Raw genomic sequence first — 64,322 nt, forward strand, 5'->3', positions numbered from 1 at the left:
TTCTTTGCACCCAAACTCACTTTGCCTTTACTTTTTTGGTTTGTTTTTTTGAGACAGGGTTTTTCTGGGTAGCCTTGACTGTCCTGGAACTCACTTTGTAGACCAGGCTGACTGTCTTTACTTTTAAAGGCAACCGATAACACCCCACATTTACTAATATTTTCCCCAACATCTTTTCTGGGGTCTACACATCTGCTGAGTACTTAGTGCTCTGTGAAAACAGGAGTCTTCAGGCTTCAAACCTCCGTGTCTTTCTGGTGTCCCCCTCCCCCGAGGTGCTGAGTTAATGCCACTTGCTTCAGTGTTCTGTGGATGCAGGAGCTAATTTCAGGTGTCAGAAGTGCCACACAAAAGGTTTTCTCTCTTATACAATGATCCCGTCTGGCTTCATCAATAAAAGAAGCAAAAATAAATAATTATAGAAAGACTTCATAACTGGAGAATGTGGAAAGGAGAGACAGCTAAGAGTTCAAATCATTGGCAGTGTCAGAATATTGATATGTACCCATATCTTTATACTTTATATTACACACACACACACACACACACACACACACACACACACACACACACACTTACTCGGGAATTATGAAAGTCTCATAATAAATATGAAAAGTTAATCCAGTAGACTTTTCTCTCCTGTCACTATATATTCAACTAGTCACAAGATGTCCCCTTTCCTACTTTGCCTTATCCCCAACATTCACCGACAAGAAATTTCTCCGTTTAAGATTGCTTGAATTTTTGATGACAAAAATTCCTGCTGGCTTAGGCCAGCTGTCACTGCGGCTAAGGGAAAACAGATCCCTTTGTAACTGTTTTCTCGGCGGCGGCATCGCCACAGAGGCTCGGAGGAATCTGCTGACTCTTAAGGGTTCAGTGGCATGGTTTTGCCCGGGAGTGGGGGACACTCTGGATTCCCTGTGACACAGCCTGGGCCACAGTTGTACTGTCACTTCCATTTAGCTCTGTACTCTCTTACAAGGCTCTGAGGTTAGAGATGAGGTAGATTTACTAGAACCAATTCCTGCTTTTGAAAGTTAGTATATTAGTTGATGGGAAAGCTGTCCAGACCAATTACAGTCTACTGCTGGGCATAATCAGTTTCTATGTGATCTTTTCTGCTGCCTAAGGGAAATACTTCTTAACCTATGGGGGGTGTATGTATTTGTTATCAACTTACTAGTTACTGGGATATGAAGGCTAGTAAAACAGTCTCTGGCCTATGATGCTAAAATAGTTGTGATGGTCGAACAGAGGCAGAAGAGGGTTCCTGCTGACTTGCTCTAACAAAACACCACAGACCAGCTTAGGAAAAACAGAATTTTATTTCTACCAGTTCTGGAAGATGCCAAGTCCAAAATCAGTGTGCTGGAAGATTCAGTGGACTGGGGATGGTCTGAGTCCAGATATATAGATGGTACCTTCTCATTGTGTGCTCACTGGGTGGAAAAGCCGAGGGACCCCCTCAGGCCGCTTTTTCATAAGGGCACTAATATAATTAACAAGGGCTACATCCTCATGACACAATGACCCCTCATAGATCTTAATACTATCATCTCAAAATCAGAATTTCAGCAGATTAATTTTAAGGGAGACATGGATTATCTGCAGGGAATTAGGAATACCTTGCAATTTTTCTTATTTTCCCAGATTAGCTGCAAAAGAAAGTAGCTGCATGCTGTGCGGGAGAGCCAAGCGGGACAAACGAAAACGCTCATGGCTAAGCATCATGAACTTAGACCACACAGCTGTTAGAACCACACTTCCGGGTTAGGAACTGAGCACACAGGAGGAAGGAAGCACACAAGCAAGAGAGCATCTGGCCTCTCAGATTCAGGGAAAGTGACACAGGAAAATTCAGGCAGAAGTGAGAATGGCTGGTACATGAGCTGCTAGCTGGGGAGGCACAGAGGAAATGTCCAGTACAGTTCCCAAGTCAATGAACTGGCCCACAGAGGTTTGATGGAAGATGTTGTCTTCAAGAAGAGGTGGGGACTTCTCTGGGCTTCTTATGGTTCACCCATGGCACCAAAGAAATCCCTTGGCCTCGTCATGCGGAATCTTGGAAGAGAGACTAATTTGGGGAGAATGACTGATTTGGCTGACTTGATTAAACCCTGAGTTTTGAAAGCCTGAAGGGGGGATGAGAGTATGGGTTCTACTGTTTATAAGTTTATAAGCAGAGAGGCTCCTGCACATTTTAAGTTAGAAAGGACAAGATTAAAACTGTCCTTTTCCTCTCTGGATGACCTTATCCATGTGATGATAGCACCGTCACTTTGATAATAAACTCATTTTGGTTATGCAATTTTTTTCTTTTCTAACAAATCTTATCTTTTGTGTCTCACTACATAGTGGGTGGCATTACGAAATAGAATAGATCATGGACTCATATCTTTAAAGACACGAAAGTCCACTGGTGCCAATCAATTTGCCCTTTTCTTAAAATATATTTATTTTTATATGTATGTGTGTGTGTGTGTGTGTGTGTGTGTGTGTGTGTGTGTGTGTGTGTGTGAGAGAGAGAGAGAGAGAGAGAGAGAGAGAGAGAGGTGGAGAGATGTGCCTGTGATTGCACGAATGTGTGTGTGTGTGTGTGTGTGTGTGTGTGTGTGTGTGTGTGTGTGCATGTAGGAATCCTGGAAAGCCAGAAGAAAGCATTAGATTCCCTGGGACTAGAGTTACAGATGGTCATGAGCTGCCATGTGGGTTCTGGGAACTAAACATGAGTCCTCTGTAAGAACAGCTAGTGCTCTTAACTGCTAAGCCATCTTTCCAGCCCCTATAATGTGTTCTTTGATTCAAATAGTGTAATGCCTGCTATGAATCAGGAATTTTTCTAGCTCTTTATTCTAGACATTGAGAGAGGACATAAAAAATGTGCTATTTACATTAGGGTAAATGATGCACAGAAAATAGAGGAAGGGGCTCCATTCTGATTGGGAGGGGTCACCACAGCAGAGCACTGTCTGCAGCAAAGTGGAAAAATCTGGACAGAAAATGAGAGGAACAAAGGACCAACAAGAAGGCATCATGACCGGAGACTGAGAGGTAGGAACAGCAAGCATCAGAAAAGAGAGAGGACCTTGTTGGGTATGGGAGGGGTCCTGGGCATTCCCACTGGAGGTTTAAGACAAGGTGTTCACTTTGTTTACACTCTGGCTTCTGGGTTCTGGCTAGTCTTCTGTGAGTTGCCGGAAGAGACTGGAGGAGACAAGAGCTGAAGCAGAAATTTGAACACCGTTTATAATTCTACAATGGAACTTGACAGTTAATGGAGTTCTGGTAGTCATGCGTACTGCAAAGGTGGTATAAGATTGTTCATATATATAACCTAATATATATGTTTATACATTTATACATGTTAGTGTCTTATGTGGGAAGGGTTTTAAGTAAAATGACTAAAATTGGTGAATTCTCTGGCTTTCAACTTTTGTGGTTATAGTCTTATGAAAACACTCTCCTCAGTCCCATTATCTTCGAAAGGAGGCAGCTTTGAAAATAAGCCAGCTGATCAACAGCCTTAGACACACAGTATGTCCTAGTCACTAGGACATACCAACATAGACTCCCAAACTGTAGATTTCCAAACTGAGAAAGCTTAGTTCTTTTGTTTTGTTTTTCTTTAACACAAGAGTTCATTCAAACAAACCTTTTATTCTATATGCAATTATGAAAAATAAATAACGAGCCGGGCCTGGTGGCATAGACCTGCAATAGTAGCTATGCATCAGGAGGATCACAGGTTCTAGGCCAGCCTGGGCAACTTAGTAAGACCCCCCCCCCACCTCAAAATGAAAAGTAAGTATGAGGGCTGAGGCAGAGCTCAGTAGTATAGTACTTACCTAGTGTGCACAAGGCCTCAGGTCCAATCTCCAGAATTAAGAAGGAAAGAAAAAAATACAATAATAGTTTAGTTAGGAGAATCATGTAAAACTCACAAGCCTAGCCATCTTGTAGGATAGACTGAATTGGTAATTTTAGGTGCATTTATCAATTTATAAATTTATTGATAAATTTATAATTTATCAATGTAGAATTAGTGTTATAATAGTTTTCAGATTAATTTCTTTTTAATCGCAAATTTATTATTTTTTTATTTAAAATTTTTTTTATTCATTTTACATACCAACCACAGATCCATCCCCCTCTCATCCTCCTCCAGCTCCCCACCCCCAGCCTCCCCCCCACCCCCATCCCCTCCTCCAAAAGGGTAAGGCCTACCATGGGGAATCAGAAAGCTAGGTACATTCACTTGAGGCAGGACCAAGCCCCTCCCTGCTGCATCAAGGCTGCACAAGGTGTCTTGCCATAGGTAATGGGCTCCAAAAAGCCAGCTCATGAACCAGGGATGGATCCTGGAAGAGTAATGAAAAGCTATCTTGATAGAGGGAGACATCTTAGGGATAGGGAGAAGCCTGGTGCAGGGAAATTCACAGGAATCCACGAGGACGACCCCAGCTTAGACTGCTAGCAATAGTGGTGAGGGTGCCTGAACTAGTCTACCCCAGTAATCAGATTGGTGACTACCCTAACTGTCACCATAGAGCCTTCATCCAGTGACTGATGGAAGCAGATTGCCAAATGTCAAGCAGAGGAGAGGCCTATCCAACAAATCCCCTTCAGGGAGATCCCTGTAAAACTGTAGATATCTGCCCACTTAAAAACTGAGCTTTCTTTTGAGGTGCTAAAAATGAAAATACCTAGGTTGATTCTTCTCAGTTTTAGACTTCCATATTCTAGATACAAAATAACAACAAACAACAACAAAAACTATCCCCCCCCCCCATGACTTTTTCTTGTATTAGCTGAAGGTCATTTTTTATTCAAACTAAATACGTCTGTGCTGGCCACTGTGGCCTCATAGTGGCTGTTCCTCACCACTGGAATAAAGGAAAGTTGGTTACTGCTCAAGACAAATGTTCCAAGTGGCTTCAGTTCACACTATACCCCGGTGTCTGGGTATGACTTCCACCTTGCCCCTGATGAAAGAGTTCATCCGATTCAGACAGTTACTTATTCCCAGGCCCTGATGAGGTAGAAGGTGGGATTCGGGCTTATTAAAATGCATCCATGTACAGATTTCACTCTGTGTAATCAGAGGATTGATTTCAGGCCCCCTGTAGATACTAAGATCTGTTAGTACTCAGGTCCTTTATATAAAATGCTGTTGATTTTGCATATAAACAACATTTTAAAGTATCCTTTAAATCAGCTCTAAATTGCTTTTTGCAGGTAGAACACAGCTAATCTGAAACTCTGAACTCTGGAAAACGTTAAACTTCTTTGCTGACAGTGATGTCGCATGACCCTTCCTTTCCATATCCAGCTACATACGGGGAGCTGTGCCTGGTGCAAAATTATTTTTAAAGCCTGTATAAAATCACCTTTGGGTTCTGTGTATAAGGTGCTTATAAACATAATTGAACATCATGTGTAAGGGCTGAGTCTCTGTACTGTGTTGCCTAGACTGAATCTCATGTTTGGATTCAGGTCTCACATCCAAGATGCCTCTTTTTCTATGTGAAAACATTCCTGCATTTGTTAAAGGTTTCAGGCCTGAAGGCTTTAGATAATGGACACTCACCCTGTAAAATCCAATATGGTGCAGACAGTGGCTAATATTATATTGTTCAGGGAATAAGGAAGGGGTCTGCACTTGTTTAGTAATGATGCAGTTTTCTCTCTCCTCTCTGTTTGTTTGAGACAGGGTCTCTATGAGTCCTGGCTATCCTGGAATTCACTGGATAGACCAGGCTGGCTTCAAAAGATCTTTCTCCTTCTGCCTCCCCAGTGTTGGGATTAAAGGTGGGTGCCCCACACCTGGCCAGTTTCTCTAATAGTTTCAGCCCACAGTTGGTAGAATCATGGATGAAGGGGGCTCCCCAAGACAATTTATCATACCTCTTTTCATCCAAATAGCAGAGAGGCACAGGACTCTTTCTGTGTACTCTGATGACCTAAACCAGACCCCCAGAGCAGAATGCAACAGTAGCGCCGGGCACCCTGAGGGTTTGCTGGGAGAGAGACCACCTGCAGTGGTGGGTGTCAAAAAGCTCCTCCGTGTTGTGTTCAAGCCAGACGTGTCACCAAAATCAGGTTTCTAAGCACTAGAAAAGCCTAGACACAGTAACAAGAGAAGGACCTTGTCGCAATAGCTTTCTGGAAAATGCTGAACCAGGCAGGGCTTGCCAGCAGCCACCAGAAACTTCTTCACTGCCTCAGTTTCTCAGCTGAGGAAATGGGGCCAACGTGTTCAATCGCAGTACAAAAAAACAGAGCGACTCCCAAATCCGTAATTAAAGAAACCGCCCTAAGAGCGCTGTCCATAAAAGCACAGGCATCCGGCAACCACATTTTACGGGACAAGCGCAGGCATCTGTAGGACGCAAAGCCCGCTGGCCCACCTCAGGCGTCCCAGCACAGCCTCTCTCTGCCCATGCGTAGTGGAGCCTTGCAAGGCAGCCTGAGGCGTGAGTGGCGGGCCTGGGGTGTCCACGTCACTCTGCCCAGCGCTCCCCCAGCCCCGGGCGGGCGCTCTCTGCGCCACGCTCCGCCCCCCGCAGCGCTAGGAGCCCGCCAAGCTGCAGAGCACTAGACGCCATGGCCGACCCGTTGAGCAGTGGGAAGCCAGGCCGGAGGCCAGGGCAGGTAGGAGCTGTCGGGAGGTGGCCGTGAGCATCACCCTAGCCTGGCCCCTCAGGCCCAGCCCGACAAGAGTGCACCCAGGAGGCTCCATCCAGGGCCCGGAGCTGGGCTCCGGTGTGGGGCTGTTCCTTGAGGCAAGCAAGCCACCAGGCCAGACTTCGAACCCCCTGACCCTGGAGCCCGGAGCAGAGCCTCGGGCCAGTCTTGGAATTGGGAGACCGGGTTTGAGCTTCCCTGCAGGAAAGGTTTGGGCCCGAGGGGCGCGCATTTATCTGCCCGCGTTTCCGGAGCCCTTGTCCTTCCTCGCACTGTTCGCCTTTCGAAGATGGCGACCCAAGGTGGCCCTGCTCAAACAAAGCCTGCTTGCCAGTGTGCGCAGCATCCGTGCTTCGCAGAGAGAGGCCCCAGAAATGCACCTTGACCTTGGTAACCCACAGGATTACTGTTCCAGATTTAAAAAAAAAAAAAAAGGGTGGGGGGAGCGAAACCCGGGCCTGGTGACTTATGCCCACCATGCGTGCACTCGCAAGCCGAGGCAGGGGGATTACTATGAATTCAAGGCCTGCTCTGGGTTATAGTGTGAGACCCCGTCTACAAGACAAAACAAAACAGCGGGAACGCTGATGGCCTGGTTAAAGTTGTATAGAGGAACATTACTCACCCCATAAAGGGAAGCCGCCGGTGTTCTCTGTTGTTCACAGATCTTTCTGGACAAAGAGGAGGGGTCACTTATACCTAGATGAGTTTTGTTGAAACCCTTAGAAGTCTTTGACTACTTAATCTTCTGACCCCTTAGGAACAAGCTTCTGGAAACGGAATTATTTCGGTAGGTTGTTTAGCGACTTTTGGTCATTCTGAGCAAGGTGGTTTGTGCGCGCACGAAAGCTCTAAGGGAAAGTACTTCGATGGCGCAGGATTGAGCAAAGCGGCCCCCAAATGGAATTCTGAATAACGTGCCTGATTATCTAGAACACAAATAATTTTGTGGTCTGGCCCAGGAGAATGTGGAGCCCGCTCTGAGTCCTGTGATCCTCTGCGAGCACAGCGCCTTGTTTAGTCTCCAGCTAGAGCTAAATCCCTTGGTCCCTGGGAAACCGGAGGCCGGTGATTGCCCTCTGAGAGTTCAGGCCCAGGCAGCCGCTGCGTTGCTGCGGATTGCCAGCGCTGCTCCCCGTGATAAGAGTGACATAAATAACAACTCACTAAAATGTAGGAGTGGTTCGCGCTAAGCACTTCAGCACCTGCTGTTACTAATTAAGGGTTTAGACCGCCACCGACTGCAGATGGAAATCTAGCGCTTTAAAATGGTAGAGACTGCAGTGAGTGCCCTGAATAATGCCGCAGCCAGAAATGAGCCGGAGGAGATAAGGACATTGGTGATGATTCGAGTTATAAAACTGCCCATAATTAAAGGACGAGCGGCAGGGCGTTAATAAGCCACACCCCAAGAGAGCGTGGGATTTCATTTTCACTTCTTTTTTTTTTTTAATTTCCCAATGAATATGTATTAGTTAAAATGCACTAAGCAATTCGTACAGGAAAAAAAAAAAGGCTGTCAAATGAAATCTAGCCGATTGTGTTCTTAGGTGGAAATCCTAGACGTGTTTTAAAAGGCAGTTTTGCAAAGGAGACCATGCCAGAACTTTCCATTCTTTTCGTTATTGGCCTGTTGCCTGTGTTCAGATGTTACACCATCAACAAGATACTGAGTCAGCATTCAGATGTATGCTAATTGTACTGTATTTGCTAAATTTACATTACTGGATAAGCGGACTTGAGTGGCACGTCAAGTGCTTTGATCTGTGTGACATTGGCTGACACTCTGAGTATGTTGTGGCTCTGGTTTTGTAGGTCAGGAAAAGAAGCCTTTGGCAAGAGGGCCAGCCACATCTTTCTAGAACTGCTTTGTTTTGTACTGTGTGTGTCTCACTCAGCACATAGCATTTGCAGACCTCAGGCTCCTCCACAGAGCGTGGCTTCCCTTGCTGCTCCTTCCCTCACACCCCAAGGCTCCTCCCCATGTCTTTGTCCCTTACAGCTCTTGACTTTGCTCCACATGAATGATAGATTCTGGGGACTCTGGGAGGGAGGGGGCTGGGGGGAAATTCATGCGGTCAGAACATCAGGTGCCACCAAGGACAAGGCAGCTGCTTTTGTTCTCAGAGCCTGTGACTCACGCAGTGGGGACAACATTTTCCACTGCCTACCCTGAATGCACACCCCTGTAATTCTTTCCTAGCCTCTCAGCTTGAAATGACACTGTGTGTGTGTGTGTGTGTGTGTGTGTGTGTGTGTGTGTGTGTGTGTATGTGTGTGTGGTGTGTGTATTGTGCTCAGGTTTGGCGTTTAAGGAAATATAGATGTGTTTACTGTGCACGAGGGCCCTGGCGCTGTGAGCTTGCCCTTCGGGTACAGGTCGTGACTCTTTTACTTAGAACCAGTGTTGGTGCCTGGACCCAAGAGGCAGATTCTGGCTCTTGCCCTGAAGCCTTTGTTCTGTTGGCCCCACATCAGATGTTGGGAATGGGCTGGTAACCAAGGCTCCCGCTCTCTTCTGTATTCCAAGGGTTGTGAGCCCTGCTGTCTGCACCACGGAGAAGGTGTGGAAAGGCCTGTGCAGGGGACGCTTGGCTGTGCAGGGGCCTCCCAGCACTGCCTCTGCCCAGTAGGAGGGCTCCGTACATACCTTTGGGGGCAGTAATTATCAAGCCCAATTAAGCAGGAGCACAAAGCGGTGAGATGTTTGAGAAGACAAACAGAACTAAAATTCCTAATAGAAAATTTTACAAATTATCCCCAGCCCTGGCTCCCTGGCTTATACCTATTTTCAGTGTCATTATTCATACCACATTGCTTTATACTCAAATGGCTCAGTGAAAGAAAAATTACTATATTAAGGTAAAAGAAAAATTAGGGGGCTGGAGAGGTAGGCAGCGGCTTTGTTGGTAAAGTGCTTGCAGCTCAAACAGGAGAACTCAAGTTTGGCACCCGGTACCCACATAAACGCCAGATGCAGCAGCAGCAGCAGCAGCAGCAGCAGCAGCAGCATCCATCTGCTTGGCCAGAGGGCGTTGAGACAGGGAGATCCCTGGAGCTTGTTGGCCAGCCAGGCTAGTCCAGTGGCTGAACCCAAGTTCAGTGAGAGACTTTGCCACAAAACCTAAGATGGAGAGTGGCTGAGGAAGACACTTGACACCCACCCACCCACCACATGCACAGGTAGATACCACATACACATGCACCTTATACACACACATTCCAGATACACATACCACACACATCCAACACTATACCTTCACACACCACACCACATACACACCACGTAAGAGCATACAACGTATATATAACACACACACACACACACACAACATACGTACCACATAAACAGATTCCACCTAACACACCACATACATACAACATCACACATACACCTTATACACACACATTCCAGATACACATACCACACACATCCAACACTATACCTTCACACACCACACCACATACACACCACATAAGAGCATACAACGTATATATAACACACACACACACACACACACAACATACGTACCACATAAACAGATTCCACATACATACCACATCACGCATACACTCCACAGACACATTTATATAATCATTTTATGGTTACCCTATCTGTAGCAGATTATATTAGCATATTGGCAGTTGCTTCAACTAAACACATTATTTAAACAACAACAACAAAAAAAAACCAACAAAACCATAACCCTCTTGGAATCAATTCTCATAACCACTATCACTGTTATAGCAGCCTTCATCTTTGGGCAGGGGGTCTCAGGAAAGTGCTGGAATAGAATTAATCATGTGATGCAGTATTGTTGTCCAGCTCTAGTACTGACCTGACCTACGACTGACCTATGGTGTGGTTTTCAAATGAAGTGAAACCGATCACAAGGGCCTCTAGATTCACCCTGGGTCTCTATAGTTTCCAGGAGCTGAGACAGGAGGATTGAGTGTTTGAAACCAGCCTAGGGAACATACCAAGGCTGTGTCTCAAATAATTAACGAAATAATTATTTTTAAAGGAAAATGTTATGGTATGTTTTGAAAATGATAGGGTTCAAGGAAAACAGAAATATGTTTGGTAAGGTAGACTGATGTCAGTTTTCAAGCAACAGCAACACATTAAGGAGTGGACATTTTTCATCCTTTCTGATGTTGGTGGAGCAGGTGAGTGAGACTGGCCCCTGCCGGTGGATTGAACATAAAGACTTCCTCCACCTCCTCTGTTCTCAACTCCACAGCGGGAGGCACTTTTGAAATAATGAAGCCTCTAGCAAGTAAATAGCACTGGAGAAGAAAGGGGAGGGGCAAGTCTACATTAAAACCTAAGAAGACCCCCACCCCACCCCCAGTGCTGTGCGTGGTTCCGACACAGAAGCCTCTCTCAGAACCTAAAATCCACAGTCAGACAGCTAGAGGATGACAGGCTCAAATGTCCACTACAGAGAAGAGCGACAGCTTTGCCGACAGGGAGAGAGGAGATGCTGAGATGAAACGGATTAGCGAGGGACAGGAACAAAGGTCCACACCTGTGCGGAGGGCGATCCCCTGGTGTGGAAGCGGCTGCATGCGGAAACCCTGCACTTAGCTCGGTCATCTGACCGGAGTGAGGATGCTTTTAACTCTAGGCTAGGCCTGTGAACGGCTCTTACAGAAAATGAGCTGCACGTGGGACCGAGGCTCCCAGCGTGGGTAATTTCCAGTCCTCTGTGTGGCCAGGAACGGGCACAACCCCACCCTCGCTGCTCTTCAGTCTGTTTTCCATTTTCCTGCTCCCTAACACTGGACCCAAATCAGTTTCCGCTAAAGGAAGCCACCGCTGGGGACATTGACCGCTACTCAGTCCTCGGTTTGTAAGTTTCTCTAAGGAAAGCTTCCCGGATGTAGGCAGGTGCAGTCGTACAGGTGCGCAGCTTTACCCGGCACACATTGTGAGCCTGCTTTACTGTGAGTGTTGGGGTCCTCTCCCAGTTCACATCCTGACACCCCACCACAAGGTGTTGGCAGTAGGAGGGGGAGCTGTTCCGAGGTGATGAGGTCACTAGGGTACTTCTGCCATCAAGAATAAGATTAGTTCCTGTAAAAGAGGCCCAACGTTGACCCATCAGCCCTTGCGCCACGTGAAAGCACTCTGACTGAGATGTTCCTTTCTGTGAACCAGGAATCATGTCCTCACTTGACGCTGGATCTGCCAATACCTTAATCTTGGACTTTTCCAATCTCCAGAGTGACAAGGAAGAAATTAGTTTGTTCATAATCACCCTTGTTTTGGTACTCGTAAAAGAGCGAGCTGAAGGGGCCAGGACAAAGAGAATAGAAACACGTGTTTGAATTCTCATGTGCAGAGCTGGGGAGATAGCATGGTTGGTGAAGTGCAAACGTGCAAGCATTAGGCCCCTAGCCTCTGTGTGAAGACCAAGCATATCTGCTCCTCCCTTTGGGAAGAGACAGAGGGCCCCTGGAACTCACTGGTCAGCCACTTCCGGCAAATCTTTGAGCTCCAGATTCAATTAGAGACTCTGCCTCAAAAAGTAAGATGGAGAGAAACAGAGAAAGAAATCCCATGCAGACTTCTGCCGACCACCTGCAGGAAGACACATGTGCAATCACACGTGAACACATTGCAGGCGTGGCTGCATGGTCATGTAATTCTAGCCCTGGGGAAGTGGAGATATGGGGTTCCTGGCCAGCTAGCCTGTCATACTGAGAAAACTCCAAGCCCAGCAAGAGACCCGGTCCTGACAAAGAGGGTAGGCACTGCTGGAAAGTGACACTCAAGGTTGTCCTTGACCTACACACACACACACACACACACACACACACACACACACACACACACACACATATGCACACGCACCCACACAGACACATACACACACACATACACACACAAATACATGCACACATACACACACATATACATATACATATACACACATACACACACATACATACACAAGTCAAATTCTAATTTGTATCTTCAGAGAAGCTATCACTTTCTAAAAGTAACAGGTTATGAAAACACCAAAAATATAAAACCTTAAAAATTCACAATTAAATTCAGTACTTTTTAAAGGACTGTAGGCCGAGAAAGCAATCTAATCTATCACAGAGAAATGGATAAAAAGAATCACCCTGTGGTTTCTAACATGTCACAGAAGATTCCCGGGGAGAGAAAGAAAACAGAGAGAAAACGTGATCCCTGATTGAAGAAATACCATCCGTTTCCATAGCTAATAATAAATGCTTCTACTGAGATACTGTCAGGACACAGAATATAAAAAAAATACCATAAAGTCACCCAAAGAAAGGAAAGTCGCTTGGTGTTTTCGACAGCCACTCTGGATATCACAAGGTGATGGACCGTCATCTTCAAAATTCAGAGACACCGTGGTTTTTGACCTGGACCAGCTGGCGCTGACTTGTGAGAACGCAGTGACAGCGTTTTCAGGCTAGAAGAATCTCCTGAGCCCGTACTGAAATTCAATAAAATGGACCCCAGGAAGAAGCAGATAGGAGCCACCAGGAACAGTATGAATCAAAGAAATGGCCACAAAAACCATTACATGTAAATATTAATTATAAATAGAACAGGTAGAATGAAGTCTTAAATTCCAGGCATTCCCAGTGGAAAGGCATGGCGGATGCGGGAGAGGGTAATAGTCACGTGGAGGGTGCTGCCTTGTGTGCAGAGAGGCAAGGGTCCACCCGTCAACCTATGGTTTGCAATGTGGCCAAGGATGGCTATGGATGAGGCCCAACACACATCATAAACTCACTTAAAACATTATGAGGTGGTTTTGTATAATTGTTTTGCCTGCATGTATGTATGTGCGTCTGTGTGTACCTGGTACCTGTGATGGCTAGAAAAGGGCACCAGATCCCTTGGAACTGTCCTCAGCAACCGCTGTAAGCCATCACTAAGGGTGCAGGGAACGAATCTGGGTCCTCTGCGAGAGTAGCCAGGGTCCTTAAAACTACTGGGCCATCACTCTAGCAACAAATTTTTATTTGTTATCTGGAATGTGTTTTTAGCGAAATAAATAATGTGGGACTCACCAATTTGGCTTTCTCACAAAATACAGTTTCCAGCAAGTAAGTCCAATTAAGAAACTGGATCATAACCTTACCTGTTAGTGGAACAAGAGAGGTTTAGAGGGAAAACACACTCTCCAGGCCTTAGAGGGCAGGATCTTAACAAAGTAGCAAGATGCTGAGCCCAAGCCTAGCCCTGGCATGGGGTTGGGGGGCAATGAAGAACTTCCTGACCTCCAGTGTTCAGGGGCAGCTGCCAGCTCCCTGAGTTATTTCTCACTCATGTTTGTTATGTAGTAATTACATGTGACCTCTGCTTCCTTCCCTCTCTTTCAGGGGAAACTAGACCTTCTGCTGGTTGGAGATGCCACAAGGTACTTCCTGACTGGCTCTATACAGAAATTCTTTTCCAGCACCGCACACTTCACCCTGACCGTCAGCGATGTGAAGAAGGTAGCCTCGCTTTTGGCCGCAAACTCTTTCGACATCATCTTCTTGAAGGTGACTTCCACCTTAACCGCGGAGGAGCTGGAGGCTGTCAAGTCCATTCGGTAAAACTTTTCCAGTCTTGACTCTGTGTATTTAAAATCGCCATTCAAACCCGTTTCTTAAATCTGCAAGATACAATATATTGATATCATGGACATAAATTTTGTCCACTTTAAGTTTTAAAATGGAGCACATCTTCATGGGTAGGAGCTGTTTTCGTGGCCAGCTTGACATGCTATTGTAAGAACTCACATTTCAACCTGAGAAGGAATAGGTATGAGTGAAATTTATTTGGTTTATAATGCTGATGTTGGTCCCATCGATATGCTTTTTTAAAATAACTGTCATTTAAAATGGCACATCTTTTCCGAGTTTATTGAGAGTTATGGTGGATAGTAAAGCAAGCACCCCAAGCTCTGTGTGGAGTTGGCAGTGGCCAGAATCTATTTCTGGGGTGTGATGAGGCTCCTGGGATCTGACAGATCCTACCACCTCAGACATCCCCATTGCATCTTAGAGCTCTGTAAAAGCTCAGCTTCTTCAAGCCCGAGCTGCTTTCAGAGAAATGGAGTCCCTCGGAGGGAGAGTTACCTTTCTCCCTGCGGGATCACATGGGCTCTTGAACCACTCAGGATGTGTTTAAACAGGGTTAGGGCTGAACAGCTTGGTTCTCCCGTGGAAAGAGCGGATGGAGAAAGTGGGATCAAGATATCCCAGGACAGGCCCTTGTAGGCTAATGGAGAACTTTTGGGGACTCCCTTACGATGCCTGAGTGGGAATATGCAAATTACATTAGGGGACCAGACAGGCTGAGAGGCAGAAAGAAGACTAAGCCACTCAGTTACCTGTTAGTGGGAAACAGGAGATGGATGCCACTACCAGGCTACCTGGAGCACCTGGACTCTGCCCCTCCCTTTCACTAAAAGCATTTTTCTGCAAGGGGCTTGAACACAGACTGATTTGGGTATTCCTGGGAGACTCTGGAGCCAGCCTCCTAGAGATGCTTAGGAATAAGTCTATGATAAAATATGGAATATAGAGTAATATACATTCACTTTTACATACACTAACAGTATAATGCAGAGGTTCTTAGTTAGGTTTTTATTGCTATGATAAATACTATGATCAAAGCAACTTGGGGAGGAAAGGGTTTATTTCAGCTTCCTGATAGTAGTCCATTGTGCAGAGAAGTCAGGGCAGGCACTCAAGGTAGGATCTAGTAGCTTTGGAGGACTGCTGCTTACTGGCTTGCTCCCCATGGCTTGCTCAGCCTGCTTTTTTTTTTTTTTTTGTTTGTTTTTGTTTTGTTTTGTTTTGTTTTGTTTTTGTTTTTCGAGACAGGGTTTCTCTGTGTAGCTTTGCGCCTTTCCTGGAGCTCACTTGGTACCCCAGGCTGGCCTCGAACTCACAGAGATCCGCCTGCCTCCCAAGTGCTGGGATGAAAGGCGTGCACCACCACTGCCTGGCTGCTTTTTTATTCTACCCAGGACCACCTGTCCAGGGGGTGGCATCAGCCACAGTGGGCTGGGCCCTCCCACATCTATCATTAATCAAGAAAATGCCCTACAGTCTTGCCCTCAGGCCAGTCTAATGGATGCATGTTCTCAGTTGAGGCTCCCGCTTCCTGGATAATCCAAGCTTGTGAGCTGAAGAATCAGCTTTTGCTTAGCTGTCATACTGTACACATGAGTCTGAAAGACTAGACCAGTGAACTCCCAAGTTCTCAGGGCGGTTTTGATTGTTCTTGGTGTGACACCTTCCCTCTTCCAGAAAGCTCTGCTGCAGGTGGACTTTACAGCAAACCTGACATTGTTTAGTTCATCCTTTCGGTATTTTAGTAAATACTTGTCTAAGATTGGACTCAGTAAAAGCCACAGTACCAATAACACATCTATACATTTATAAATTCATAATTCTTTTTTGGTTTTTCAAGACAGGGTTTCTCTGTGTAGTCTTGGCTGTCCTGGAACTCATTCTGTTAACCTGACTGGCCTCAAACTCACAGAGCTCTGCCTGCCTTGGCCTCCTGAGTGCTGGGATTAAAGGCAGGTGCCACCACCACCTGGCTAAATTAATAATTCTTTAATGTTGAAATATCTAATCAATGTTCAGTGTTTTCTGCTTATTATTCTTAAAAAAACATGCTGATAAAAAGTCAAGTTTCAATTTTCTCTTCCTTGTATTCTTTGGGTTTTTTTGGTCATAAATTATATATATGTATCTTTTTTCAAACACACAAATATGTATTTTTTTTTTTAGTTTTATGCAACTTTCCCCAATCTGGATTTTGCTGATTTTCTTCTTTTTTAAAAAATTATTTAATTTTGATTAGTGTTTTGCCATGGGTGTTGGGTGCCCTCGAACTTGAGTTACAGACAGTTGTGAGCTGCCATGTGGGTGCTGGGAATTGAACCCAGGTCCTCTAGAAGAACAGTCAATTTTCTTAACCACTGAGCCATCTCTCCAGCCCTGATTTTATTCTTATAGTGGTCTTGAAATGTCTTTTTTAAAAAAAAAACCTTTTTTAAACTAATGAGAAATTTGAAAATACGGAGAAGGTTCAGATTATTTTCTTTAGTTAAGAAAGAGCAGTCCATCACACCACTCCTCATTGATTTGAGATGCTGAGTTAAAATTTTTTCCCATCATTGTGAATTCTCCAAGTTAAAGGCGTCTATAGTTTAGCTTCTAGGGAGTTAAACTCTTGAGTCTAATTTTCTTTGAATGATGATTTTGTTTCATTGTAACACTTTCCCCCCAGATCTGGCAAGAAGAAAAACACCCGTTTGCTGTTTGTTTTTATAAAACCTGAAAAATTTAAAGGTATGTATGTGACTTCCTGCTGTAGCATGTGTTTCGTTTTCAAACAGGAATTACAAGGTTGGTGTTAACTCCATTTCTTTAGGCTGTATTTCAGACTATGGAGTGGATATTAGTTTCCCTGAGCCACTGACCTTGGGAAAAATGGACATGGTGGTAGAGTACTGGAAAGCATATTTCACAGGTATGGGTGAGTTACAAATATACTTGCAAAGGTTTAAGAAATTCTTATTAAAATTCTATAAAAATGTTTGCACGTCTTTAAATTTGTTTTGTGCCCTTTATTTGTGGATTAACAATTTGCCATGTATTTTATGAGTATGTTTTTCAATCATAGTCAGGAAATAAGTGTAAATAAGGAGAAAAAATCTTTCCTTTATCTGCAAGAGAAGCTGAAATGTTCAGAAATTTCAAATGAGTTTCATGATAGCTGTGTGATGAAGGTTCTGTTGGTTTTTGTTTTTGTTCGAGAATGTTACTATGTTTCTTTTCATTTGGTAACCTGGGTGCTGCCATATCTTGGTTATTAAAATATAATTAACTAGGTTACTTCATTTCAGGGATGTTCAAAAACAGGAGCATTAACCTGGAATTTCGTAGTAACTCCTTTGCCAAACACTTGTGTAATTATTTACCTCTTGAAATGAATACAGGGTCATTCTTTGCCTTGGTTAGTTTTAGATCAAAGCATTAATGTCAATGCCTCAAGTAGACCTCTCCTTTGTAATCCCTTACCTATTGTATTGTGTATTGCAACACTTGAGCACTAATTAAATCAGCTTATCCTAAAAGGACAGCAGACAGCCTCCAAGTCCTGGAATTAATGTGTTTCAGTAACTATTTTTGCTTGCTGTAGGCTGGGACACTAGCTGAGAAATCATTCAAAATTAAGTTGTTATCAGATAGAGAGCATTGGTTAAGGGGTGAAGAGTTTTTGCTACATCATATAAGTAAACTCTGAAGACCTAAGATATGGTTTGATGGCTGTGTTAACAATACTGTGTAGAGTACTTGAAACTTGCTGAGAGTATCCGTTTTAAATGTTTTCAACACATGCACAAGAAAATAATTATGTAAGTTGATGAATACACTAACTTGATTGTGCTGTGTTTACAATGTATATGTTTATCAACTCTACATACTGCTAATATGCACACACACACACACACACACACACACACACACTTACAGTCACATCTCTGTACAGCTGGAAACTTAAAGTTAGTATTTTTTTTTGAAACACACTGAGGGTTATTATATATAAGGTCACATTCTAGAGTCAATATGTCTACCTTTTTATAGCGTTAATTTTCAGTGGTCAGTGTAGTGAGTTCAATTTGTAGCCCCTTTCCGCCTCCCTCAATCCCATCCCCTTCTAACCTCCCCTCCCCACCTGCAAATCCTAACCCTCTGGCTTCAGAGATCTTCCTGGGTCTGACTAGGCATGTGGTCACGGTCCCTTTGCAATCTGTTCCCGGTCCTCAGTGCAAACAGCAGCTGCTCATCACTGGCCCAGCACCTTTGATGGGCCACAGTCTTTCTCTGGTGGTTTTATCATTGCTCCAAGGACTGACAGCTGCAGATTCTTTTTCCCTTGAGGCTGTATCTTGACAGTGCAGTTGCTTGACATTTCTTTATAAATAGGAAGGTGATACATCGACTCGGTTGGAGGTGCTTTATAAAATATGTCACTAAGTGAAGAGGTTCTAACTGAAAAGAGGATGTGCTGGGGTGCCATGTCTGTAGCCTTTCCATGGTACTTTCTAATTGGAGTGGTTTCATGCTTCCTGGACTGAAATCTATCATTTGCTTTCTGTTTTAAAAAGCCTGCTCTGTAAAAAATCATTGGTAGTGATTTTAGGATTAAAATGATCCGCTTTCCAAACTTCCAACAGATGTGGAAGGCACTGAGAGGCTTCCAGAATGCGGACTACACCTCAAACTTCCAGCAAATGCGGAAAGCGCTGAGAGGCTTCCAGAACATAGTCTGCACCTCCAGACTTCCTGCAGTGAACTTGGGGAACACTTTTCTACTGATCTGTTTCTTCGGTTAGCTTCATTTTATTTTTCTCCTACTTTCCCATATTACAGATGTTTACCGTGTGTACATTTCCTTAAAGAACTTCACGATAGGACACTGACGGCCCTGGTGCTGAGAGTGATGCAGAAGGGGGGCGGGCGGATTCTTTCCTGGGAGACAGGAAGCATTCTCCTGTTTCAGATTCTAGAGTTGAGATCATGGTACACCTCACAAGAGGATCCAACTCAGTGAAAGAAAACACACTGATATTCAAATAAAATAACAGCAGACTCCTTTTTTCCCCCAAACACAAGTTTGAAACTCCAATATTTGAACAGACAAGCACAGCCTTACCTAGTCTGTCTACAGCACTTTCTCCCTGTTGTCTGTTTTGAACTCACAAACTCAGCGCTTCAGCTATTGAACGCCTGCGATTGGGAGAGTATGTTCTATGTCCTATGAAGGAAGCTCTCAGTGTCTGTACGGGGGAGTTTGGACAGGCCGCCTCAGTGTCTGCCTGTCTCTCTTCTGAGTGTTAGAACTGCCATTCAAACCCACCCCCCACAGGCAGTTGAACTTGGGGTCAGACTCTTCCTATGTTACTTACTTACCAGACTCTACCTAGTTTACTAAGCTCTGCATGTTTGGTAAAAACCGGCTTTTTGTGAATGTTGCCTCCCCCCCCCCACACTTTTTACACCAACGAGGTTTTTAATAGAGCTTAGCGCTTCCCAGAATAGACAAGTAGCCCATTGGGTATTCGCTGTAGCCCATGGATGCTGATGCTGATGAAAATTCCGAGTCCGGCACTTCTGGAATGTGTAGAGAATGCAGCCATCGACATTGGGAACAAGGAAGGGACTTGGCAGCCAGTTCAGTGTGGCAAACCCAAGATGATCTCACTGAAGTGGTGTATGGATAACAACAGTTGGTGAATCTTATTTAGCTGCTGAGCCTCTAAGAGCTTTATAGAAAGGTGACCCCCTGTTGTGGGGCATGAGGTGGGGAAGGGTGTTGTGAGGCTTCATGATCTGCCTATGTCCCATGAAAGTATTTTTCAGTGCCTACTAATTTTGAATTTTTCTTTATCCTCCATCCTAATCTTAACCACTGTTAATAATAGTAAAATTTCCAGGCAAGTTTCACCCTTTTGGATAAAGAAAATATGATTATAGGGCTAGGGAGGTAACTCAGTCAGTGAAGTACTCGTTGGCAAGCATGGGCACTTGAGCTGCAGACCCAGAATTCAAATACAAGCTTTGAGGCGTGGGAACTTTGAATCCCAGCGCTGGGGAGGTGGAAATGGGAGGCACCTAGCCTGGTGAGCTTCAGGACAGTGAGGGACCCTGCCTCCAAATCTGTGGTGAACAGCACCTGAGGAAAGACACCAAGGTGATCTCTGGCCTCTACATGCATGCATTCTTTCTGTCTCTCTGTCTCTGTCTCTCTCTGTCTGTCTCTCTTTCCTTCTCCCTCTCCCTCTCTCAATTTCCCTATCCCCCCACAAAGTGGGGTTATTTTTCAATTTCTAAAAAACAGTGTGAAGGGGGCCTATAGAGATGGCTCAGCTGTTAAGAGCACTGGCCACTTTTCTAGAGTGGTTCATTCCCTGCACCCACATGGTAGCTCACAACTGTCTCTGACTCTAGTTCCCGAGGTCTTATTCCCTCCTCTGGCATCTGTGGGCCCCAGGCACACATGTGTTACATGTCATACACATAAACATTAATAACATCGTGCAAAACCAGGAATTTCTAGAATCTAGACAGTAGAGTCAGAACAACGTCCATTAAATGAGAAAATTTAGAAGAGAAACTGACTTTGCTGATAACGCTGGCGTAGGACTTGTAAAGTTGCTCTGTTCTTTTCTCTGTAGTGAAATTTTTATTTCATGTGTATCTATTTGCTGCACCATGTCTGTACCACAGGCATGTAGTGCCCTCAGAGGCCAGAAGAGGGCATCAGATACCTCGGAACTGGAGTTACAGATGGTTCTGGACCACCGCATGGGTGCTGGAAATGGAACCTGTGTCCTTTGCTACAACATCCAGTGCTCCTAATCACTGAACCATCTCTCTAGCTCCATGTGCCTTAATATCTTAAGGGTAGATACAGTCATGTTCTTTGATTTACAGAGGGACTGTAAGACCCAGTACAAAGTATTGTAAGTAAAAACTGCATCCAATCTGACTGACATCGTAGCTTGCCCTGTAACATTCTCAGCACACTTAACTTTAGCCTGCAGTTGGGCGAGAGCCATGTAACTCAGTCTGATTTATAGCAGGTTGTGAGAAATAGACTGATGTTGCAATGCTTTTACGGCAGCATGAAGTTAAAAAAACAAACAAACAAAAAAACACTGTCAGTGGGTGACTGCTTGTAGCTTGGAATAGCCATAATCGATATGTCTTAATCCTGATTATATGTTATACTTAATCAGTGTATTTTAGAATTTTGACCGTTGGATTTTGAATGGTCAGATATTTTGAAATCTGAAAGGAAAGATTCAGTACTAAATGTGTCAGGTACAGAGATTTAATGTATTTCCCTGCCCCCTGCCCTTCTGGTTTGTATGAAGCAGGAGACGTAGTCTCCATCTGGTTACTGAATTGGCGTTCATTGTTGACAATTGCCTGATGATTTTCCTCTTTAATATGTGGCATGATTTTCACTTGCTTCTAGTTCTGGGCAGCTGAAAAATGACAGAGAACTTGTATTAAAGGCCCCACTGCCGGGTCCTGAGAGAAACAGAAAGACTTCTTTTGTTCATTCGAGCAAAGAGAAGCTGAGGAGGTGAGTATCAATGCAGGCTTTGGTTTCCTGGTGTTTTGGTTTTTTTTTTTTTGTTTTGTTTTGTTTTATAAAATCTTTATTGACAAATAATTCACATAGTATACAATTTGCCTTGTTTGCACAATTTGATAGACTTTAGTCCAGTATTCTCATAGGCCCATGACACCATCACTGCTTTCTATTTTAGAACATCGCTGTCTTCAATTTCATACACACATATAATGTATGGTGATTACATTCCACCTTATTTTTTTAAATGAACATAATATTTGCAGTTGCAACCATTTTTAAGTTCACAATTCAGTGGCATGAATTACATTCAAGATATTAATTACACTCATGATATTAATTACATTTCCTGGTTATTCCTTGACACAGAGGGATCACGCCCACAAGTTTCATCACTTTAACATTGCCAAAAGTCTAGATGAAACTGGTAAACATGGCCACTAAATATGTGTCACCCTTTCAGCTGTTTGGTCCCCAGAGTGACCAAACGGCCGAGTAGGCACCAGTGCCACAGTGTGATTGGAGAATAGTAAAATTCTAAGTGGCGGGAATAGAGATACTCGTCTGTAATTCTTCCGTTTCCTGTGCATTGAGATGTTTTCTTAATACACGGTGAAGCAAGGTGTAATGGCATTGTTCGTTATGGAAGTGACATGTATCTAGCAAAACTCCAGAAGAGGAGAATTGCTGTGCACAGTTCTGTCATCTGTAGATAATGATGGATGGCTTAATGTCTTTGTTTCTTGCTTTATTTAATGGCTAGGATTACATATCCCCCCCCCCCACCGCTTTCTTGAGGCTTGTAACATTGCAATTTGCTTAAGGCGTCCTCCTGTTTAACATGTTTAGGCCACTTTTCATATTTTCCCGAGAGGCTGCTTTGCACATGGAAACTTTGCTGTGTGTTTTATCTTTAGTTCTTTTGTAAGTGAAAGTTCTCTGTGGAGAGCCTCCCAATAATAGCGTCCGGTTATTGACTCCTTCCCACCCCACCAAAACGGTTCCTGAGACATCTCTGCTGAGCCCCAGAGCTCCTGAAGCCCTATAAAAATACCACTTACCACTGTGTGGTGGTGATGCAGGCCTTTAATCCCAGCACTCAGAAGGCAGAGGCAGGCGAATCTCTGTGAGTTCAAGGCCAGCCTGGGCTCCAGGACAGGCTCCAAAGCTACACAGAGAAACCCTGTCTCGAAAAACAAAAACAAAAAAATTACCACTTACCAACTTATTTTCAACCCCTGACTATTTATATGTCAAGCAAGATTTTTTTATTTTTGTTTAATTTTTCTTCTATTCTGAAATTAAGAGAAATTTAGGGACTTGCCTAAGGTTTCAGCTAGTCGCTCTGCACATGTCAAGGCCATAATTGGATAAAAACGAGTACTTGGGGGAAAATGGCAAGGGCTTGGGTTAATTCAATTAGATCTATTTTCCTCGTACATCTCCTTTTGGATGCTAGCCTGGCCAGTGTCTTTTGCACTTTAGCTCATCTGCTTAGAAAGCTGTCTTCTTGTTTTCCCTCAGCTCAGGCCACAGTGCGTGTGAAACTCACATGTCACAAGACACCAAATGATCTCTTGTTATGGTCCAAACCCAGATCCTGACTCTTCCTGGCCTGCTAGGCTTCTAGTGTGAACTGAAGAAGGATGTCTGTATAGCCTGTGATCCCCCCACCCCCCCGCAAGGATTCTACAGATCTTCAGGGGGGCTGGGAGGGGTGTGCTTTGCACTGTCTGGGCACCCAGGGCACCACAGCTGGGGGTCTGGTCGAGGAAGCTGGGGCTGCCATGGCACAGACTCTGTACTTTGGCAGATGTTCATCTTGTGCAGCATGTGAGTGGGGACCCTAGAGGTTGTGATTTCAGGAGCTGTGAGGGCTGCTGCCCTGTGGGGACATGGCCTTCCCCTGAAACAGGGACCAGATGAAGATGGGAACAGTCCATTTTCACAAAAACCCGGGGAGAAGAGTTGTTTATCCTTGTGAACAAAGAAGAAAGTGAGACTAATGCTTCTTATTTCCTCACAATCGTTGGAACAGAGAGCGCATCAAGTTTTGCTGCGAGCAGCTGCGTACTCTCCTGCCGTATGTCAAGGGGAGGAAGAGCGATGTGGCTTCAGTTATTGAAGCGACCGTTGATTATATGAAGTATGTCCGGGAGAATCTCTCTCCGGCCATCATGGCCCAGGTATTCAATTTCTAAAGTCCCACTCAGCGATGCTTCCATGCCCCAATGTTTAATTTTCTTTTTGTAACTGCAAATGCATGTGTTGGTAAGTCTGGTTTTCTATGTGCATCTTTGTCCTTGTTTAGATTACAGAATCCCTCCAGAGCAATAAAAGGTTCTCGAAGAGACAAGTGCCCATCGAGCTGTTTGTTCCACGTGCAGCCACACCACAGAGGTACGGCCAGGACTGTGGGAATCCTTAGACTGTGTTTTCTTCCTTCCTTGTTTGCGCCGGATGCATGGACAGGAACTGAAAGCACAATGAGAGCCCAGGTTAAGGATCTGCGAGTGTCTCCCACTGCCCATACTAATCATTTCATTACCGCAAAACACACATAGAATATTCCCAGCTGTGGTCCTTGTTACCCCTGAGAACTTTAAAATAGAGCTTTGAGACTGCTTGTCCAGCAGGGGAAGGATGGAGTCTAGAATCCTCTGGCAGAGGTGGAGGGCTGTGGAGCATTTAAAACCAGTTAGTAGGCAGTCCTTAAGCTCGCTGATTCAAAATATGACATGCCAAGTGATGACTTCCTTACTCAAACTTAGGAGTCCTGCAAGCAAAGAGAAACCAAAAAAGACCCTTGAAGAATCATTAAAAGGCCTGAATACCTCTTTGTTCTATTTAAGTAATTTATAGCTGAGGCTCTGTCAGGGTTTTTCAGATCTTGACTAATAGGAAAGCCTTTGAAGAGCTGGGGAGACAGAACAGAGCTCAGTGGCTAAGAACCCTGGCTGCTCTTGTGGAGGACCTGGGTTCATTTCCCAGCAGTCACATGGCGGCTCACAATCCGATCTAACTCCAGTTTCATAGGATCTGATGTCCTCTTCTAATCTCTGCAGGGACTGCATCTGTGTGGTACACATACACACATGCAGGAAAACACTCATACATATAAACAAGTAAGTTATTTACTTATTATATATGCAGTGTTGTGCCTGCATGTATACCTGTGTGCCAGAAGAGGGCACCAGATCTCATTGTAGACGGTTGTGAGCCACCTTGTGGTTACCGGGTGAGCTCAAGACCTCTGCAAGAGCAGCCAGTGCTCTTAACCTCCAGGCCATCTCTCCAGCCCCACCAATACATTTTTTAGAACACAATTTAGAAAAACCTTTGAACTCAGCGCTGTTCACGCTGTCTTCCCGGAGAGACTGCACAAAGTGAATCCTTCTTGTCTTTCCAGGGACAGTGGTGTGCTGACAAGCGCTTACTCATCTGTGAGGGAGATCCAGCTCCTGGCTGACCAGTGCCTGACTGTGTATTCCAGGCCTGCTGCGGAAGGGCCCTTGGAGGAAGCTGTAAGAGGTGAGCTATGCCTACCCCTGTGCAGCTCACAGAGCACATGGGCCTGAAGGGAGGCTCTGCCGCCCCTGGGTCCCCTGGAGTCCCCATTCATTTCCTGCTGTAACTGGGTGCTTAAGTGGAGCTGAAATATCGCACAATGAGTCCTGACTTCATCCTGAAGTATTTAAACCGAGTCCTGTTCCCTTTGTGTCGCTGTGGGAGAATCCCTGACAGAACAAGCCCAGGAAGGAAATGTTGAACTCCCAGTTCCAGAGGATTCCGTCTGTGATAACTAGGACAGGCAGGGCAGCATTCACACCATAGGACATCACAAAGTGGGGATTAGGAATCAGGATCAGTTCCAACAGTTCCCCAGTTCCAACGAGCTGCATTCCAGCTTCTAAAGGTTTCACAGCCCCACAGAACAGTGCCACCAGCCAGGGAACACGTTTTCAAAATGAGACTGGGGGGCCATTTCAGATTCAACCACAAGAGTTAACTTAGGGGCAGAAGCACTGGCTACTCTCCTGAGTTCAGTTCCCAGCACCCGCATGTCAGCTCACAACTGCCTGTACCTCCGATTTCAGGGGGCCCACTGCCCTTTCTGGGCTCTGCAGGCACTGCATGCATGTGATAAACATGCATAAATGTATGCAAACACTCATACACATAAAATAAAAAAAATATAAACTGCCTCAAAATTGACCATAATTGCCAGAAAGTGTATCTTGCTATTAGATGATAAGTATATTGATGAATTTATTTCTTATAGAAATGAAATCTAAAATGAAGCATAGTTTTCTCTTGGTACCCACAGAGGATTGGTTCTAAGTCCCTCAGCTGACACCAGATCTTCAGAGTCTCAAGTGCCTTCTATAAAATGGAATATCATTTGCATCCTCCTGCTTACTTGAAATCTTTGGTGGATTGGATGACACCCGATACAATGTAAATTCACACAAATAGTTGTTACATTGTATTGTTTAAAGAACAAAGTCTGTCTATGTCTTCTATAGACTCACTGTTGTTGATTTTTTTTTTTTTAATATTTTCAATCCATGGTTGAAATGCCAGCTCAAGGATATAGAGGACTGAGTGTGCTCATATGAATCCAGTGCTGGCTTTGTACTGAGCATTTAGAATGTTAATTTATTTACTTCTTTCAAGTCTTTGTTTAAAGGTCACCTAGTCTGAGTCCTCAACCACCTAGTTAAAGCTCCTCATTCCTGCCTGCTGCACACATTACAGGACACCCTTACCCACTGTCTCGGTTGGATTTGACTTCTTGGTACTCTTTGCCTGCTAATGCCCTTCATTCCTATGTATTGGTGAAATTATTAAGGCCACTCCATGTAGTTAAAAGGGAGGTTTATTAGTGGCGTAACTTACAAATGAAGGAATAGGTAGGTTACAGGGTCTGGGGAAGATGTAGCGCAGTCCAGCAGTGTTCTCGGGAGAACTCTGCTTGGTCTACCTCTAGCGTCCAGGGTCCAGGAACCAAGAGCGCAAGGATCTCGGGTCTTCAGGGTCCTCTCTTGGCCCCGCCTTATAGGCATGACAGTTACCGAAGCCTCAGTAGGGGTTGGAACTTCCAGATCAAAGCTGGAATGGCTACCCACTACACCTATGCTTTGTTTTTTGGCTGTCTTCTCCTGTTATTATGCCAGCCCCACAAAGGCAGAGGGTTTTCCCTCCTGTTTTATTCATTGCTATATTTTTAGTGCCTAGAGCAGTGGTGGTCAAGAAATACATAGACTACAGATACCCATGTGGACACATGCAACCCTCCTTCCAGAGGCGTTTCTGTTATATTTCTGTGCAAGCCCAGGCATCCCCACATAGCTACGGGAATAGGATGGGAAGGAACAGAGCCAAAGCCAAAGAGGGCGAGTGTGTGACCTTTGGTGTCCCTGGAGGCTGCTTCCCATGGAGGAGACAGTAAAGTGGAATCTAGACTGAGTGGCTGGCACTGAGTGACAGGGATGCCTCTCTCCTCAGCTTCCAGTCTTTCATGAGTCTTCCGATTGCTTCCTCTAAGGAACTGTGCTGTCAAAGCATCCCGCTGTGCTGGGAACATCCTTGGCCATCACTCTGCCCACTAATTGCAAGCCTGAGCTCTGGTACTCTGCTTGGCATCCCTGCCTCAGAGATGGGGAAACTCGGATAGAGGAGATGCAGTAGTTGTTCGTGTGGCTCTTGGAACTCCGTGGCAGATAGGATCACAGAAGCAAACTGGTCTACCCAGTGTGTTCAAGTGCAGGACAGATGCACCACATACAAGTTTAGGGGATCAGGGGAGCTCTGGGACAAATAGGCTCCTACAGCTGTGTCTAAAGACATGAGAAGGGGCCAAAGAGAACACAGTCCCCCACTTGGTCCTGAAGCCAAGGAAAGAATACAGATCACTTCTGTGGTCTCTTCAGGCCTTTCTCTTGACCTGGGGAGAAGGGAGGAAAATAGGGAGAAAAAAAAGTCACCCCAAGCAGCAGTAAGTGCCTGTGGCTCAGTGTCACATGGGATGATTAAAGTGATCCAGATTAGGTCAGATAGGCGAGGCTATACCCAATGCCTGTTAAGGATATATCATTGCACACAATACTGTTTATGTAAAAACAACGCCTGTTATGTATCTTCACATACAACGCTGTTCTGTTAAAACAAAACAAAACATGTTGATGGCTACAAGTTCAGGCTTTTCTGTGCTTGAGTATGTTGTGGAATCCCATCACCCAGAGAGACCACGCTGGGAAAGACACAGCTATACTAGAACTGTGGACTTATGGGATATGCAAACCCGAAGAGATCTGGAAGGTCAATGAGTCAGGAACCCTCAATTTAGTCACTGCCTATTTGAAAAATAACTGACCATACGCATTACTGTTTAATTATATTTAGAGGGGGTCGTTGTTAGCATTCTGAACCTGCCCTTGGGACCACCCAGTGTCCTGACATCGTTTTATGTAAAAGCCTCGAAGAGAAACCCCTCCCTTCCCCATACCCCTTCCTTCCTCCCCCGCCACGAGGGGCACACACCTCCGCTTTCCCTCCTTTCTCTCTTTCCCTATCATTCTCTCTATCTTTCTATTAAGAAATCCTCTCTCCACGAGGATGCAGTGCCTGGGGTGTGAGTGACTTTCCATGCACTGGCCGGGGCCACTGCATCTGCATGGCATGTTTCCATGACTCGCAGGACACCTTGGCCCACCAGCCAGGGCCTCCGAGTGCCATATCCTTAGAGTCCTGAGTGTGCTGAAGACTCAGCTCAGGACCTCTACAAGAGTGGGGTGTGTTCTTAACCACTGAGCCATCTCTCCAGCCCTGGAGATTATTTTGAAAACATTATGTGTTTTAAGAATCTTCGTCTTCTAGCTGCTGCGTAGAACTAAACTATAACTGTGATGGCCTAACCCACTTCAGTCCTAAGAAAGAGATCAGCCAAACCTTCCTTTGGGACTGGATGTAGTTTGGATTTGTTTGTGTTCTTTTGCTTTTCTCACATCCTTCCTGGCCTTATAGGAATGGAGTTAGGGTTTCTATTGCTGTGGTAAAAGACCATGCCCCAAATCAGTGTTCGGAGGAAAGGGTTTATTTCATCTTACAGCTCTACAGTTCATTATCGGGTGAAGTCAAAGCAAGAGCCCAGTGCAGGGACTTGAAGACAGGAACTGAAGCAGAGGACACTGTTTATTGGCTTTTCAGCTTGCTTTTTCATAAACCCAGGACTGCCAGCCAGCCCTGGGGCAGCACTACCCACAGTGGGCTGCGCCCTCCCATGTCAATCAAGAAAATATATTGTGGACTTACCAGCCTTTTGAAAGAATTTTCTTTATTATCTCTCTTCCCAAATGACTCCAGCTTGTGTCAAGTTAACATAAAACTAACCAGGACAGATGGTCAGTTTGGTTACAGTGGTAGACATACACACCACATAACACACACACACACACACACACACACACACACACACACACACACACACACACACCAAAAGGCACAGAGATCTGCCTGTCTTCTAAGATCTCTTGTGATACACGAATGTAAACACACCACGGTCATGTTACGTTAAATGTCCTTCCAGGAATGGCACTCTATTTTTCCATCAGTGTCTAAGTGTAAAAGCTGTCCACCTGTGTGATGTGGGGAAGGGATACCAGGACCATGTCTTTCACACGCTGTCGTTCAGAGTCACAGAACTGAGCCCAGTGTTCACAGACACCTGCTTCCTTTCTTGTTGCAGGCCAGTTAAGCTCTGTTCCGGAGAGCTCTGTTGAGGATCTCTCTAAAACTCGAGTCTCCAGTGCAGCACTCTCGCTTAATTCCTGCCATGCCGTCACATACTGTCCCGGGGCTGTCCTTCCCCGTGATTCGGCTGCCAGAACAAATCAGAACATTTCCATTTATTTACCGTCCGCTGTGCCCAGTGTCTCCAACTTCCTTCCTCAGCACTGCAGTTCCGTGCTTTGCCAAACACAGGCAGCTGGTCCCAGTTACCTGGTAAGTGTTCTGGGGTCTGTGAGCCAGACTGGATCCTCGCCAGCTGGTAGCTGCATGTGGCCGTTAGTGGCCTGGCCTCAAAGCTCATAGTCTGCACCCCAGGAGCTGTGCCAATGTCTCAGTCACTCGGTCTGGATGGGGTAATTGCTGCAGTTACCCAGGCCCTTGGTCTCCATGCTGCAGGCCTGGTATCTGGAGGTCTAGTGTCGTGAATCTGGGTATGGCCTAGCTAGACTAGCATTAGGTGACCAAGTGGAATCCATCTCTTCTGGATCTGGTTGTCCCTCCCTGCCCCCCTCAGAGTTCTTAAGATACTACAGCCCATTCCTCTATCTTCATTCTCAGCTGACCCCAAAACTGCTTCTGTTGTCTCAGTTGCAGTGGTTACCCTCACTATATGGAAATCCATCCCTCATTCACCATTAGGCTTAGTTCAGACACCAGTTTTTATACAGCAGTCCTTGGGTACCCTCATGCTCTGGCATGTGCTTACTGGCACTTTTGGGAATGTAATGTCCAGAGACACGATGCTCACACTCATGAAATGTCTTGGGGATACAGCCAGAGAAGCAGGTAGCTGCGATATGGGTTGGAGCATGTAGGAAGAGAACATATAGTTAAGTCAGTTACTGCTGACCCCTGGAGAGGTACTTACTGTCTAAGCCAAGATCCAGAGACAAAGAATTAGCCACACAGGGGGTCTTGAGTCAGAGATGAGCAAGGGAAGAGTGTTCCAGGTGGATGGATCAGCATAAACAGTGAAGTCTTTTGTGGAGACCTTAACTGAGTCATATATTCTGTGTACTTAAAAGCCATGGTCTAATGATACCTAATACAACCCTTCTAAGCAGAGTGGTGTCATCTCTATGTGACATCTATGAAACAGGAATAATAGTGACAGTCCCAAGATGCACTTGTGAGAAAGACATCTCAAAAGGAATTACAGAGAAAACTTAAAATATGAGGGTATCACAGATTTAATAGTGCCAGTAATGGTCAGAATAGGAAGGCCAAGACAAGTTAAAGATGATGCAACAGTCCTGATGGATGGATGGATGGATGGATGGATGGATGGATGGATGGATGACTGGCTGATATGAGATCCTGCCTTATTGTCTGCTCTGATCTTGAACTCTTAGGCTCAAGTGATCCTTCTGCTTAAACCACCCCAAAATATTGGCAACTACAGGCTCACACCCTGAACCTGACACATTGGCAACTACAGGCTCACACCTTGAACCTGACACATTGAGACCTATAGGCTCACACCCTGAACCTGACACATTGGGAACTACAGACTCACACCCTGAACCTGACTCATTGAGACCTATAGGCTCACACACCTGATTAGTTTTTAGTTGTTGAGACATGTAATTACTGTGTATGTTTTTGCAGTAGAATTTTCATAAGAAAATAATTATTTTTGTTGTATTTTATTTTGCTTTGATTTTCAAAGGTGTGTGTGTGTGTGTGTGTGTGTGTGTGTGCATGTGGAAGTCAGAGGACAGCTTTTCTTGCTTCTCACTTCTTCCTTGTTGAGGCAGTCTCCCTTGTCTCTGCTACAGTGCACTCCAGGCCAGGAGCTTCCGGCCGGCTCTCTCACTCCCTCATCCGGCATCTTCCGTGGGCTCCAAGACTCAGACTCAGATCGTCAGGCTTCTCAGCAGCCGCTTGGGCCTGATGAGTCGTTCCCCCAGCCTCAAGAAAACAATTACTTTTAAGAGAATAAATATTGGAAAACCCGTAGGTTTAGATGCCTGAAGACCCCAGTTGGCTTTATAAACTACTTCGTGATACAGAAATGCATTGTGACTGTGAGTAAGAATGAGCTAGCCTTCAGCTAAAGGGGATGTCGCCCTCCTTTGCGGCGACAGTTTGGGACACATTGACAATCCATGTTTGAGGCTCATAGTCTAGACCATGTGCTGGGCTCGGTTGTTCAGTTCAGGAAGAAGGGACAAAGAAAGATCTTTTGAAAGCTGCTGACTCTGCCTTCTGATGAATGTGCTAGAATCTTCCAAAGATGCATAGAAAGACAGTGAATGACACTGACAGCCTTGTGTCTCAGGCATCTTCATCCATGCTGGGACTTCCTGGCCAGAGAGCTATAAGCAGCAGTAGCCCGAGTGACCCCACACTCACTTGTTCTACCAAAAACTATTGTTCCCTTTGTGAAAAATCATACCACCAAGAAGACCATGCGGGTGTGAACAGCTAAGACCAGGAAGGCGTGTTGATGCCCCCAGGCCACCAAGCACAGATCTTGCAGCCTGCTTATTTCTGTCACTGATTTCTAGTTGCTGTCTTGTCTAGATTTGGCATTTTAAAGAGCCCCCTTTTCATTCATTGCCCGAACTAAAATATCCAGGGGCGTTGGGAGCAGTGTCTGCTTTTCCGGTTGGTGACTGAATAAGTTAATATGCTTTTGGTTGCATTTTGCAACCATGTGAGTGGAATGGGGAGCTAAGAGGGGCACTTTCCTTGCTGGATCTTTAGTTACAGACCCACAGATCTCCACTTTGTCCTTTCTTCCTACGGGGTGTTAGAGCAACTGTTGGGAACGGGGATGGGTGTGGTTGTTTTATATTTCATTGAAATGTTCTTACACAAAAGTTTTATTGTTAAAGTGTCCAGGTTTACCCTGTAATCCATTGTTTTGTTCAATAAAATGTTTTCTCTTTTAACAATAGTGTGAAAGGAGTTTGACTTTGTTAGATTTTTGAGATGCTTAATAACTACTTCAGCTTTTGTTTTTCTTGTTATAAGTCCTTTGAAGATGCCAAAACGACACATTGATATGGGGCACGCTGTGTGAAGGAACTAGAAGTTTCCCTCTTAGGGTCTGTGCTTCTTATGTGGGTAATGACTATTCGTAGTCTCAGCTGTGGTTGCTCTGACGTTGGAAAAGAAGTTATTGAGGTGTTCCGGGTTCTGTGAGCTTTGCTGTATCCCTGGCTGGCCTCCCTTACTGCTGGGAGTCCTGCTTGGATGGAGTTCCTCCAGATCCACACATGGGTTCTGAGAGAGGCCGTGGTCAGGAATTCCAGGAGAAAAGACTTTCGGAGCATGACTCCAGGAACCATTTGTCTTCTTAAGGCCCCCTCAATCCCTATTTCCCTTTCAATGTGAACGGGGGCCTGCCTGATCCATTCTTGGAGATTTTTTTTATTAAAGGGTAGTGTTGCTAAAATTCCTTCTGTTGGGGAGACAGAAACAACATGTAGTCCTCCCAGGGCCCTGGTCACAAATGGAGGCGTGATCCCCCCCAAAGTTCACTCTGAGGAGCCAATGAGTTTAGTAGGCTCCCTTACAAAGCACAGGTGAGGGCTTACTACAGGGGGGTCGGCGCCCCTCCAGCAAAGGCTGTACCTAGAAAGACTCATGCTGCAGGAATCATGGCTGTCCTGGAGCCCCACAGACGGAGCCCCTTCCTCTGGCCTTCCTCAGCCTTTATGCCCTAGCCCCTCCCTGAAGCCGTGTACAGTTAAGGCAGTGGTGGACCCCAGAGGGCAGTGGCTGCTGGAGGACAGTCACACCAGCAGCCAGTTCCAGAGTCCTGAACTTCACACAAGTGTCCAAAGCCTAGGCGAGAACTTCACTTTTAAAAAATTGTGTTCTTCCAAATAAGCTCAACTCTCAGCCAAAGACTTAGCAGGCCTCAGCCCTTAGAAGGATTCTTCTTTTCAGTTTGGGCATGGTTGTATGTTATGTGCCTGTGGTGCGTACGTGTGACTGTGCAGGCACAGATGCTCATGTGTACACATGTAGAGACCAGAGAAAGATGTCAGGTGCCCTTTTCTGTTGCTTTTTGCCTTGCTGCCTTGAGCCAGGGCCTTTCATGGAACCCATTGCTCACCATTTCTGTTAGTGGTGGAATTAGCAAGACTTGGTAGGTAATCGCCAATGTGGGGGTTTGAAGAAGGGCTAAGGGTGAAGGCAGACACCCGTGTTTCCATCTTCAGTGGCTGAAGTTCATCGAGAAAGTAGGAAAGCAACGCTTGGCAGAATGGCAGGAAAGAGTAACTTCACTAGTTAGGCCCTGTGGTGCCGCCGGCTGCCCTCGTGGAGACCTCCTGACTGCATCCAGATACGGTTGGTACAGGCAGGAAACCTGAAGGGCAGAGGATGTCATCCTTTTCTGATTCTCCGTAATTCATCCCGGGGAGCCGCTTGGTCAGTCTTCTTATGGTGTTCTATGCTGGCAACTTCCAGAGATCTCATTTATACCGGGCAAAACCCTCAAAGACACAGGGCACGAGACAGCGGTGGCTGCTGTTTATGTACTCGTTGTTTGAATCATGGGAAACTAAATTCCCCCTCATGTCTAGCTTCTAAAAAATTTAAAGCTTTGACAATGCCAGGATGCAAAATAGCAACAAGCTACCTGTAAAGGAGTGGCTTCCCCTGTGAAAGGGATTCACTTCCCGTGGGATTCTCCCACCCAGTCTGCCTGATGTCTGGGCCATCAAGGATTCCAGTTTGACTCCTAAAAGATCAGTGGTTCTCCTGTGGGAGTGTCTAGGAGTGGAAGGGAACTTGATCAGTTTCCAGGCCATACCCCCCAGATTCAGATTTGGTAGACTTAGCTAGGCTGGGACCTAGCACTCTGCACTCCAATGGACCCTGACAGATATGTTAGTATATACTCGATTATCCTACCTCAACACACGCTATACACTTAAATGGATGCAGATTCCTGTAGGGGACATGAAGAAAGAATGGACATACAGTTATATTTCATTGACCCCCAAACCCGCAGCATCAATAGATTTATTAAAAATGCATCCTGGCTCCATACATCTTGGACGGAGCCCAGCACTCCACAGGACAATTCTGACACACAAGATTGGACGCTGTTGTTGTGACCTGTATAATAACATGTTCATCAAGGGTGTAGACAGCTGAATTCAGGAGATGAGGGCCAGAGCACAGGCCAACCCAGGGTGTGAGTTCAGAAGGTGGGTTCGGGTGTTGGTAAGCTGGACAACTGGGTCATACAGTTTTGAGAAATGCAAAGATTTAGTGAACATGGAATTTCTAGAAAGAGGGGAAGTTAGCAGCAAGATTTAGGGTTTATCTAGATGGTGTGGAAACTGGGTAAAGAAACCTGCTTTTGAACTTTTATTAAAGGCATTGTGTAAAGCAGACTACCATAGATGTAAAACAACATCAGCCAGCGTTGGCAGACTGATACCAGCCCCCGAGCCTCTTGGCGGTTTTCTGTCCAGCTCTCAGGAGTACCACTGACCTCTGGCTCTCCCTCTCCATTCTGTGGGCTCCCTGGTATGTGGAATGAGGAAGTGAAGTGGGAAACCCAGGATCACCTTGGTTAATCTGGTATCAAGAGCTGGTTTCATCACCATGGAAACACAACACCCCTGAGCAAGACTGAGAAACTCTTTATCTCTACTTTTCAAGGTTGGTTTTACAGTCCAGGATAATCATCTTTCTGCAAACAATGAAATAATCGGAGAACACAGGCAGCTGTGATTGGCTTAACAACAGGATCTTGTATGCTGCTGAGTTTTTCTCAGACTCATACAAAGCTTTTAAGGAATGTTTTTCTCAACAGAGCGGTTACGAGGAAGTCCAATTTAAAGTGCATGTAAAGTAAGATTCCAGAGAAATGGGCATCTAGAATGTTCTGATCAACTTGTTTTGAAAAGTGGTCTTTGCAAATAAGTGCTTCTTGTCAGTTTAATTCTTCCCCAGATAGCCACACGGGTCCATGAGAGGGGAAGTGATCACATTTTATAAAACATTACATTCTTATTACTTTTAGCCTGCTTTAGGCTCTTCCCATGTCCCTCAAAGTAATAGGTCATTTTAAAAAGTTAGGCTTAGGGCTTAGGCAAAACTATATAATTTAAAAAAAAAAAACACCTATAACAGGTCTTAACAAAGCAAGTGTCTCTAAGATTGTTTTCCTCACAGACTCAAGTTTGACCTAGAAAGTGTTGAAAAGTAAAATACCATGTGTGCACTGGGTCCGTGCACAGAGCCAAGAATGCACTGATCTCTCCCCTGCTGTAGGCTCACCCTGGCCCTCTTAGGTGCCATGCCCGTACTCATGTTCAGGAAATAGGGGTAGGAAGCCTACTGGATTTAAACCCTAGAAGTTTATTTTATTTTATTTACTATATTAAAAAATGTCGAAGTGACATACTGATTTTAATCTGTTAGTGGAGTGCTATATATAATTGAACTACCATGTGACATTTAACTTCTAAATACTGATTTTTTTTTTCCAGGCTGGCCTCGAACTCGTGATCCTCCTGCCTCCACCTCCTTCAGCAAATCCTACCGGCATGTGCCACCACAACCGGCCTAAATACTGATTTTTAAAAGAATTTTATGTGTATGAGAGTCTTACCTGCATGCACATATGCACCATTTCCATGTCTAGTGCCTGCAGAGGGCGCTAGATTCCCTGGAACTGCAGTTTCAGATGGTTGTGAGCTGCCATGTAGGTGCTGGGAATTGTCCTCTGCAGGAGCAGACAGTTCTCTTAGCCACTGAGCCATCTTCCAGCCCCTAAATGCTGATTTTTAAATCCCTTGCTAGAGTGTGTTCTGTAATGTTCTTTTTCTATCACTTTAGTAAGTTCTTTTTCAGAGTGGCAGTGAGTCAAATGCTGAGCGAAAATTCCCCAAACTTTGACTGAGTTTGTGAAGAAAGAGGGACAAGCAAGATTCCAGAGAAACTATTTTCTTCTAGGAGCAAAAATTACTACTGAAAAAAAAATGTATACAAACAGATTGTCTTGACATGAAGGAACATTTTAAAGGGTTAATCTTACCCCTGTGCCTAGGAGAAATTCCTGCAGGATCGACTGAGCTCAAAATCCTTGCTAGCTATCTTGAGACTTGTGGACAACTGAATATGGAGAAGATAATTCCTTTCTTGGCCACCACTGCCCCTACCCTGTGAACCAGGATTGCTGGGTTGCAATGTAAATATTATTGCTGGCCACAAGATTTCCCAGAGTCTTTTAAGAAACCTACCCTAGGATTTGCCTGGCAGAGAATGTGTTTATATGTGGTATCACTGTTAATTCTGCCCAAAATGGAAAGTCTACTATAGAGATGTATTAAAATGGTGGGATTGTGTCAGCAGAGGGCAGATACAGGGAGAGCATGTTAAGATATTTGCACGTATAACCTTGGCCCTGGTCCACTCAAGTCTGGGAAAAAATACACCCAGTTCTCTATCCCACCAGCAGTGCGGGTAGCAATCCACTCTATGAGGAGGCATGTTGGACCCCTGGCCCGGCTCAGCAAAGGTAAATACCCATGTGTTTGTGTAAAGGGTCTGCTTGCTGAGGCCTCAGATAGCTTGTGAAAAGATGCCTGAGCAGCATTTCATCACGGGTTAAGTGTGTTAGAGAGACTGGGTTAAAATGTTAAATCTCTGCCACTAGAATTGGCTTTGTGTCATTTGGGCATTTCCTACAGATGCTACGGAGAGCTCACGAATACTAATCAGATCCCGCTGGCAAAGCCACACCAGTTGTGGCAAACTTCCAGCTGAAAATTATTTTTCACTGTCGGCACCGCTGTTCTGCTCTCACTTACACAAAAGCAGGGCAAAACTATTGGCAATTGTTTCCCCAGACCCCCAGGCCCCGCATCCCCAAGTCCCTAATGCCTCTTTTTTCTACTTCCTTACCCTTCCCTTTGTCATGAATGCAGCTTTGTCTCCATATCATCCGATAACTGATGCTTGTCCACTTGTTGGCTCTCAGCCTGTGTCCCTTGGCACATGAACAAGTCTCCCATGAGAAGCAGCTACCTGTCTCGGGAAGAGCACTGGATTGGGAATGTCATAAACTTCGTCCCACACTAGGACACACTAGGTGATTTATTTCTCTCCCTTCATCTGTTTCCTTTTCTACAACATTAATAACCATATTAATTTCCTTATTAAGGTTCAAGATTATGGCTAGAGTTGATAAAGTTCTTGATTTCTATCGGACCCTCGGCACAAGGCGTCTATCACGTCACCTGCCTCCTGGCAGTCTGTGCGCTCACTAAGATACTGTACCTGTGTGTGTTCTTCGGGGAGACTGAGGCCTGAGGGGTTGTGTAGACAGGTTTAATCAGGGCAGGTTTCTCCAGGAACTGTTGAGAGGGAAGTCTGTGCATAGGGAGTCAAGTAGAAGGATTAGATTACAAGGAGCCAGGGAAGACAGGCTTAGAGAGGAGGAAGGGGCATCATGGGGGTGGTGGCCTTGGAAGTGGCCTGTCAGCAGGTTGAGGCTCAGTTCTGTGTGCTTAGAAGTTGTTGATATCCGGAGGCTGTGGAGATAACTCAGTGGTTAACTGTTTCCTGCTCTTTTAAGAGGACCCAAGTGTGGTTCCATCACCCATATCAGTGGCTTATAAACACCCATAACTCCAGTTCCAGGATATCAGAAGTCCTCCTCTGGCTTCTGTGGGCACCTGCACACACATGGCATACACTTACACAAACACTCACCTGTATATGTAAATAACAATAAATCTTATTAAAAAAAATGTTGACACCAAGGTGTGTATGATAAGTAGGGACAAGATGGAGGAAAAGTAGGAGATGGAGGAAGAGCAGAGGGTGGAGGAAGAGAAAAGGATGAAGAGCAGAGGGTAGAGGAAGAGCAGATGATAGAGGAAGAGCAGAAGGTGGAGGAAGAGCAGAGGGTGGAGGAAGAGCAGAGGATGGAGGAAGAGCAGAGGGTGGAGGAAGAGCAGATGATGGAGGAAGAGCAAAAGATGAAGGTAGAGGAAGAGCAGATGATGGAGGAAGAGCAAAGGATGAAGAGCAGAAGGTGGAGGAAGAGCAGATGGTGGAGAAAGAGCAGAGGGTGGAGGGAGGGCAAAGGATGATGAGTGGGGGAAGAAGGAGGAGCAGATGGAGGAGGAAGAGTAGATGCATCACTTGGATGCTTTGATAGTAAACCAGATTGTAGTGATGTGGGTGTAGTGGCCACTGACATCCCTGGGGCTTTGTGAGTGTTCTGTCTTCTTTATGGGCACACAGAGAGAACTCATCCATCATGATACAAACTGGCCTCTGAAGTAAAGCTTCCCATTTGTGAGAACATTCCAGAAGACAAATAGGTAAGGCATGAACTTGATTTTAATGACTGTGATGGGCTTCTTTCCAAAAAAACACTTTTTTGCAAGCTCAATCACATTACCATGGAGTAGTACACATGGGCAGCGAAAGAAGAAATGAAACAGGGAGAGGATTGTGAGCTCTTTAAGGAAGGGTATAACATTATTTCCAAAGGTCAGCCATTTCCAGGGACTTACAGTCTTTCCAGGGTAATAAATCTCCATTTTTTTTTCTTTTTACAATAAGTAGGAATGGGGCCCCAATGAATTGCTTGCTGGTCACTTATTTGTCTCCAGTCAACAGTCCAAGAAGGACCTTAATGCATTAAAGACAGAGAAACATAGCAGCAGACTAAGACAGATGTAGTTCCAGACACAGAGTTCAGAGCCGTGTGTTAAGTGTGGGGGGAAAAGGTTTAAGTCCTTAGGTGGATGAAGCACGGCGGGATCCAGATGAGCCTTGCCCCCTGAGTTAAATTATAAACACTTTTTAAGATGGGGGATACAGTTAGCATTTCAAATATGCCAGGGAAAAAGCAGCATAATGCAGAAGAGGCAGTGGGGCCACTGACTAGTCTCGTGGAGGAAAAGTTCAGGAATAAAGTTATATTGGATCTTACCCAACAAGTAAACCCCTGATACAGGATAGATGCTGGGAATTTTAAAAACAAAATGAAGGTGTGGAACCCTTAAGACAGATGTCCATTTTTATAAACATGAAGTGGTGGCTTCTCTCGAAGGGCGACAATGAAGCCTAGGTCTACATGTTTAAACATCTCCACCCATGCACACGTTTTCAATAAATATGACTGGCAAATGGCTTGTTTCCCTGACATGCAAAGCACTCTTCAAATTCATAGAGAAAAGATAAGAGACCAGTGAGAAAAACAGGGAGAGGTCATGGCTAGCCGGCCATTAGGGAGCACCACAGGAAAACGCATGCTTGAAAAGATGTTAACAATAAATAACAGTTGGTAAAAAGAAAAAGCTGAGCAGTTTTCATCTCTTGGACAGTTTGTAAGTGGAAATGCTGCCCAGGTTGTGGTGGGGTAGGGGGGTGGAATATCACATGAGGACAGGGATTTCAACTGGAGTTACTCCTCTGATGGCATTTATCTAGATTTTAAATTCGTGTATGCTGAATTCCACATTTTCATTTCTAGGAATTGTCATGGGTTAAGGTCCTTCTCTCCCAGAGACAGCCAGAGATTCTAGCGTACCATGTCACAGAGTGCCCCACCACTGTCAGCTCAAAGTAGTCCCCAGAGAGCTGTGGCTAGAAATGGTCACATAAAGGGCCAACATAACCAGCCCCATCACTTTGCTGCCTGCTCAGTTCACTTACAACCTGAAGACAAGGCTTCTCATGTCACTCACTCACCACTGCCCCGTCCACATTCTGCCTCTGTGATTCAGCTGTCCCCTTTGCACCCTGCTCTGCTTGTAAATCTTCCATCCACCTTCGTCTCACAGTCCCCCAAGGACAAGTGAACCCCTCCAGCAGCTGTGCTATGCTGCTCTTGAACACCATAAACTTGCTTTATGTCGGGTAAGTCCCATAGCACAGCGGGCACCGTCATTCTTAACATCTTTCATTAAAGACAAAGTGAACATCCTTAGAGTCTCCCACTTAACAAATAAAGCACAACCTGCCTGTAACTCCAGCAGACTCTCTTTCCAATACTGCTGTGTTGTTTTCCCTGGGATGCAGCCCTGGGAAGGGTTGTTTTACAACTGTTTTTTTTCCCTTGCTCGCCTCCCATTTTCTCCTCAGCATCAGTGCTCAAAGTGCAGTTACCCTGCTGGAAGGTTCGCACATCCCACGACTATGACTCAATGAGCTATCGCAGAGCAAACACTAACACCTAGGACAAGAAATAGACTGCCATTCACACTTCCAGGTCCTTCTCTTCATTGCTCACAACACTAATAACCCATTGCCTTGAAAACAACACACTATTTTGTCTGTTTATGGAAACTTATCTTAGCACTGGCTGCCTTTCTTCCTACATGCTTTCTTTTGCTCAGCATTAGTTGTTATACCTAACAGGGGCCAGTTCACTCAGGGCCCAAGCCCTTGTTCTTTTTCACTTTCCTTGAGTAATGAAGGTTCTAATAGAGGAGTGCCATGCTGGGTCTTTGCGTGTAGTTCACATGGTTGCCACCTGGAGGGAAGACGGTGGGTTGGAGGATGAGGTTGAAGAGGTTGAAGGTCCAGAGAATGGAAACTGTTGTGGTAAACCAACCCTAGAATTGCATTTTCCAGCTTTATAAAGAGAAGGAGTTTTAGGTCAGTCCCTCAAGGGAGCTGAGTCAGAACCATAATACAGCAATCTCAGGGTCGGGCCTGCGATAATTAGGTCAGCTGTCACGACTTAAGCCCAGAAAATAATTAACACCCCCACACCAAAAATAGCTTTGGGAAACAACTCTAATTCTTAAAAGGAAAAGAGGATACTTTACAGCTGAGAAGAAATAGAAGCTTCAATATTCTGAGCCCTTGGATGTTAAAGTCAATACTTTATCAAACACAGAGAGCTTAGGAAGGGCCAGAAAACCAGAATAATTCTGGTTATAATGGCAAGGGCCATGGTGATGACTAGGCAAAAGCTGATTGATCAGAAAAACATGGATCCCCGAGAGATGATATTTAGAAATGCAGAGAGGCAACCCGGCCAGGAGATTTTATGTTGCTATTCACATTCACCTTTTATTTGTTTTAAATATCCTGTGTGTGAGGGTTTTGCCTGTTTGCGTGTGTATGCACACACTACGTGTGCATTGTCCACAGAGGCCGGAAGATGGTGTCAAATCCCCTGGCACAGGAGTCACAGATGGTTGCGAGACACCATGCAGCAACAAGCCCAGGTTCTCCAGAAGAGAAGCACGCCATCTCAAGCCTTTAGCCATCTCTCAGGCCCACTGCTCTGCATTCTTGACACTGGAGACAGCTCCAAATCTTGGGGGTTTGGTGACAAGCTCCTTTACATGACTCAGACACAGCCAAAGTCTAGTTCTCATTTGGGGCTCCATATTTCCTTCTTGGTGCTGAGAATTCCAAGCTTTTGAAACGCACATTTAGTATTTTTTATTTAGTGTTTTACTTATTGATCAGTCCATATATTTGGACTCTGGGGGAACGTGGGCCTGTGAGTTGATCTGTCTTAAGTCTAAAAGTGTGACAATAATAGCACACCCAGCTTTGTCCAATTCTGTGACTTGCCTAGGGTAGTGGTACCAGTGGGTATTTTTGGAGAGACACCTGGCCACCTCATAGCATGACAGCATCTGAAGACTGATCTCAGGGCCAGTGAGACAGCTCAGCAGGTAAAAGCGTTCACTACCAAGCCTGGTCGCTTGAGTTCAATCTCCAGGATCTACCTGGTGGAGGGAGAAAACTGATTCCTACAAGTTGTCCCCTGACATCCACACATGTATCATGGCGCTCTAGTGGGAGCACATTCAATGAATAAATGTGATTAATTTAAAAAAAAATCAATCCCTGTTGGATGACTTCTCCTGGAGAGATGTAAAGACGTGTCTAGTCTCCTGAGATGGGACACACAACAAGGCCACACATCCCAATTCCATCCCCATCCAGCTGGGTGAATTAATATGTTTAATCGGATCACTTAGAGGCGTTTGGGTGACTCTGAGGAACTACCCCGGCATGGAAGACGACTCGGGAAAGCTGAGTCACACCACAATCAACTCTGATCTTCCCACAGGAGCTCATGAAGCTGGGAGGGAGTGGTGGCTGGACCCTCACATGAGAGGCTGATGACCTCCTGGCTCTGGGGCCATGCAATAGCCGCCATCTCACGAATGTTTCCTTCATTTTGCTCTGATTAAAGATGGCAGAAGTCACGTCATGGCTGGAGAACAGAGGCCCACTGCAGTCTCAAAACTGATCTTGCTTATTCACCAACCACAGGACTGTGCTTGCTGCCTTCTCCTGAATGTCCTGTCCTCACAGCTTTGCATCACCATGTACACCCTTTAAAGAAGGGTTCTCTGTTGGAGCAAACATTTTCCAGGGGGTTATTTCTGCTCACCCCAACAGGCCTTTGTCTCTATTGTAAGCTCATCAAGGTCACCCAAATCCTACACATGGCTGTCCCTATGCCAGTCATTCAGAAGCACTGTTTATCAACCTTCTGTAAATAATTCCTTTGCCTTCTCTTCTGACTAAAAAGATAAAATCATTTAAATGATATTTTTAACCTGGGTTGGACAAGTTAAGAACTTTGGAGCCCCACAAACCCAAGCTGAAGCCCAACCTACGTAACTTACTAGTTGGTAGCCACACAGGTTTCCTTACACCCTTACGCTTGCTTCAGTGTCCTGGTCAGTTAAAACAGAATTAGCAGGGCCTGCCTGGCAAGGCTGTGGGCCAAGTGCACAGAAACACTGTGTGTGTGTCAGCTTCTGTTATTGGTGTCGATGAGGTCATCGGTGCTCCTATCTGAAGCCAATGGGAACAAGGAGGGTTGCCCAAGAGATCCCCCAGAATTGGTCTAGCAGCTGCTGGGCCACTTCCTGCATGCTCCAGGCAGAAGTCAGAACCTTTGGTGATAACCACTAATCCTGAGTGTAAGAGGAGAAAGGAAAAGGAGAGGCTGAAGAGGAAAGGATGCTGGGGGTATTACTGGCAGGCCTGAAAAACAGCACCCCTGATGTGGATAATGATAGCATTAAACTGAGCAGCCATTGTCTCTAACAGCACCCCTGATGTGGGTGATTGTTAGCATGGAACTGACCAGTCATTGTCTCTACATAATGGAATTAACAGGATGCTGGCCTTAGTCTCTTTTCTGTAGTTATAAAAATGGGCATCATTTACCTGAGGAGTGATAGAGCTGTGGCGCCCAAGAGTCTGTGAGACCCACAGCACTGGAGCCAAGAGTCCACCAGATTCTTTCTTCAGATGCAAAAGATGCTTTTGTTTGTTTGTTACCATATGGGGATCAAAACTAGGGCTTTGCACGTGCTAGGCGGGTGCTCTGCTGCTGAACGACACCTCTAGCTCCAGAATACAAAAGCAAGTGACAGCCAGTCACATGGAGCTACATTTTCTGCTTTCTCCAGTGAAGTGTGTGCTTCTGTTGACATCGTGAGAAGTTCCCTTGACACCAAACACACTTCCATTCTGACCACATCAACAGGCACATTTCTGGATGCGTGGAGCGGGCAAAGAGTGATGGCCAGGAAGCAGGCGAAGTTGCCTGTGAGGCTCCCTCTGTGAGGCTCCCTCTGTGTGCTCTGGGCCTCCACCTTGAGCCTGACTGACCCTCCCGTCGGTGCAGAGATCTCTTGCCTGAGGAGGCTTTGAGGTCTGCTATCCTGTTAGCAGTTCAGAACCTGCATGAAAAACAGGCGTCCATCACTCAAGGAAAACAAGAAGGGACACTCACTGTCTGATGTCTCATACACAAGATAAAAGGAGGGATTACCCCACTGAAAATACCGTTCAGAAAAAGCTTTTCTGCTCACAGGCTGCAGAAGATCCATAGTCACTTCGAGGACAAGGTGGTCGTGGGGCTTAGGGCTTATTAAAATGCTGTGTAGGAAGACACTGGGTTAAAGGGGGCCTTTGAGACAGAGACAAAAGCTGACCCCTTCATTATCTGTTCCACTTGACCCTCCCTCCCACCTACCAAAGGCAAGTCCATCCATCGTCTCTAAGCCGGAAAACATCGGGTCATGCTTGCCTCCTCCCATGCTCCATGTGACTGGCTGCCAACGCCTGTCTTCTCATTTCAAAGTGTTTGCTCGCTAAACCCGGCCACTTCCCACCCACTCTGCTGTGACCACCCTGACCTAAGTCACCATAGTCACTGTCATGTAGCTAGTCCCACCTAGGGCTCCTGCTACTGAAATTCTGCCTTTGTTCCTGTGTGGTCAGACCACTAACCAGCGTGGTCTCTCGGTTTAAATCTGATTATCGACCTATTTATTTCCTTACTTTTTGAGACAGGGTCTGGCCTTACATTCATATTTAGGCATGCCCTTGAACTTGTAGCCTCCTGCTTCTACCTCCCGGGTACTGAGCTTACAGGCAGGCAATACTCATGCCCAGGGCCTCCTGCAAGCTAGGCAAGTACTCTGCCAACTGAGCAGTCGCCCCAGCCCCCCAACATCTCATTTATTATTATTATTCCTTGGCACTGGGGTCTCAGCCCATTCAGTGAAAAACAAAATCTTGACCAGGAAGCTAGGAGACCTTTTACAATCTCGATCCTCCCACGCCAACACCATTTCCAACAACTCGTTCCTTTTCTTGTGCTTTAGCCCCCCATGGTCCTGGAGGAAACCTCCCCAAGGCCGCCGCATTTACAGTTCTTTCTCGGGGAACCACTTACTTGCACACATTGCATGCCTAACATTTCGTTCAGGTCCTTGCTCGGAGGCCTCACAGCGGTGGAAGCCTCACCTCTTGTATGCCTGCCTTCATTTGCGCCTCCAACACCCACAAGCAGGATGCGAGGCCAAATTTGCATCATTTCCCCAAGGATCTAAGGGCCCAAATGGAAAGCTTACGTCTCTGAAATATGGTGAGGTGAATTTTCTTTGTCTGTTGTTCCTTATCTTCCACACATGGTTGCTTTTTCCATTGTAAAGGATTTCTTATTTTAAAGAGCTGGTCACGGGGAGGGTGTAGGAATTTAATCCACTTTTTAAAAACTCAGGTGCTTGTCTTTGTAACCGCTGTTTTTCACGATAGTACTGGTTGACTGGTGTATTTTGTCTGCTCTTAGATCAGGGATTCTCAATTACAAAAAATTGCTCAGAGAAGCACAAAATCCAGCCACTTGTATTGAAGAGGTAGCAAAAAACGCACACTAGCGCCCTAATGGCCAGGGGTCTGACACACGCGGTTTCTAGAGCTTCTTCAGAACATAAGTAGGGGTGATGTCAGATAGAGTCGGGGAAGCCATGACTTATTTTGCAAATTCAACTCACAAAACTATTTATTACCAGCCCAGGGTGTTTTGCATTCCCCAATCCAGTCGTGTGGAAACCCGCGCATCCTGTGAATTCCTGAATAGAAATAATCATCCCTTTTTTGTGCTGCTTCAGACCTTGTGGGTCTCACGTGGCCCGAGCAGCTGTTGTGGGTCTGGCTAGCTCAGTCCTGAGAAGACAGACAGAGCCCTGAAGAGGCTTGGCTGGGGCAGGGTTGGAGTGAGGGCACCGGGGTCATTGCTATTTGGGAACCAGGAGAAGGCGGCGCCTGCATTGAAGAGCTTCCAGACTGGGCCCCGCGAATCTCACCACCGCCTCCTGGCCTCGCCGGGGCTGCCAGCCCCCCCCCTCCCCGCCCCATCCCCACCCCCAACCCCGCCCTCAGCTGCACCTGTCACCAGCCACTCCCTCCTGACCTCTGCCCTTTCGCCTGACAGCTGGACGCCCCGCCTCACCCGCCTCTGCTGTCACTTCTAGGATGTAATTAGTGATTAGTCATCTTGACACCACCCACTGGGTGGCGCCTGGCCTGGCTCTGCAAAGGCTTCTGCATTTGAAATAGGATTGAAGCGGAGGGCTCGGCTCTTCCCCAGGGGTTGGAGACCATGCTACAGCTCAGAAACGCCCCGGTCTCCCTGCAGAACTATTCCACTACCTTCTCAGGTGCCGTTCTCACAGTTCGTTCCCACTTTCTGACCAGGAAGACAGTGACAGACTTCCAGGCTGTGGAAGTCACTCACGCGAGTTACCACTGACAGGCTGCAAAACCCTGGCCCTCAATTCTAAGATAAGCCTTTACATTTAAATGGCTTTCTGACCATGTGTGGGATCCCAAGAAACTCACTTCATGTCAGGAACAAGTCTGTCTATTTCCACCTCAGTGCAAAGGGAAAATGAGCTTTGATTGAATTCCCCGGTCCTGGCTTTGTTAACCTTTCCTCCATCACGGTTAGGGATTACATCAGAGCTCTCCAGGCCACTTCGGCTGAGACAGAGGAGGAAGCTTACGGTCCCTGTGGAAGTGACTTAAGCTGCCTTGAGCTCTCCATGAGCCTGTGCTTAGCTCTCGCGGGCACCGTCTCAGTTCCTGCCCTGAAAGTCACTCGGTCCTGTAACCATTTTTATCTTCACTGGTGGTGTGTCAAGGTTCTGTCTCCCCCAATCTTGATAGGCACTTGATAGAGTATGGTCCTGCCTTCTATTGATCTAATACTATACAGTAAGTCATGTTATTGTTGTTATTTACTTTTAGCTTTTATTTTAGCATACTATGCATGTATATTCAGGTACACATGTATATATTTATATATGCATGCTATTTGTATTTCTTCTAAGGATTTCAGATTCATAGCATGCCATATTTGGATTTGTATGACTGATTTTTATGAATATGTTTATTGAAGTTTTTTCTTTATAAGTCTTATTTATTTTATGTGTATGAGTGCTTTCCTGCATGTATTATGTGTACCATGCTCACAGAGGCCAGAAGAGAACATCACATCTCCTGGAACTGGAATTACAGATGGTCATGACCTACCATCTGCGTGCTGGGAACTGAACCCAAGTCCTCTGCAAGAGCAACTGGTTCTCTTGACCACCAAGACATTCTCTAGCCCTATGACTCTTTTTATAGATTTATACAGGTAAATAGTCTGGTGTTCTTACCCCAGGAGGCATGTATAGAGACAAGAGGTTGACATGGAGTTGTTTCCTCAATAACTTTCCCATCTTATTTTTTGAGACGGGCTCTAACTGAACCTGGAAATCAATGTTTCGCTAGAATGGCTGGTCCCAGGATCTGCCTGTCTTCACCCTCCAGTGCCAGAGGTACAGGAATGCGCTGCCATACCTGGCTTTTAGGTGGGTGCCGGAACTGAACTTGGGTCTTCATGCTTGTACAGGAAGCATTTAACCACTGAGCCATCCCTCCAGCTCTGCTCGTCACCTTTTAAAGTAGATTTAGATTCCTTTAAAGACAGGTGGACTCTTAGTTGGCCTTAGAAGACTGGAGCTATTTCCCTGTCTGCTTATTAAGGTTATCTCGGGAAACACTAAAACTCTGCGAAGATCCCGGAGCACAAAGGGAATCTCATAGGTGAGGAGGAGAGGATGTGAGTGACGGAGCAAAGGTTTGGAGCATGCAGAGGTGGATGGATGACAAGCAGGTCTCCTGGGCCTCCTGTCTACAGCCATCAGTGGATTCAGGGACCCAGCATAGATCATAATCATGTGCAGGTCACGTGCATCCTCGTTCTAATAACACGTGCTATGTGCCTTATCTAAAGGCCTTTCACAGTCCCCCATCTAGACTGAACCAGGTTTCCACCTTGGCCACTGTGCTCTGTACATTTTTAAATTGCTGCCTCTCTGATTGTTAGCACATTGGTCCGCCTCTCTGAGAACAGAGACCGAGTCTGTGGTCTGGGTGCCCTCACCAACTAGCCCAGAGGCTAGGGAGTTCTGTAGGTGGATCTGCCCACTAATGCCTGTTGTCTGCTTGATATTGATATTCTTTTGGGTTTACAGTGACTGATTTCAGAAATAAATTATGGGATAAACTTTAAGAGATCAAGAGAGAAGGTAATTAAATGTAAATATGATAAAAAAAAAGATGTGGTAATTTGAGTGTTAATTGGCCCCCCATAATCTCATAAGGAGCAGCACTATTAGGAGGTGCGATTTTGTGGGAGTGGGTGTGGTCTTGCTGGAGGAAGTGTGTCACTGTGGGGGCGGGCTTTGAGGTTTCCTATGCTCAGGATAATGCCCAGTGAGTCAGTTGACTTCCTGCTGCCTGCAAGATGGAGCCTCTCAGCTGCTCCAGCACCATGTCTGTCTGCATGCTGTCATGCTCCCCGTCATGATGATAATGGACTGAACCTCTGGAACTGTAAGCAAGCCCCGATGAAATGTTTTCTTTATAAGAGTTGCCGTGGGCATGATGTCTCTTCACAGCAATAAAAACCTTAACTAAGACAGACATCAAGGAAAAGAACAAAGAAAATTAAAGTGAGACCAGAAAAGCAAAAAACGATCAGCAGGAAAAAGTGACATAAATCAGCAGACAGGAAAAGGCCAACATACACATTAATATTTGCTTTCCTAAGAATTAAAATAACTTACAAAATAATGTTTTAAAATATAATGTAAAAACTCATTCTATAAGTAAGAGGATAACTAGTTCTTGGATGAACAAGCTGACCAGGTATCTGCAAGGATCAACTCTGATGTATATCCTGGGAGACCAGGAAAGTTCTTAGGACTGCTAAGAAGAAGAAACCAAGTTGTTTGTATGAGAACCAGACTGTGATCATATTCCCTAAGTGCAATTTTCAGGGACATTCGTCACAAAACAAGGCTTCCAAGAAGCCCAGGGAAAACAAAAGCAGTGCCAGAATCCCTTAACATAGTTAAGGTGGCCCACAATTACCAAAACTATTCAAAAAACTGTGTGTGCAATAACTCAAGCAGTGCCCTTTCTGGGAATCCTATGGAGCTTATTCATCTAACAGGGAACCAGGGGAACGTCAGCAAGTGATGGAAAATTAACATCTCTGTGAAGAGTTAATAACACAAATGGAGATGGTGGTGCAAGAAGAAATACTTGTTAAGTAAGAAAAAAACTAAGAGTTCCTGATTATTACAACTATAAATGGTAAAAATGTAAAACGTTCACTCAAAATGCAAACCTTCCTGACACACAAAATAACTTTTAAAAACATTTAAAATTTTTCACAACACAGTGCACATACACACAGGCAGGTGGATGGATACTCATACATGTGAAATAAAAAAAAATCTTTTAACTCATGGGCTGGAGAGATGGCTCAGTGGTTAACAGTGCTTCTCTTCTAGAGTGTGTGAGTTCAATTCCTAGCGCTGTTTATACCTCTACTTTGAGGGGAACCTGAGGCTTTCTTCTTTTTTTTCTCCTTTTCCTTCTCCTCCTCCTCCTCCTCCTCCTTTATTTATTATGTATACAGTGTACTGTCTGCACACCAGAAGAGGGCACCAGATCTCATTACAAATGGTTGTGAGTTACCATGTGGTTGTTGGGAATTGAACTCAGGACCTCTGGAAGAGCAGGCAGTAATCATAATCTCTGAGCCATCTCTCCAGCCCCAAGGCTCTCTTCTTGTCTCTTGGGCGCTCATATGCATATGCCATATACACACTGACACTTAAATAAAAACAAAAACAGAAAGCAAGTATTTGTGCCTCCCTGGGAGGGAGGAGAAGAGGAGGAAGAGAGAGAATATGCATACTCATGCTGTGATGTGCATATGAAGGTCAGAAAGCCAAGAACAATTCTCACCTCCCTCCTTGTTCAAGGCAGGATCTCTCTTGTTCCCACTAGGATGCCCTCCAGCTTCCAAGAGATTCTTCTGTCTCCGCCTCCCATCTCCCCTTGGAATGCTGGGATGTTCTCTTGTTTATTTATTTATTTATTTATTTGAGACAGGGTCTCACTGTGCAGCCTTGGCTAGTCTTGAACTCACTCTGTAAACCAGGCTGGCCTTTGAACTCATACCGATCCCCCAGGCTCTGCTTCCTGAATGCTGGGATTGGAGGTGTGCACCACCACACCAAGTCATATGTCACTGAAATACCAAATCAAGCTGAATACTTACCGTGAATGAGTAGACATAGTCCAGGTGTTAGATACACCAACAGTTGCTGCCTCACAACAGAGAATGAAGACCTGTCATTTATGATAACATAGATTGAATTGAAAGACATTATGCTTAGCGAAACAAGCCAGGCCCAGAAGGACAAACTGCATGATCTCACTAGAATGTTACAAATGTGTCAGCTAAAACCAAGATTTAAAAAAAATCAAAACCAAAAAACAAATTTCAAATTGATTCCCACAAAATCTGGCCCTGTGCTATCTAAAAGGGTCATGCCTTGAGGAAGCTGATCCTGTCAACTTGACATCCCTTGGAAGGGGATTCTCTTGTGGACTCCCTGTCAAATTGGCATGTGGGCAAGTCTGTGGGTCATTTCTTGATTGATGACTGAAGTTGGAGGGCCCAGGTCACTGTGGGTGGGGCCACCCCTGGGTGGGTGGCCCTGGGCTATATAAGAAAGCAGACTGGGCAGTCTGTAGGGAGCAATCCAGTAAGCAGTGTTGCCCCGTGACCTCTGTTCCAATTCCTGCCTTGAGTTCCTTCCCTTCCTGGCTTCCTGGTGAACTGTAAAGTGTAAGATGAAGTAAACCCTTTCCTTCCCAAGTTGTCTTTGGCCATGGTGTTTTATTACAGCAGCAGTTAAAGCCTGGCTGTCTCACCCTGGACTGACAGTGGGCTGTGCAGGGCCCCCACACTGGTCCCTGCAGAACTTGCCTGTGACATGCTGCCAGGTCTGTATGTATATTGATTGGAGTTGAAGGAGTCTTCTGGAGTTGATTGCTGCATCTACTGCAAAGATTTAAGATACTGCTTTCTCCCACAGGGCTCTTTTTATAGAGCCTCTTAGAAGAAATCCCTGCCTTGCTTTTATTTTAGAAGTATTTCATGTCTTTGGGGTGATTTTTTCATTTTTAGCCTGCACTCAAGCATGGCAAAGACTGGGACAGAAAGTGTTAGGAGAACATGGACCCATCCTTACAATCCACCCACCCACCCAGACAGTCTCGGCCACAGCTTTGGCTAGCCTGGAATTCACTATGGAGTCCAGTTTTGGTCTCCAACTTGCACCAATCCTCCTGACTCCGCCTGGGGTTACAGGTGTGCAGCACACCTGGCTCCTGTTAGCGTCTATGCCCCCTCCTTTCTGAACTTGACCCCGTACAAGGAAGCCCCTGATCGCATTTTGTGTTATTTTGACTTTGTGTGAGTGGAACCATGGAGCAGTTATTTTTCTTGCCTGGTTTCTCTGAACTGATCATAATTATGCTGCTATTTACTTATGTTTTTATTCCTAAGTATTTCTAAATATCATCATACTGTGCTGCCTTATGCGTGGTGGATAGCTGCGCCTCTGGCTTAATGTTGAGAGAAGTGGTAGGAACTGGAATCTGGCTGGAGACGTGGTTCAGCAGTTGGGAGCACCGGAGGCTCTTGCAGGTGCTTTCGGTCCCTAGCACCCATGTTGGGTGGCTCACGAACATCTGTAGTTCCAGCACTAGAGCATCTAGTGCCTCTGGCCTCTGAGGGGACTTGCACTCATGTACACAGACACATACACAGACACACACACACACACACACACACACACACACACACACACACACACACACACATACACACACACACAGGATTAAAACATAAATTATCTTTTTTTAAAAAAGGATTGAATTTCTTTTTTTATGTCTTGTTTATGATCTCAAGGCAAAGCATTCAGTCTTTCACTATTGCATATACCTGTGTGTTTTGGAGGTGCCCTTCTTATGGGGAGACCATCTCATGAACTTAGTGCATATGCTAAGAAACACTCAATAAGGGTGAATGGATATTAGGATTTGTTAAATGGCTTCTCTGGCCTATTGAATGATTATAGAAATTTAAATTTTTATTTTCCTTTTTTCCTACAGAGTAAATACATTGCTTGATTTGTAAATGTTAAGTTGACTTACATTCTTGGGATAAGAATAAGACCCACTTGACTCTACAAGCTATGAAATATAATCATCTGTATTGTTGATTTCCTAAAACTTAGTTTAGAAAATTTGCATGTCATCAGGAGTGGCTTATTCTCTATTCTCTCTCTCTCTGGATTTGATACTGTCCCTAGATTATTTATTCTTTGCTTTTCTGGAAGTGTTTGAATTAACTATTCTTTAATTGTTTCAAATAACTTTTTAGTAAAACCATTTGGACTTGGAGTTTTCTCTGTAGGAAGGCTTTTTAAAGTACAACTTCAATATCGTGAATACGGGATTACTTCAGGTATTTATTTCTTCTTGAATGAGCTCTGATCATTTCCATAAAGTTATTCATAGTATTTCCTAATTATTCTCTTCATCTTTATAAACTCTGTGGTGACAGACCCTTCCACACAGCTGCAGTTGGTAATTGTTTGTGATCTCTCTCCTGATTTGTGTACCTTGTCTCTGTAGGATTAGCAACCTTATGTTTTCCAAAAACTTTTGATTTCACTGATCTTCCTTTATTGATTCTATGAAATTAGATGTTTCTCTGATTTTTTTCCCCTTTCCTTTGCTTGTTTAGGTTTTAATTTGGAAAACTAGTTAGAAATACCAGAGCTATTTGTGGAAGGGTCTGTGGAATTTGATCATTGATGTACCTATAGTTTTAGGAATAACACTGAGCTCTTGAGGAGGCAGATTTTCGATTCTTTATTGGTAGCAGTTCTAGTCTCCTTTCAGTTTCTGCAGTGAGCATCATGACTGAAAAAGCACTTTGGAGAGGAGAGGGTTTATTCACCTTACACTTCCAGGTAATGGTCCACGAGGGCAGGAAGTCAGGGCAGGAATGTAAGCAGGAGCAGAGGCAGGAAGCATGGGGGAGAGCTGCTTAGTGGCTCTATTTCACTAGCTCTTTTTATACATTGCAGGGCTCCCTGTCCCGTGACAGTAACGCCCACAGTGGCCTGGGCCTTCCTACATCCACCAGCAACCACGATGGGTTAGTGCATCTCTCAACCCTTGCTAGATAGTTTCTTCATCCATTCATATGTTGACAGACATCTAGATTGGATCCCATCTGGTGTCTTGTGGACAATACTGCCATGAACACAGGTCTGTGTCTCTGCAGCATGCTCTCCTAGAGTCCTTTGCATATATTCCCAAGATTAGCTGGACTGTATGAGAGTTCTGGTTTTAGGTTTTTTATTTCCATGGCGGCTGCAACAGTTTATTCTCCTACCAGCAGGGTCAAGAATTCACTTTCCTCTGAATCCTTACCAGGATGGCGGAAGATGCTGAACATGTTTTCACATAATGTCTGAGAACTATCTGTTTAATTTGTTTGCCTAATCATTGAGTGAATGATTTGGGCTTGGCTTTTCACTTAAGTTTTTGAGTTCTTTATAGATCCTAGATATTAACCTTCCCTCTTTCTAGAGAGTTTTTCCTATTTATTATATGACTTTCATTGCTATTCACTTATATTGATACCAGCATGCATACATTTACTTATTCTAGAAATGCATTTTGTGCAGAATTTTCTTAAAGTCAGAACTTATAGGAAGTAATTATTTTAGCTTTAAGTTCTCTGAAAAATCATTTTGTGCAAACCTCATTCTTGAGAATAATTTTCTTTGGTATGCAGGATAAACAGTGGCCATCCCACTATTGCTTGGATTCCATTTCCTTCCTTTTTAGAGCAGGTGCTAATCAACATTTGCAGTTCTTACATTTTATAAACTCACTGTGAACCCTGAATTAGCAGATACCTGGCCACTGTGACCAACGAAAACTCAGGTCGTGTTCCCATGAGCTTCTGATCACATTTCACCAAGTAACTAACATAAACATTACTTGATGTGTGTTTCTACTTAAAGACACCAACTTTTATTTACTATTTGATTTGATGTACAAGTGTCAGCTTGGATCTATGAATACCACATGCACGCACTACCCACAGAAGCCAGGAGAGGATGTCAGATTCCCCTGGTAGTTAACAGATGGCTGTGTGCAGAACTATTTCCTTCCCATAGCTGTGAGCCATGTAGGTGCTCAGAACTGAACCCAGGTCCTCCGCAAGAGCAGCCAGTGCTCTTAACCACCAAGCTATCTCTCCAGCCCCTAAAGACACCATCTTTAACATATCTGTCCTGGTGGCTTCCCTTCCAAACACTGATGCTGTTCTTGGGGGACATTTGATGCAGCAAAAACTGCCAACAAAATCCATGAAGATGTGGCATTAAATAGACAGTACAGACATGCATTTATAAAGCCGAAACAAGGTCAACCTTAAATGGGATGAGTGTATGCAGTAGTAACTCAAATGGTTTGTTAACTTTCTCCATGCTTCTGAATGGCCATCAAAGTTCTGTAAGTATTGTCTGAAGACTCCCGATGAGTTTAATAAGGAAGTAGAGAAGCCAGGGCAGAACCGGTGAGTGGGACTCCTTTGCAGCGGATGCTCTGCCTGCTCAAGGCTCGTCCCTCTGCTTCAGTGCTCTTCAGCTTTACTATAGCCATTTACACATTCATTTAGTTTATATTCCCACATTTTAGGGATGTTATATTTAGAGCTTAATATCACTCATTAATTCTTAAAATGTTCAGCCATGTTTTCAAACATTCCCTCTCCAATTCTGTCTCTGACATCTCTTCTGGCACTTTACCCAGATAACATTTTTGAGCATTCTACCTTTTCAATTGTGACTCTTACTTTTTATTTACTGTCTTCCATCTCTTTGTCTCTCTGTGTTACATCGGAGATTAACTTTTTAAATCGACTTTCTAGTGTTCTAAGTCTTTCCTTCAGCTTTGCCAGATATGCTAATAAAGCCGTTGTTTAGATTTTTTAGTAATTTTTAAAGATATATTTGGTTTTTTGAAATAATCCCTTCTTGCAATCCTTTTCAAAAGCTCAGTTTTAAATCATTACCTGCAATTTTAATCTTTTTTTCTATCTCTTTAGTTATAAATGCATAAGCCATCATGCTTTTTCTATTTATTTTTATGTATATGTATGAGCATCGTAAGTTTATGTGCACCACACGTGCAAAGACTGCAGAGGCTGGAAGAAGGAACTGGATCCCCTCACACTGGAGTTTGACAATTGTGAGTTTCCATGTGAATGCTGGGAATCGAACCTGGGTCCTCTGGAAGTCCAGTCAGTGCTCTTAACCATTGAGCCATCTCTCCAGACTCTATATGCATTTTTTAAATTTTGTAGTTGATCATACTTACCAGAGCTCATTTTAGTTTTGTTTCTCTTTGGTTCCTGCTCATATTTATTCATAATACTCCTTTACTGCTCAATTTTGTCTTTATACCATTTTAAAGCCATCGATCTATAGTCCTCAGAAAAGTACAGCTTTATGACACCCATATTCATGGCATGTTTCCTCAGTGAGGATTTAGTTAATTTTTCCCTACATGTCTTGCTTTGTTTTAGACTGAACTAATAAGTAGGTTTCAGGTTTGGATAGTTAGCTCACAGATCCATATGAGGCCCTGCTTGTATATCTAAATTCTTAGAGAATGTTTTTTTCTCTGTCTGGCACCAGACATTGAAACAGCAACACCCTGAGAGTGTAGCTCTCCGAGGTCACAGCTCTATGCAGTTTCCTGGTCAGTGTTTCAAGTTACCTATGCTTCGCCTTAAAACTGTGAGAGCTGAAGCAAGGAGCCCTCAGGTCAACCGATCTAGCTTCTTTCCCGTCTCTGTGTATATTTGCTGTTTGAACCACACTTTCTGAATTAAAAACAAATGATAACACCAACAAAAATCCCTGCAGTCCTATCTTGTGACCTCCAATTTTATTGGAACCAAGGACGGACTCATTTCCTGAGTCCCTGTCACACGCCTCTGTGGTGCACTAGGGTTTTGAAAGTTTCCAACAAGAAGAGTGAAAGGTAAGTTTCATACGCCCAGTTTTCAGAACTAGTTCCTTTCCAGACTATCAAAGCAGCCAGTGTCCATGGCAACAGGAGATTAACAGAAGGATGTGTGGAGAAAGGTGGGACAACCTGTCTCTCCCCTCATCTCCAAGTGATACCTTCAGGTGAATGCTTATCTTTTTAATCTTATAACTCACAGGATCATATGCAAACAAATACTTAATACAGGTTTTCTTTATCTTCATTGCCAAATAATGCTTACATTGTACGCATTTCTACAGCTCTGCTTTTCATAGACCAGAATAGTGTATTCATTCCCATCAGTACACACAGCCTAACACACATCCTCAGTAGCAGTGTGATATTCTATAGCTCACTATATTCTGTAGCTCTATACTCAGACATTTCCCTATCTACAAATTGGGAAAGTCCAGAAATTAGTATCTGTGTACAAAGTTTGCAAATAGATGCTTTTAATTCTGTAGGATGGTGTCTCCTGGATCCAAGGCTCTGTTTACTCACAATTTGCTTTCCAAAGAGAATATCACAGTTGTATCAGGATCTCTGTCCCTCACATTTTCACCAGAAATTCTTATTTGTAAATGCCAGGCCAATGAGAGAAAATGAAGTTCATCTTAGTCTTGTTTACAGTAACCTGAACTTTGAGTTAGGAATCAGAAGCTTTTGTTGGTCCTATGCCTTTCAAGTATTTTCTCCTAGTCTGTTGTTGTCTTTTGACTTTGTATTTGACATATGGAAATTTTAATCAGCTCCATTGAGCTACAACTTATATGTGTTTAAAATCACAAACTTGGGGTATGTAATGTGGTGAGTTGTGACAAATGGTTACTGCCATGTAGCCAGAATCCAATGATGATACAGACTATTTCCTTTATCCCCCAAACTTCATGTGTGTCCTTTACAGCCAACTTTCTCCCAGCTATAGCCCCTGTTACCACTGATATTTTTCTTCATTTTCTAGGGTTTTTTTTTTTTTTTAAATATAGTTAGAGTTAAGAGTAAACTTTCTTGGGCCAGACTTCCCTCACTTAATACCTTATTTTTCTGCTTGAGAGCCATGGCATTGTGCATTGTGTGGTCCTGTTTGCCCATTTTAAATATAGTTGAATAGTGTTTATTGTATGGCTATGCCACAATTTGTTTATCCATTCACCATTACCTGGACATTTGGATAAATTTTAGCCACTATGAATAAAACTTCCATGAAAATTTGCTTGCCAGCCTTCATGCCTAGGATTGGAATTGTTGGGTACCAGGGTGGTTGTATACTTGAGAAGCCAGCAAACTACTTTTCAACATATTTGTGTTACTTTGTATGTTGAGAGCGACAGTGACAAGTTCCAGCAGAGGCTCTTTTTCCTCTCCAGCACTCCAAGTGTCTTACTGTGGGTTGCTGTTGGGGCTGTACTGGTGTCTCATTGTGGTTTTGTTTTGCATTCTCCTGGTGACTGATGTTGAATATTCTTATGTCCTCTTGTGTGATGTATTGATTAGAATATCCCCCTGTTATGTTTTTATCGTTGACCTATAAGGGATCTTTATTCTGAAATTGAGACTTTTTATCAACATGCTTTGGAAAACATTTATACTTTATATACTTTTCTTTTTCTTAAGAGTTGTATAAAAGTGCAAGTATTAAAAGTTTGTGGAAGTCAAGTTAGTGACTTCTGTATGGTTCACAATTTGCATTTTCTTTAAATAACCTCTGTGTAGCCAGAGGTCACAAAGAGTTTATTTCCTTCATAATTTGTTTGAGAGATTTTATAGCATCCACATTTTTTTGTTATATCTGATGTGTTTTGAGTTAATTATTAGGTGGAAAATGCCAAGCATTATTATAATATCATCCCACATTTTTTTAATTTAAAATTATAGTTTTGTCTTATGTACATTTGGAAGAAACAGCTTAGAAAAACATACACATGTTTTGATTTTTTTTCAAATTTATCAGCATTGGAATTATAGTAAGAGTCCCATTACTTTTTCCCAAAACTGAGGCTTGAACCCAGGGCCTATGCAAGTGCTCTCCCACTGAGCTACACACCTTACTCCCTTACAAGATCGTCTGGCCCAAGGCCCACAGACTACATGCACCCAGGTCAGGTATGCCTGGGGCTCAACACAACATTATAAACTGAATTAAACATTATGTGATATTTTTTTTTTTTTGAAACTCAACTGGGAAGTTCTTCACAATGAATCTTATATTCTGACACAGTGTTTTGATGCCTGAAAGATACTTTTGATACTTTTAAGAATCTGTTTCAAGGGCTAGAGAATGACTCAATGGACAAGGTACTTGAGGCAAAAGCATGAGGCCATGAGTTCAAATCCCTGGCATCCATGTAAAGACTCTGGGTGTGGCAGTATGCTCTAGTAATGGGGCTTAGAGATAGGCAGATCTTGGAGGTGTTTGATCCTGCCTCAAAAATAAGGAAGAGAAATAACTGAGAAAGATAGCCTCTTGTTTCCACACATAGCTGCACAGGCAAGTGCACCCACACACTTGTGTACTCAACACACTTAGCACACACACACACACACACACACACACACACAAATCTACTTCTAAAATTTGAAATTACACTAAAGAAAAATTAAATTTAGTTAAAATGTATATTCTACTAGACGCCTTTGGATTGGTTAAAAACCTGCTCAAGGCTCTTTGACTCTATTGATGAAATTCTTCAGTTGGTTGAAAGATCCAGTAAAAGGATATTCACTATTTTCTGAGCCTTAGGTTCAAAAGTTTGTGGTGTTTCTGGTGAAATTTGCTGCACCCCAGTGTGTTAACACAGCTGTTTTGATTTCTTTCATGTTATATTTGTGCTCTATAGGATCACTGAGAGTTCACTGGGAATGCTAATTAGCAAAGATGCAGATTTTAATACAAGTGCTTTCATGAATACAGTGAGTGAATTATTTGTCTCTTTAACAAACTTCTGGCAGAAGGTAATCAAAAAAAATTCCACTCTAAGTAGCAGCTATTTTTAGGTTAATTTTAGGATCCTTAAATCCTTCATTATTTGAGGGACTACTCCATAGAGGAGACTATCCCTGGACAGCTCGGTCAGTAAATTGTTTTCTGTGAGGGCGTGAAGACCTAAGCTCAATCATTAGCATCAGCATCATTTAAAACACAGGGTTGGTGGCCTGCCCTTATAACCCTAGCACTGAGACAGGGGGATCCTTGGGTGTCCTGACCAAGCAGCTTAGCCTTAATAGCATGTCCTAGGAATGATGACAAATTCTCATCTCATGAAACAAGGTCCTGATGCCCTGAGGAGCAACACCTGAGGCTGCCCTCTGGCTTCCACATGGGAGCACGCACATAAACACACACAAAGTGTACAAATATACGCTTTCAGAGTCTGTTTTCCAAAATTATTGCATCGAGGACAGCCTGCAAACCCACAGGACACTAATTTACACTCAGAGATGTGGTATTTAACCGATAGGCTTCCAAAGCTGTGTGGATCTGTGAGTAACGACTGAAATTTCCCTTCCACCCTCTCCTCTCCACTATGACCTGGACACTGAAGTGGCTCTTACACTCTTGCCCCTCTCCACTGTTCTCTTACGCAGCCAGAAAAGCTAGAAGCACTTTTAAATGCTCACATTGGATTGTAACAGTCTTTCTGCTTAAAACCCTTCAGAAACGTTCCTTGTTTCCTAGGAGACCCTGAAGCCTCAGTGCCTGCCAGCCTTCTCCGCTGCTGCCGGACTCCACTCTTCCTTCCCACCAGGCCCCAGGTGCCCCATCCTGCTTTTGTTCCCCTAGGACCCACCTTCCTACCAGAACTTCACCCTGGGTGTCCTTCTGATAGAAAGAGTACTCTACCCTCTATTGTGAAGCTAGCTTTTGGTTTTATTTACATGTTACTTCTTCACTGGCCAAGGGATAATTAGACATCTTTTCATTCTCTCCTTCATAGTAGGACTTAAATGATTATTTGCGTAAGTATAGGTTTAACATTAGACTATCCTTTGCCACAGCAGGATAAATTTCTTATAACTGTTTCTTATACCTCTCTCATGATTGAGTTACTCTTGCCAACACAGTGGCTGACTTGTTGGAGAGAGATAGAACTTATTTATTGGATGGATGACTGCAAAATTAGGTGCTCTGTAGATATTCATGACTTCAACATGGCACCAAGAAGGTAATCCTAGGTCTACAAATGTGAGCTTAGACACTATTGGACCTCTCTGTACTTATTTGTGTAGCTATATAATTACCCAAGTGCACTGAGTTGCTGGACATCACCATTTACCTGCAGAGAGATCATGGGCAAGGCACTGACAGAGCATGCTGGGACCATGTTCCTGCTGAAAGCATTCATTAGCAACTGAGATGAGGGCCTTGGTGCTCTGCCCATCAACCTGATGGGCAGCTGAAGGGGCTACCCAGGTGCAAGGCATTACAATCAGAGTCCAAAAAGATCTCACAGCACAGATCAGGAAGAGGACCAAAGAACAATATATAACTTACAGGACATTTGAGAGAGAATACTGGGCTCCTTTGAATGTAACTGAGCAGATATGGAATGAGGGGTTTTAAGACCTACACCCGAATGCCATGGAGATTCTAATTCATTAGCTGAGTCAGTATATGACTCAATGGTATGCTTTTCAGGGACACTGATTTGATGTTGGGATCCTTCATTAGAAAGTGTGTCAATGCCTTCCCTGGGTGGACCATCTTTGCTCAGCTATGTTCAGGTCCCTAGAAGCTGATGACAAGAGCCACGTGGCTGCAGGGATTCCAACTATGTAATGAGAAAGAGCAGGAGGCTGAGGCTTCTGGGTAACGGAGAAGGGTTTAGGAGACCACAATGGGGTGTGAGAAACATCAAGCGCTGGTGAGGGCTGTTAGACTCGTTCCCTGTGGTGTAAGAGGCAGACTTGGGACAAACTGGAAAACTTCAGGGAAGTAGATCTCAGCTGCATCTGAGGAGCAGAGGTATAGGTTAAGAGTGGGCTGGGGAGAGCTCATCTACGGGAAACTAAATTTCTCTTAGGAAAAGGGGAAAAGAGCCTTAGGAAACCGTGAGTTTATAGAGGGAGGGTTTACCAGGTTCATAAGGGGCCCTCAGTTCTTATAAAGATCCCAAACCTCATATAACCGGGACCTTAGCATGTTTGGAGTGCCATGCCAAAGATAAATAAGCAGTTAAAGTCATTGTTTTGAAAGATCTTGTGTAAGTTAGTGTTCCATTGGCTTACCTCAAAGCAAATAATACAGTGGGCTAGAATGAGATGACCAGCAATTCCTGATTTTCATGAGAGAAATAATATAGTTCTAGTCACTTTGGGGGTCAGTTTCTTCTTAGAGACGGGAATAATGTCAATTTATAAAAACTTCTTGAGCCAGACTTGATGGCACATGCCTTTAATTCCTAGTCCTAGGGAGGCACTGGCAGGCAGATCACTGTGGGTATGAGGTTATCCTGGTGTACATGGTGAATTCGAGGCTAGGCAAGGTTCCATAGTGAGACCCTGTATGGGATGCACTGATCACATCCTTCCCTCAAAGCTCAGGGACCATTGACAAAGAGAGGAATGAAGATTGTCAGAGCCAGAGAGGGTGGTCCTTCAAGGACACGGCAGGGTGGGTTGCCCGTGTGAACTCACAGTGATCGTGAAAGCTCAAACCAGACAGAAATGTCCAGGTGAGGAGCCACTGGCACCCTCCGTTGGGAGAGAAATAATCAGGTTTTGTTTTTAAATGGTGTGACCCTGGTAGGCAGATGACATTACAGGGCAGGCCCCACTCGCAAGGGCAGTTGGGCAACACAAAGTTTTGTATGACAAAACTTAACCCTCGGGAGGTAGGTGCACCACACCTGTTTGCTTACCCAAGATAGGGAGCCCATGACAGACCAAGTATGGATACCCCAAAGTCTAACTTGCTGAGTTTTATAGGGGTTGGTTACTTATAGGAGCGGAAATGACTCAAAGGCAGTTGAATCCCCAAAGCCCACCCAAGCATGAGTGACAGTTCACAAAAGCTGGGAAAACTCAAGCACCCTGCACAGCCTTCAGGCAGATCAACAGGTTGGAGAGCGTCCTTTCCAAGTGACTCTGGTCTAAACCTCTTCCAGACAGGGGTCTGGTCACCTGAGAGGCTTCTTCACAGCTTGGCTTGTCTGAGAGGGATTCTTGGTTGTTATTGCTTACCCTGGCAGGGAGGAGCTTAGTGAATCTGGTCAAGTTTTTTTTTTTTTTTTTTTTTTTTTTTTTTAGCCATTTACCTTCCTGCATCCAGCAGGATGGAATGTTTCAACCTAGGAAGCTGTTACATAACAGTGGGGTGGGGAAGAGGGTGGGGGGTGGGGGGTAGGATTTAAAAGAAAACATGAAATTGGATAGATAGGGGAGGTGAGGGTGAATCTAGGAGAAATTATGGAATATGATCAAAATACCTTCTATGAAATTCTCAAAAAATGAAATACTAGTTTTTAAAAGAAATACAAATAAAATTCCTTGAATTGTGTACTTACTGGTTACATTTCATTAAAATTTAGGAATTATTAATGAACATGTATTACGTTTTCTAAAGGCTTAAGCTACCTCGGGACAGCCTTAGGCTTCACTCTAGTCAGGGTCCTGGTGTGGGTTACCCAGCCGGCTTTCCTGCTGTGGCATGGCCATAGCTTGGTGGCCAGAGTGCTGCTAAGATTCCCCATTCATTTACTTGTCACTTGTATTCTAGTTCTGGGAGAGGGTAAATGATGTCTAGAGACTTTCCCACTAGAACAATCAAGTACAATCTTGTTTCTTTTAACATGTCATCTTTATTTTTCAAGCAAAGCCCCTAGGACAAAGGTAAGATGTGCTTCAGTTATATGAAATGCTTACTAAGTTACTCTGAGAGGGCTGGGGAGATGGCTCAGTGGATGAGGGCACTGACTTCTCCTGCAGAGGACCTGGGTTCGGTGCCCAGCACCGACACAGTGGCTCACAACCACCTGTAACTCCAGTTCCAGAGGTTATGACATCCTCTTCTGGCCTCCAGGGCCACTGCACCCATGTGGTACACATACATACACGCAGGCAAGCATTCATACACATAGAATTAAAATAAATAAATCATGTAGAAAATGAAATGACCTTGACAGCATGTCCAAGGTGCTGTGGGATGGTCTGTATGTCAAATTACTCTGATTGGTCAATAAATAAAACACTGATTGGCCAGTGGCTAGGCAGGAAGTATAGGCGGGACTAACAGAGAGGAGAAAAGAAAGAACAGGAAGGCAGAAGGAGTCACTACCAGCCGCCGCCATGACAAGCAGCATGTGAAGATGTCGGTTAAGCCACGAGCCACGTGGCAAGGTATAGATTTATGGAAATAGATTAATTTAAGCTATAAGAACAGTTAGCAAGAAGCTTGCCACGGCCATACAGTTTATAAGCAATATAAGTCTCTGTGTTTACTTGGTTGGGTCTGAGTGGTTGTGAGACTGGCTGGTGACAAAGATTTGTCCTGACTGTGGGCAAGGCAGGAAAACTCTAGCTACACCAAGGTGGGGAGGGGGGACTAGAGGAGCCTCTCTATTAGTTAGACACCTGGCAGAAATCACTCTGGGTTTGTCACAGGATAAATGGAGGCCTTGACTTCTGGTCTCAATAAAACAGACTTGGTTTCTGCCAGTCTCTTGACTTACCCCTGGGGGCTGAGTTTTGCACTAGAATTTGAAGAAGCAGAGTGTGGCACTTTTGCGCCTAGTTAATTTGGTGAGTTCATTGCGTGCTTATCTCTATTTAAAGAGCTCAAAAGTAAATATCCCATCCCTTGTTGACTATGTAACATGCATGTCATTTAGCTGCATTTTCTAACAAAGGGTAATTAGTATGAACATAATACTTGGAAAGCATATCAGAATAACTTTTAGTAATAATCAAT

At 44.5% G+C, this 64,322-nt stretch overlaps 1 protein-coding gene across 1 annotated transcript; it reads left to right on the forward strand.

Moving 5' to 3' along the window:
- Positions 1 to 6,581: 6,581 nt before the first annotated feature.
- On the forward strand, positions 6,582 to 32,542 carry Sohlh2 (spermatogenesis and oogenesis specific basic helix-loop-helix 2). Its single transcript, XM_042279065.2, has 11 exons — positions 6,582 to 6,654; positions 14,062 to 14,276; positions 16,976 to 17,037; positions 17,120 to 17,218; positions 18,930 to 19,083; positions 21,737 to 21,847; positions 23,895 to 24,042; positions 24,168 to 24,256; positions 25,266 to 25,387; positions 29,604 to 29,860; positions 31,426 to 32,542. Exons 1-11 carry the CDS (start codon positions 6,607 to 6,609, stop codon positions 31,579 to 31,581), a joined length of 1,461 nt encoding a protein of 486 aa, XP_042134999.1. The 5' UTR covers positions 6,582 to 6,606; the 3' UTR covers positions 31,582 to 32,542.
- Positions 32,543 to 64,322: the final 31,780 nt, after the last annotated feature.

This window comes from Peromyscus maniculatus, chromosome 6 (assembly GCF_049852395.1).
Source record: "Peromyscus maniculatus bairdii isolate BWxNUB_F1_BW_parent chromosome 6, HU_Pman_BW_mat_3.1, whole genome shotgun sequence".
Classification (NCBI taxonomy): domain Eukaryota; kingdom Metazoa; phylum Chordata; class Mammalia; order Rodentia; family Cricetidae; genus Peromyscus; species Peromyscus maniculatus.

What these genes read in the sequence shown, in the direction of transcription:
- Sohlh2 (XM_042279065.2), top strand. Translation starts at nt 6,607, where the DNA reads ATGGCCGACCCGTTGAGCAGTGGGAAGCCAGGCCGGAGGCCAGGGCAG. An exon ending in TCTACTGATCTGTTTCTTCG is followed by an intron (nt 19,084 to 21,736) that starts GTTAGCTTCATT and finishes ACTTGCTTCTAG; the next exon opens with TTCTGGGCAGCTGAAAAATG. An exon ending in AGCAAAGAGAAGCTGAGGAG is followed by an intron (nt 21,848 to 23,894) that starts GTGAGTATCAAT and finishes TCGTTGGAACAG; the next exon opens with AGAGCGCATCAAGTTTTGCT.